The 72089-nt window shown below is 35.0% G+C and overlaps 2 protein-coding genes, 3 long non-coding RNA genes and 1 other non-coding gene across 15 annotated transcripts in view; 4 read left to right on the top strand and 2 right to left on the bottom strand.

The window, feature by feature from the left end:
* The window catches only part of LOC143637015 (beta carbonic anhydrase 5, chloroplastic-like), a 7033-nt gene extending 349 nt beyond the window's left edge, over positions 1 to 6684 (top strand). The window contains exons 1-11 of one of the 6 annotated variants that reach the window (XM_077104489.1): positions 1 to 57; positions 2705 to 2770; positions 2894 to 2961; positions 3655 to 3717; positions 3809 to 3961; positions 4038 to 4086; positions 4173 to 4286; positions 4413 to 4466; positions 5244 to 5326; positions 5436 to 5541; positions 6314 to 6683. The exon at positions 1 to 57 is cut by the window's left edge and continues 341 nt beyond it. In XM_077104489.1, coding sequence (XP_076960604.1) covers positions 1 to 57; positions 2705 to 2770; positions 2894 to 2961; positions 3655 to 3717; positions 3809 to 3961; positions 4038 to 4086; positions 4173 to 4286; positions 4413 to 4466; positions 5244 to 5326; positions 5436 to 5541; positions 6314 to 6517 — 1017 coding nt within the window. In that variant the 3' untranslated portion in view covers positions 6518 to 6683. Of the gene's footprint in view, positions 58 to 2398; positions 2771 to 2893; positions 2962 to 3654; positions 3718 to 3799; positions 3962 to 4037; positions 4087 to 4172; positions 4287 to 4412; positions 4467 to 5243; positions 5327 to 5435; positions 5542 to 6313 lie in introns of those variants that run through there. The other 5 variants (XM_077104483.1, XM_077104506.1, XM_077104512.1 and 2 more) reach the window with 5 other exon arrangements.
* A 14325-nt stretch (positions 6685 to 21009) lies between these two features.
* Positions 21010 to 32806, bottom strand: LOC143637008 (uncharacterized). The gene is made up of 2 exons (XR_013154355.1): positions 32073 to 32806; positions 21010 to 21145 (listed from the first exon to the last, which is right to left on the bottom strand). It is a non-coding gene; the product is annotated as an uncharacterized LOC143637008 (long non-coding RNA).
* Positions 21034 to 58086, top strand: LOC143636994 (uncharacterized). The gene is made up of 4 exons (XR_013154350.1): positions 21034 to 21206; positions 24512 to 24775; positions 24872 to 24982; positions 57958 to 58086. It is a non-coding gene; the product is annotated as an uncharacterized LOC143636994 (long non-coding RNA).
* On the top strand, positions 25932 to 36359 carry LOC143637001 (uncharacterized). The gene is made up of 3 exons (XR_013154352.1): positions 25932 to 26080; positions 28201 to 28371; positions 36208 to 36359. It is a non-coding gene; the product is annotated as an uncharacterized LOC143637001 (long non-coding RNA).
* Positions 57517 to 58715, bottom strand: LOC143636961 (uncharacterized). Of its 5 annotated transcripts, none has more exons than XM_077104459.1 (3): positions 58272 to 58715; positions 58131 to 58175; positions 57517 to 58036 (listed from the first exon to the last, which is right to left on the bottom strand). In XM_077104459.1, exons 1-3 carry the CDS (start codon positions 58455 to 58457, stop codon positions 57716 to 57718), a joined length of 552 nt encoding a protein of 183 aa, XP_076960574.1. In that variant the 5' UTR covers positions 58458 to 58715; the 3' UTR covers positions 57517 to 57715. The 5 variants fall into 5 exon arrangements, with proteins under 5 accessions (XP_076960574.1, XP_076960566.1, XP_076960561.1 ...); XM_077104451.1 differs by having other exon boundaries at positions 57520 to 58071; positions 58127 to 58175; positions 58272 to 58712; XM_077104446.1 differs by having other exon boundaries at positions 57521 to 58071; positions 58127 to 58151; positions 58200 to 58711.
* Positions 58716 to 66674: 7959 nt separating this feature from the next.
* TRNAQ-UUG (transfer RNA glutamine (anticodon UUG)) lies at positions 66675 to 66746 on the top strand. Its single transcript has one exon. It is a non-coding gene; the product is annotated as a tRNA-Gln (tRNA).
* Positions 66747 to 72089: the final 5343 nt, after the last annotated feature.

The following is a 72089-nucleotide window of genomic DNA, read 5'->3' as shown; positions in this document are numbered from 1 at the left end:
GTGTTACGATCTGTACTTCTTCTACCTAAACAACCATTTCTGCGATCTGTTACAGTTGTAAGCATATGCTTTATTCTACTTTGATACTGTATATTTTAATCAAATTATTCACAAGATTAAATGTTCTATTAATATAATACAATATATTATTTATGTATGATGTATCTGTAATATAATCTATATGTTGACGGAATTCATCCCTACTCACCGGAAAAGTGATCAAAGACTTAAGAAATTTGATACTCTTTGTCTCTTTGTAATGTCAACCACCCATCCATTGACGGATAGAACAGAGAGAAAGAGAGACGTGTGTCATTTTTTTTGTCCCACAACCATGTCTTGTGGGGCCCGCAAAAGCTAGAGAATCAACATAGTCTCCGTATATATAAATGAACTATACTTTTAATTAAGATTAGTATTCGTGAATCAAATGGTCCAAAGAAAATAGACGGAAACCAGAATAGAATACATAGATTTTTGGACGAGACTTTGATTTATCAAATCATAATATTTCATTCATAATCATTTAACAAAGCAATAATGCCTTTATATAGGCTTACAAACATGTAGAAGTAAACGTGAACATGTCTAACAAAGCAATAATGCCTTTATATAGGCTTACAAACATGTAGAAGTAAACGTGAACATGTCTAACTATTGAAATCATGGACCCATTTCTCTTCCTAGTTTAATGCTAAAAATAAGGAAATGTGGAGATGATGGATTCGTGGAAGTTTGGCACATAACAGTTTGATAAGTGTTTCTAAGTTACATTTAGCCTCTTATAATTAAGGATGTGACATGTGATTTATCTATTTATTTATGTTAACACATGATATATTTATTTATGTCGTTATTTATAGATAATCTAAACAACTCTAAAAAAGTTGGTTGGTGAAAACATATTATTGATTTATCAAACTAGCTTTTCTGCGTTACGTGGTTATTTTATATTATTCATTTTTAATATTTATATATTGTTTTGGATGTTAATTTTATTTATTAAGAAATTAATAATATACTTCGATGATAAAAGAGTTTCACAAATAATGGAGATGTTATAATTTGGTTTAAAAGTTACATGAGTTTGATGAGACTCATGACTCACTTATTTTTTTCCATTATAAAACTGTTTCTTAGTTATAAATAATATTTTTTAAAAAGAAAAACACTGCATATTAATTTTTAGTATATCCTTAGTATATGATTAATATATCAAATGTGCTGAAATTAATTTGTAATTTAATGAGATGTCATAGCCCGTTTAAGAGTTATCTGGGTTTGGTGATACTCATACCTGTGAATTCGGGTCAAATACATAAGAAACTCCTATTTATTAATAATGCAATCTGATGATTTAAAAGAATGTAAAAAGTAACCATTGAGCTTTTTGTTGATATATATTTAAGATTTAAGATATGATTATACATTATTTTGATTCCATCCTCCGAATAAAGAAAGTTTACAGATAATAATGGATAGAGTTATAGAGATGTGAAAAGATTCAAATAAATTAATAATGTTCTGTTGACTGGCCTAACGTGCGATAGATCTTTAAGTTTAGAAGCAATATAAACACTCCTTTATTAAACAAAAAATACAAGTAATATTCGAGTTTACTTGTATTTTTTGTTTAATAAAGGAGTGTTTATATTGCTTCTAAACTTAAAGTTGTTGCACGTCAACACATTTAAAGTGAAGAAAAATACTAAAAAGAAATTAAAAAAATAAGGTAAAAAGAAAAAAAAAATAGTGGTAGGAGGTTTGGGTTCTTCAATGGAGATCCAAGTTTGATCTCAATTCACTTGTGCCACTTTTGATGAATTATGGAATTGAAGGATTTAAACTAGGCCTCGCAAGGTTGTTAGTTCGAATTCCGAGTCCACCCAGGTTTTCGTCCCACCGTGTGTTACGTTAGAAAGTTTTGCTCTGGTGGTGGTGCATCGACTGTCATTCTGTCAAGTGGCAGTCGACAATATAGTTTTCCGAGGGAACGCCGAAGCAGTGCTCCAGCGGTACGGCTTCCTAACACACAAGAAAATCATCGTCAAAAAAACTGATAATAAATTGTTGTATCAGTTTAATATTCTTTTTAATTTGACAAAACAATATAGTTTTATTAAAATACAAAATTAAAATCCTATTATGACTTGATCTATAAAACACAATAAGTTAAATAAATCAAAACGGCGGTGCTCTAGCGGTATCTCAGTGATTTTTTATAGAAAATGTTTACATCTAGAGTCTTGTTTGTGATAAATGTCGTGCACAAGCCAGGAGTTTTTCCAAAGTGGGTCTCAAAGCGCTAGGTTTCTTATGAAATTGGTGACGGATCAGGTTACCAACGCTATTTTGATGACAACGTTGGTAACCGTAAAAAAAAAGGAAAAAGAAAAAAGAAGATCGAATAAATTAGGTTTAACTTTGGTACTTAGGATCTATCACACATGTTGAACACATAGTACTTCCAACTGTACATATTAGTTATAACCTGATCTGACAAACATCTTTTCCTAATTTTGGTAACCTTGATTTCTCCGTCTTTCTTGGAATCAAACAATTGTTCTTGATCCACCCACTTCACATAATAATATTACCATCATGGATCACCTCTATCCAGCCACTTTAACACCAATAAACACCACGCCTTATATTCAATAAATCAATCAACAATAACCCTTTAATTTCCCTGAAAATGGTGCAGTCAATCCTTGGATCTTCCCCTGTTCACACACCCCAGTTTCCAAGATCATCTGGTTCAACATCATCTGTAATTTCTCTATCCTTTTATGTTCATTTTCTTTGTGTTTGTGGAGTGCACATATGGTGTTCGATGAAATGTCTGTGTGAGTTTTATGACTGATTGTTGTTTTTGTTTTCGTTTCCGGTCAAGATATTGGGTTCTAAGTTGAAGTTTTCAGAAATTGAACAGACTCAGCTGGGATCTCTGAGTTCTTCCAAGTAAGTCTTGTGACTTAGGGGTGTAAACGAGCGAAGCTGCTCATGAGTTAATCATGATCGGTTCACAGAAAGCTCGAATCGAGCCGACCTTCACTTATCAAGCTCGAGCTGGCTCCGAGTTTAGAGCCTATTAATGATATAATTTTTTTAATATAATTAATATTTTGTTATTTAAATTATTATTATATGTAAAATTTAATATTAGAAATAGCTAGATAATATACATTATGTTATATATTAAATTATAATTAAAAATTTACATATATATAATAAAAATATATATTAACTATTTGATAAAAAAATAAACGAGCCGAGCTCGAGCTTGAAAAACTAATTACTAGCCAAGATCAAGCTTTAGAAATAGAGCTTGAGACAAGCCGAGCTCGAGGTCTCTGTAAGTTAAACAAGCCAAACTCGCGCTCGGGCTCGACTCATTACACCCCTACATATTACTTAATTCTTTATTTTCTTTAATTCTGATTGTGATATGTCATAATATCCTTCAGATTGCATTATTGATTGTTTCTGGAATGATGTATGTTTAAGATGAAATTAATTTGTTTATAATTAATTACCCTAGATATGAACATCTAATGAAGATTGTTTGTAAAATGTTTGTGTTTAAAACAGAAACTAGACGCTTGGCTCACATGCCACAAGTTTCTAATTTGATTATTTGATGATTTATAATAGGAATGACATATTTTTAAGATTACAGACATCAACACAACCTTCGGGATTGAGCCCTAGAGATAAGCATGTCTTTATTTTGGTTTATGTTACCTTCAATCACTCAGAATAATATTGTATTTTTCTAACAGAATCCATCCACCTCACACATTTACAGGACCAATTTGCCTTTAAGATTAAAAGCCTCACGTGAAGGGATCGGTCTGGTTCAAGAAACCAAAGAAACTACACCAAAGTTAATAAACAAACCCGATGATTCATTCAGTGAGATGAGAAACAGATTCCTAAGTTTTAAAAAGCAAAAATACATGTAAGTGGGATTAATCTTTGATCCAAAATTTATTGCTTTTTGGTTCAGTTTGATACGAGATGTTATTTTTGAACAGGGAAAACTTGGAGTGCTACAAAGAACTTGCTGAAGCACAAGCCCCAAAGGTATTTAACTATTTATAAATTTAGATTCTGGATTAATAATTGAGGTTTGTTTTAACTGTTTTGGTTGCTGACATCTGTAAGAACAGTTCCTGGTGATTTCGTGTGCAGATTCACGAGTTTGCCCATCCTACATTCTGGGATTTCAACCTGGTGAAGCGTTTGTTGTTCGCAATGTGGCTAACTTTGTTCCACCTTTTGAGGTATTTTATACATCTAAACTCATTTTTTTATTTTAATTTCATAATTGTCCTAATTAATTGTTTGGAGCTTAATTGCATATTAACTTTTGATTATCCTACTAAGGTTCTTTCTGAATTTACATGCAGAATGGACCTTGCGAAACAAATGCTGCACTGGAATTCTCTGTGAATGATCTTCAAGTAAGCATACTTTACCAATAATAATATTGGCATTCCTTTAATTCTATACAATAAACGAGCCTGGGTCCGATCCTGAGTTTAGAGTTTTGTTTAATAAAAGGGCCCGAGTCTGATCCCGAGTTTCACTTACAGGGCTCAAGCTGGCTCACAAGTCTGAACGGGCCTATTATTTCTGTAATTTTTATTTAGTATGTTAAATATAATAAATAAAATATTACATATAAAATAATGATAAAAATAAGTGAATAATACATGTTATGTTATATATACTATTTATAATTTAAAAGTATATAAAAATAATTGTAAAAGTATAATTTAGTAATAAAAAGTAAGTGAGCCGAACTCGAGCTTGAAAATCTACTCACGTGGGCAAGCTTGAGCTTAATAATTAAAGCTCGAAACGAGCCAAGTCGAGCTTGGGCTTGGCTGGTTTACACCCCTAGTTAAGAATGAAATGGATCAGATGGTTGAAGTTTGCCTAAGGTGTATTTCAGTGCATACACACATACAGTGTCATAAATTTCTTTATTAATAATTCAGTGTATTATCCTAATAACATAGATTTTGGTTATCACATTTAAAACATTAGTTATTCACAAAAAATAAAAGAATGGACAAAAAAGTGTTTGCTGGTCAACATGATCCATTTTGACCAGCACTTTTCCCGTTTAGGCCCATTACCTAATTTTTTTGTTTGTCTGTAGTTAAAATTTGAAAATGTTGTTATTATTATTATTATTATTAGTTTTTTAATTATCTTTAAAAATTTGATTTCAGGTTCAGAATATACTTGTAACCGGACATAGCTGTTGTGGAGGCATCCGAGCCCTCATGAGCATGGATGATGAAGAAAAGTCAAGGTTTGACTAAAATAATATTTTCTAATTTTAAGTCCTTAAGCCTTTTGTATAATTTTGTTGCTCTCAATGCTTATTAAACCTTAATCTCACATAAATCTTGTGTTTTCAGTAGCTTTATCAAGAATTGGGTCAAGGTTGGAAAAACAGCAAAGTCAATCACAAAGGCCATTGCTTCTAACCTCAGCTTTGACCAGCAGTGCAAACACTGTGAAAAGGTGCTAATGAATTATGATTATATTTCCCTATACAATATGCAATGCTATAATCAACTCTATTTGACTTTTATAGTCGAACAAACTAAAATTTCAACTGTCCATCAATATGCATTCCGTGCGTTTTTTAGAAGAGTTTGACAAGCACATCAAACTTAGCAGTAAACGCTACAGTTATAAGTATGATGGGATTAAGTTTTGTTTAGTGAACTCATCAAAATTTGAACTTGAATATATAAAGTTTGACTTCTGAAGTCAGACAAACCATATTCCAACTGTCAATTGATACGCAATCCATGCATTTTTCAGAACAATTTAATAACCCCATCAAACATTCAAATTTATACTAAGCGATACATCTAGAAGTATGATGTGCTCAAAATTTGAACTTAAATGTTGAAAACTTGACTTTTGAAGTCAAACAAACTAAACTCCAACTTCCAGTCGATAGCATTCATGCATTTTTTTCTTTTGAAAAATATAGAAAGCTAATCAAACTTGATATTACGTCTAGAGGTATGATGGGATCAAATTTTGCTATAAGAGCTCATCAAAGTTTGAACTTTTGTGTGGAAAGTTTGACTTTTGAAGTCAAACAAACTAAATTCCAAATGTCAATCGATACACATTCCACACCATTTTTAGAGTAATTTAACATCCACAGTAAACTAGATACTAAATGCTACAATTAGAGGTATGATTGGATTTAATATTTCTAAAAGAACTTATCAACATTCGAACTTGAATGTAGTTAATTTGGCTTGCAATTTTGCAGGAGTCAATAAATAATTCACTGTTAAACTTGCTTACATACCCGTGGGTCGAAGAACGGGTGGCAAAAGGTCTGCTTTCTCTCCATGGTGGCTACTATGACTTTGTAGAGTGTACATATGAAAAGTGGACTCTCGATTACCAAAAGAATAGTCAAAAGCAGGAAACAGGGGGGTATGCAATCAAGAACCGTGAATTTTGGTCTTGATGTTAGTGTTGTTCGTATTCTTGAATTTAATGTTAAAAAAAGTTTGAATATCATGAAATTGTTCTTTGTGCTGTATTGTTAGATCTAATTAGAGCTTAGTGATATTTATGTATCATGTATGTGTGATATAAAATGACTACACTTCTGGCAGAACCAACTTGTTATATTAGTTTATTGAGAAAATTTTGCTTTGTACCCCGATGCTTTATGGGTGGCGACACTTTGCACTAGAGGTGCAAAAAAAAAAGAAAATGGCCCGGACCCAACCCTATCCTACCCGCGGGTACGGACCGGGCTTTGGGTTTCCCCCACGACCCGGACTCAGTGGAACATGTTCCGCCAATACCCGATCAAAACCCGACCCTACCCGAAACCCGAAAAAAATCCCGGTGGAACCGGTCAAATACCCGTCTATACCTGGAATGGTTCCTACCCGGACCTAGTTTTGACTTTTGTTGACCATACCCGGAACCGGTTCCTACCCGGTTCCGGTTCCTGAAAATACCCTGTTTGTGCACCTCTAGTTTGCATGTTTAATTCTTAAATTGATTATCTACCCTCGGGCTTTTCCGGCTGGCCTTTTTGTTCCTTCCGCCAGTTGACCATTTAAGAAAGTGTGAAATGACCCTTTACCCCTCTATCTTCATATTCATCATCAACATTCAAGATTGGTGAAGAACTTTAAATTCTAAGTTTATAAATTCATCCATCTTCATCTTCACCAATTATCATAAAGCTGAATATAACTAAATCCAAACCAACCTATCTTCACCAATTATCTGAACCCAAAAATTCAAACACGGACATATACTCAAGTGTATAATCCAAATCTAATAATGCAAAATAATTATAACAAATCTAAACAATAAAAGCATAAACAAACTCCAATATACACCGGAGCACCTCACCACGATCACCATATCTCTGTCTTCGGTCACCACCGTCTCCGTCTTTGAGCACCACCACCACCGTCTTCGAATCTAACACTTTTTATTTCTCCAATTGCGCGAAAATGAACTAGTCGCCGCCCTTCATGTTCGTTTATGTTCTTATATTTAACAAACAAACATGAACACATGTTTTTCACACATTTAGATTCGTGAATGTTGTTCTTTTAAGTTCGTTTAAATATTCATTAAAATATATTTAGATATGCATGTTTACGTCTAAAATAAATAATATTTTTAATTGTTGGTTATCAAAGAAGCCACAATAATTGGTTATTATAGGAACATAAATATACAACAGGTAATTGAACAACAGTTACAGTGAGAGGAATTACTATTGAACGAATTATATTTACAACAATCACAAGGCCGTATATATAGATACTGAACCGTTGCCTTGTGATCAAACACGACTTTTGAGAAGCATTTTATGAAAGAGCGTTTATCAACAATCGTCACAAACCCTAACTGCCTAAGCATGCCTATTTACATTAATCACAATTATGCCCTTTCAACTTAATAATAAACTATATTAACTTATATCCTAAGTATTAATCTGATTACTACTTCATTGTCCCCCTTAATCACATAATACTTAGGTCTTTAATGGATCTTCACTTGGATGCCCCCCCTCTTCTTGAAACCGAGTGGAACAATAGACGTTCCCCTTTCTTCTTCTTTCATGCCTTTTGTCTTCAATATCTCATAACACCACTCAATACCTTCAAGGTAGTGGAGATACAAGACTTTCACTTCACAATTCATGGTCACTTCACATCCAATGTCAATTGCATTGTAGCTCCAAGCGTTATTGACAGTCGCTTCTACATATCCCCATTCATCAGAGTCATCATATATATATATATGTGTGTGTGTGTGTATGTATATATATATATACACATATACATATATCATATAGATCTAGGGCTGCATAAGATTCTCCCAAGGATGTTCCTTTTTGCTTCTTAATTGAACCAGACCCGTTGGATTTCTCTACCCACATGTTGTCATCATTATTCCATCCAATGTGACACATATTCCCCTCAACTTCCACCTTGAATCCTTGTTTAATCAAATGTTCCATGCTTAACACATTCTTATCTAAGCTTGGAATGTAATACTCCTTTAATCAATCTATTTCGTCCATTCAGATTTACCAACACGTCTCCCGTTCCCCTTATAAAATCAATGTTTTTCTTTTCTCGGTTGGTGTTAACCCCAAAATCCTCTTTCATCCATATAAACAAAGACTGATTACCACACATATGATTGTGATATTAGGTCTTCATAACAACATTCTCCCAAGTCCCATGTTTCATGATCAGTTCCATAAAACAAAAACTCTATGGTTTCATTTAATTCAAAACGAATTGTATTTTTGTACTCATCAGATGGACAACCAAACAATAAAGCCCTGATTTGTTACACTCATAAATATACCTTTTCAGTTTGGGCTGAGGACTCTGGTTCATCATGAATCTGTTTCAACAGCCTTTATTCCTTACAAACACTTTTCTTAATCTTTTTCGCCATTTGCTTTGTCAACCTCTTACCATTCTTGTAGAGGAGACAACCATTACCAACTGTTAAACCTTCAAAGCGTGCTTCAATTTCTTTATTGAATTGAACATTCCTATAATCATCTTTATCTTTATCTTTTGTGGTACGAGATGCGATAAACACCCCTTCTGGGTGAACACCATGCATGTCTTGCCGTCATTTGGCCATCATCAGCCCTCATTTGGCCAGAATTGGGGATACTCAATAGTCCATATTCCATCTCCTGGAAATCACAGATCGCTTTTTCATGTTTCTTTTCGCGGGCATAGGTTTTGATTGGAACATTGCCTTGTTCCACTTTCATATTTCTGAGCTCACGCATAATCTTGATTTCTTCATTTGAATTCATGTTCTTGATTGTGGATTCAGATTTCTTCTTTTGTTGGATCGATTCTTAACAGGGCTCTGATACCAATTATTGGTTACCAAAGAAGCCATAATAATTGGTGATTATAGGAATGTAATATACAATAGGTAATTGAACAATAATTTACAGTTAATGGAATTACTATTGAACGAATTCAGTTTTACAACACTCACAATGCCATATATATAGATACCGAACCGTTGCCTTGTGAACCGACACGACTTCTGACAAGCGTTTTATGAAAACGGTGATTATCACAGTTGTCACAAACCCTAACCGCCTAAACGGGCCTATTTACATGAATTACAATTCTGTTCCTCAACTAAATAATTATTATATAATAAATTACATGAATTTATATCCTAAGTATTAAAGTGATTAATACTTCATTAATCATGTGATCATAATGGTATTCATAATTAATTTGGATGTTGTCTTGATTGGTGTTCATTTGCGTTCCTTTGTTTACGTCCATTTATGTTCGTATATTGCCATATGGTCTATGTAAAGTTATAAGCTATCAACAAAAAGCGAAATGATATATATTAATTTGTAGAAAAGGGTTGTGTGGTTTATAAGAAGATCGATCAGGTGATCATATCTAAGTGTTTATGATTAAATAAATAAAGAGGGCGAGGTATTCTCAAAAGTTTATAATCATGAACTCTTCTCAAAGAGCCGAAGTGGGATGTTCATTACCCAGAGTGGCGTGCTAGTTAATCGTAAACTGAAGTACCAACAAAATTTCAAGAGAACTTGGTGGGGTGTCAAGAGAAGTTGACCGGGTGTCACTTCAAAACGAAGGAGTTTTCTTGAATGTAGAAATGGTTATTCGGGCTCTAGTATCTACAAAGAGAAGAGGTGGAGATTAACCAAGCACTTCTAAGAATCAAGAGCGATGAGATGCGAGAGTTATTAGGCGTTCCAAACCTTGGAGTTTAAATCCGTAAGTTATAGTGTTATTTGAATTTGTATTTAATGGCCCAAATCGAATTAAACACGAGAATATATTTGGCACAACTCATCAATTTTATTAATCAAGAAAATAACTCAAAACTTGATCAATTCTCTCTTAACCCTTACATGAATTATTTGGGGTTATATAGAGGCTCGATTACAATTATAGTAAAACACAAACTCCTATTTATCTATTAAATAAAATTCCATCTCTATCTAATAAATAAAATAGATCATTATCTCTAATTGCAATAATTAATGAGATCGATCCATTGGCTCGAACCGGCCCCACCTTCCCGACCCATAACTCGGTTCGGGAATTAACTCCAACAATCACCCCCTTAACTTCCGAACCGAAATAGGCGGACCTTTAACCTCAAACATGTCTCTTTTGTTCTGTTTAAGTTGACCCACGATCTTGACCTTCTCGGCTTTCACAACCATATTGGTTCTCATCATCTTGGTCTTCACTTCTTGGAACTTCTCTTGATCCATGACTTTGTTCTTTCGGCTCTACCGAAATCGACCTCCTTTATGACCTTGTCCCCGACCATTCCCTAGGCCGCATGAACTCGCATAACCGCTCCTTTGGTTGCGATTCTTGTCATCTAATCGAGCGAACAACAGTTTTCCTTGATCCTCTTTTGTTCCCGAATCGTTTAACTTAATTTGAATCGCCGTGGATTTCTTAACATAACCCGAAACTCCCACGGTTAATTTAATCGTGTATAACCGGCTTCTCGTTCGAAACGCCTTCATCATAAGTTTACCCCCGTCATCGTACAAGAGCAAATAATCTTCCTTCATATGAACATTACACCCGTTCTCCGTTGCTTGACCGAGACTTATTATATTATCTTTCAAACTTTGGTATAAAATAAACATCGGATAAAACCCGATCACCTCCGGTTTTCGATTTAACAAAATCTTTCCTTTACCGCATATATCAACACACGACCCGTCCCCGAATTTTACCTTACCCCTTATATTTTTGTTGAGTTCGGAAAAATACGACTGGTTACCTGTCATGTGGATCGACGCTCCGTTGTCGAGATACCAAGTGTCCTTTTCCACTTTCTCGGCTTTAAGCCTTTTCGGGTTAACTCTTTCTTTGTTTAAGTAAACCGTCTCATGAAGATTTAAATAACCTACCATATCACGATCAGCTGGTTCATTCGTTTGAGTGAGATTTTCTTCCTGATTTTCTCGTCTTCGTTCTGGACACGAGGACGCAAAGTTTCCTATCTCGTCACACCGAAAACATTTAATTTGTGAGCGGTCTTTCCTTTCTCTTACCCGTCCTTCGGTTTGGTATGATCCTTGTCCTCCGGTATCTTGGCCTCTTCCACGTTCCCATGAACTCGACCCACCTCTACCTCGGTTACCGGACTGATCATACGATTTTCCTTTGTAACTACCTTCTGATCGATTGAAAAGTAACTGGCTTTGAGACTCCGAAACAGCGCGCTCTCTTCCTCGTAAACGTTCCTCAAACGCCTTAAGTCTTCCTACAGCATCTTCAAACCTCATAGTATCGAGATCAACCGTTTGCTCGATTGAAGCTACCAGATTGAAGTATTTGTCTAGAACCGCGTCGAGTAACTTTTTCACCAAAACATCTTGCTCGAATACGTGACCAAGACCCGTTGCCTTTGAAACCATACCGGTTTTACCCGTAAACTGATCAACAGTCTCGTCTTCCGCCATCTTGAGTTTCTCAAATTCACTTTTCAACGTTAGGAGTCGAGCCTTTTGGACTCGCTCGGCCCCAACAAACTGTGCCTTCAAAGCCGCCCATATTTCTCGAGCATTTTTGTATTGAGCAACCTGAAGAAGAATATTACCTTCCATAACTTGGAACAAAAACGACCTTGCCGTTTTATTCTTCTTCGCATCAATAGCCGCGCCCTCTTCCGGTTGAACGACTTCCCATAATCCTTGATCTTCCAAAATCGCTTCCACCACAATCGCCCATGTGATGTAATTTGTTCCGTTCAGCTTTGTAACCTACACTGATACCCCCCCCCCCCGTTCGCTTTGGGTGGGATTATCGGTCTTTCTTCGGCATCCTCCATTGACGTCTTTTTTCTCTTCCGTTGGTAAACACTTAACGGTGTCGAACTCCCTTGCTCCAGTCCGTTGGAACAAACATAAACAAATCAATCCTGAACTACTTTTCAGAACCGAACTCGTTTTGCTCGAAAAACTTCAGACACGTTTACCTCTTGAAAAAAAAAACAAATCTTATGCAACAAAAATAATTGCACCAAAATATTATATTTTTTATTCCTTCCTTCGTAACCTCTGCAACCCAATTCAACAATAACCTTTGTTGACTTTACTTTGCATAAAACAAACAATTCACTTTTCTGTTTGAAATTAGAACCCAACACAAAAGTCAAACAAACCACCGAACAAACATAAAGCCTGTTGATCGGAAAATTGAACCGACAATCCAAAGCACCAACCACGTATCGATGCTCCTGCTGCCGAACACTCCTTAGCCTGTTGTACAACAACAAATTCCGCGCCCGCCGTGCTTGAACAAGAGCCTGCGAAACCTGCTATAACAACACAAACCCGAACAAATCCTTCTGTTCGATCTACAACCCTCGTCTCGCCGCTCGAACACAAACCCGGTTGTTCTTGGTTTGCTTCTCCTACGATTTTGGGGTTATTCAATCCTTGCTCTGATACCAATTAATGGCCCGAATCGAATTAAACACGAGAATATATTTGGCACAACTCACCAATTTTATTAATCAAGAAAATAACTCAAAACTTGATCAATTCTCTCTTAACCCTTACATGAATTCTTTGGGGTTATATAGAGGCTCGATTACAATTAGAGTGAAACACAAACTCCTATTTATCTATTAAATAAAATTCCATCTCTATCTAATAAATAAAATAGAACATTATCTCTAATTGCAATAATTAAATAATTAATGAGATCGATCCATTGGCTCGAACCGGCCCCACCTTCCCGACCCATAACTCAGTTTGGGAATTAACTCCAACAGTATTCAGCTTATTAATTAAAGAGTCGTGACTGGTGTGGTTGCAAATTTTGTGTGTTTTGCGTTTTTACCATTGAATGGCTTCATTGCATGATTAAGCTAGAGAGATAATAAATAAATACACGTACAAAGAATATGCCACTCATATTTATTAGAAACACGTAACTTACCTTTAAATCGCAACAACTCAACCACTAAAATAACTTCCACTAGAATTATCCAATTATTATTTGGCCTTCCTTCGCAAAATTTTATGCAGGCAATTGCCTTTACCTTTACATAAATCTAATTCCAATGTAAAACAGCTGGTTTATTAAGTTACATTACTGCATGCTATCTGATCATCTGGATGTTCTCAAAAGACTAAAAATGCCAAACAAATATGTTCTACTTTTTTGGTAAGTGTGAGTTTGACTGCTGCTACACTATGTTAATATACCAAATATGTTCCAAAGGTGATAGCACATGAGATGTCTCCCACTTTTACGTTCACCACTTGTTCCAAAGTCTGAAGCTTTCTAAAAATTTAAAAGCTTCAAGTTAATGGTTGAGAAAGAAAGTGTTCATACCGTTAAGGTCCTTAGGTCTGATAGGAGAGGTGAATACACCTCTAAATAATTTAATGATTTTTGTGATTCATGGTATTAAAAGAGAACTTACAGTTCCATTCACACCTGAACATAACTGTGTGGTGGAAAGGAAGAACATGACCATAATGGGATTGACAAGAAGCATGATGAAACAAATGGGTCTACCTAATCAGTTTTGGGCTGAAGCGGTGTCCACATCTGTTTACTTGATCAACATCGCCACTACGAAAGCTGTGAGGAACAAGACTCCTTTTGAAGCTTGGAGTAATATGAAACCAACAGTTAATCATCTGAGAGTATTTGGATGTGTGGCTTATGGGCTTGTTCCGGCATAGTTCAAAAAGAAGCTAGATTCCAGGTCTGAAAAATGTATTTTCATTGGGTACTCCACTCAAAGTAAAGGGTACCGGCTATATAATCCAGACACAAAGAAGTTTATCACAAGAAGAGATGTCACTTTTATGGAAAAAGAAAACTAGACATGGTGCAGTTCATCTAACTACACATATCAAACCTTCTATACTGACCCATTCCCAATTACTAGTGATCAACCTGCACAAACTGAACCAACACTTGACCAAAGCCCAAACAAACACCTAGCCTTCATACTCCTAATCTACAAACACCAACTCAAAACCAATCTTCTACTCAAATCTCCGGCCACCCAAACCATAACTACAACCAATACACCTCAACAAAGCAATCCTGCCGTACCCTATGCTCCATTTCCTAGACCTCAAAGACTAAAGTATCTTCATAATGTGTATGAGGAATCTCATGAGATGAATGTATGTAACATCCCGAAATGTCCAAAAAAATAATATTTAATATATTATTTATTTATGGCGTAATAGTTTACTCGGATTAATAGAGAAATAATAAAAGAATACAATAATAAAGATGGAAGGATAAGTAGGCTATTAGGTGGAATTAATTATGGACCAAAAAGGAAATATGGGTCTTAGGCCCATGGGATTAAAGGGGTATAAATACCCCCTTAAATCCCTAATCCTTTCCATTTTTATCAATCTTTACACCATAGCTTTCCTACACACTCAAAACACACACACAAACCTCCATACACGGCCGTGAGAAAAAAGGAAGGATCCGAGGCCAAACAAACAACGATTTTGATAGATCTTGGATAAACAAACAAGATACAAGATTCTAGTTCATAACCAAGCAAATCCGTAGCTTAAAAATGAGTAAAGGTATGTTCTTGATCTTTAAAGTTTATGTTTTATGAACGGTTAGCCACGAAATTAAACCCTAGAGTAGATCGGGTCTAGAAAAGTCATAAAGTTGCAAACTTGATGAATAAAATGGACTTAATGAGCTTGTGGTTATAAACGGTTCCTAAAAGAAACCCTATAACTAGTTTTGAGCATCCGTAGCCATAAGGATCCAAGCTTTATGGTCACTCGGGTCGAGATTTGGACGAACACGGTTAAGGAAAACATTTATGGATCAATACCGAGCCATAATAAGAGGTTAGGGTTAAAACGAGTAAAGATATTGATTTTAAAGAACCAAACCATGACCAAGTTAACCAGCTCATTCGAATACAAACCCTAGACTCGCTTACAAGCTTGTAATCGCTTACAATTGAACCACTCGCTTACAATGAAACCAGTCGCTTACAATGACTCGCTTACAATGTGCTCATTAGCTTACAATGTGATCACTAGCTTACAATGTTTATTAGCTTACAATGTGATCATTAGCTTACAATGTGATCATTAGGTTACAATGTGGTTAATAGCTTACAATGTGATGATTAGCTTACAATGTGGTCATTAGCTTACAATGTGATCATTAGCTTACATTGTGCTCATTAGCATACAATGTGCTCATTAGCTGACAATGTGATCATTAGCTTACAATGTGATCATTAGATTACAATGTGATCATTAGAATACAAATGTATTCTAATATCATTCAAAAACAAGGTATGCAAATATTCTAAGTAAATTGTATTCTGAAACAAGACCATTAGAATAGACCAGACTTAGCCATTTTTGGCTAAAATATAAATAATATGATAGGACAAGTTTTGATGCATGTAATTAATATACAGTTAGCAGAGCTCAGTTAAGGAAAGGATTAACGATTGACGGAGAACGTAACAGAATCCATGTGAGTTTCTAGCCCCATTTCCTTGTTATGTTTTCGGGGCTGTGTGCATACTCAATGTGAAGTGTGAATACACTTACCTTAAATGGTAAGTTATGCTATAAATGATATACGAGTTAGTTATTATATTGAGGTTATGAATGTATGCTTGTCGGTGCGTGAATGATCTTTGGATATTGCACGGATCGCCAAGGAGAATGATTGCCAGGTGATTTTAATGTGTATGAATGCTATGATGTGACTTGCTTATTATGTAAATGATGAACTCATAGGAAGTGTGTTATATACAAGTAGAAGTAGAGTGTGATAGAAGTGGAGAGGGATCTAGTGGCATGACGATAGTACTCAATAGGGTAAGCCTATGCGTGCCTTTGTTATTAAAGTGGCATAACGTGAGAACGTGGGTTGGCAAGCCTATACGTGCCTCCGTTATTAAGTGCATGACGATAGTACGTGGGAGGAAAAACCTCTACGTGTCTTCGTTAAATAAGTGGCATAACGTAAGTACGTGGGAGGGCAAGCCTCTATGTGCTTCCGTAAACAAGTGGCTACGATGTAGGGAACAATTAAGTGGTTAAGCGATAAGGTGAAAAGGTCAGAAAGCGGACTATGTTTCTTCGGACACATATATAATGCATCTAATGGTTGTATGGTAAGTTGTTTGATTAACTAGAACTCACTCAGCGTAGTTGACTTTTAGTATGCACGCAGGTAAACAGGTTTAAAGAACTAGCATGAAAATGACACATGGCATAGATTGAATGGCTGACATCTAAAGATAAAAGAAATAAAGTTCTAACACGATGATTTATGTTATGATTTAAAGACAAGTTTGAAATATTTTGTAATGAATGATTGAAGTTAACATTTCCGTGAATGTTTTAATTAATTCTGATTTGTAGAACTGTGTTTATCAGTAAATCCGACATCCAAAGTGAGGCACCGGTAACGCGGCCTTACAAGTTGATATCAGAGCAAAGTTCGAGAGATTTTAGCATCCTACATGCTTAGACTCGAACATAGAATGGGATTAAAGTAAGAAAAGAAAGAAGATGTCAGTTCAAGAAAAGCCGTGTGCCACTCAAGCAAGCTAAGTAAAGGTAAAGTATGTGATTAATCTCACATGTAATATAAGAATGTGTAAGGAAGTTAGCTTAAATGCTAGAGATAGGAGAATATGATTGTATGAATTGCTTGATTGTCTAACTGTTAGAAGTAGAACTAGCACAAGTGAAATCATAAAGGTAAGTATGTATAACCAAAGGAGTAATGTAAAGAGTTAACTACCTTTGTCCAATGTCATTAACTACTTACCTTACGAATCAGGTGCTAAATAATTTCTAGAGTGATAACATTTGTGTTTTCTTAGAGATAAGATATATGACTGCAACAAAAGGGGTGAGCACGAGGAGGACGTACCGGACATTGTGGTAATACACGTGCCAACCAGACACCATTTTGAAGAATCTATGAGCGATATACGAAAGCAGCAGGACTCCAACGGCAGAAAGTAATGAAGAAGGATCACGCTTGGAGCTTGTAGTCCGATACGCTAAGGGAGTTGCCAAATTGTCACCAAAGCATTAGAGGAAGCCAAAACTGGTCACAAGTCTATATAAGTAAGCGTATCATCGAGGTTTTCATGGACAAGCTACCCCGAATAGCAAAAACCCATGAACATCACTCGGTGACTGCAAAGTGGTGTAAGAAGGATAACCCAGAAAGCAAACGCGATTCAATAAAGTGTGTGAATATAGGAAGTGTTCCTTTTACAAGTAATAAGCTAGGTTTTGGGGACGAAACCTCTTTAAGGAGGGAAGACTTGTAACATCCCGGAATTTCTAAAAAATAATATTTAATATATTATTTATTTATGGCGTAATAGTTTACTCGGATTAATAGAGAAATAATAAAAGAATACAATAATAAAGATGGAAGGATAAGTAGGCTATTAGGTGGAATTAATTATGAACCAAAAAGAAAATATGGGCCTTAGGCCCATGGTTTAAAGGAGTATAAATACCCCCTAAAAACCTAATCCTTTCTATTTCTATCCATCTCTACACCATAGCCTCCCTACACACACAAACCTCCATACACGGCCGTGAGCAAGAAAGGAAGGATCTGAGACCAAACAAACAAAGATTTTGACAGATTGTGGATAAACAAACAAGATACAAGATTCTAGTTCATAACCAAGCAAAACCGTAGCTTTAAAACGAGTAAAGGTATGTTCTTGATCTTTAAAGTTTATGTTTTTATGAACGATTAGCCACGAAATTAAACCTTATAGTAGATCGGATCTAGATAAGTCATAAAGTTGCAAACTTGATGAATAAAATGGACTTAATGAGCTTACGGTTAGCTTACAATGTGGTCATTAGCTTACAATGTGATCATTAGCTTACAATGCGATCATTAGCTTACAATGCGATCATTAGCCTACAATGTGATCATTAGCCTACAATGTGCTCATTAGCTTACAATGTGATTATTAGCTTACAATGTGATCATTAGCTTATAATGTGATCATTAGAATACAAATGTATTCTAATACCATTCAAATACAAGGTATGCAAATATTCAAAGTAAATTGTATTCTAAAACAAGACCATTAGAATAGACCAGACTTAGCCATTTTTGGCTAAAATATAAATAATATGATAGGACAAGTTTTGATGCATGTAATTAATATACAGTTAGCAGAGCACAGTTAAGGAAAGGATTAACGATTGATGGAGAACGTAACAGAATCCATGTGAGTTTCTAGCCCCATTTCCTTGTTATGTTTTCGGGGCTGTGTGCATACTCAATGTGAAGTGTGAATACAGTTACCTTAAATGGTAAGTATATGCTGTAAATGATATACGAGTTAGTTATTATATTGAGGTTATGAATGTATGCTTGTCGGTGCGTGAATGATCTTTGGATATTGCACGGATCGCCAAGGAGAATGATTGCCAGGTGATTTTAATGTGTATGAATGCAATGATGTGACTTGCTTATTATGTAAATGATGAACTCATAGGAAGTGTGTTATATACAAGTAGAAGTAGAGTGTGATAGAAGTGGAGAGGGGTCTAGTGGCATGATGATAGTACGTGGTAGGGTAAGCCTATACGTGCCTTCGTTATTAAAGTGGCATAACGTGAGAACGTGGTAGGGCGAGCCTATACGTTCCTCCGTTATTTAGTGGCATAACGATAGTATGTGGGAGGAAAAGCCACTACGTGTCTTCGTTAAATAAGTGGCATAACGTAAGTACGTGGGAGGGCAAGCCTCTATGTGCTTCCGTAAACAAGTGGCTAAGACTTAGGGGACAGTTAAGTGGTTAAGCGGTAAGGTGAACAGGTGAGGCAGCGGACTATGAGTTTTCGGACACGTATATAATGAATGTAATGGTTGTATGGTAAGTTGCTTGATTAACTAGAACTCACTCAGTGTAGCTGACTTTTAGTATGCACGCATGTAAACATGTTTAAAGAGCTAGCATGAGTATGACACATGGCATAGATTGAATGGCTGGCATCTAAAGATAAAAGAAATAAAGTTCTAACACGATGATTTATGTTATGATTTATAGACAAGTTTGGAATATTTTGTAATGAATGATTGAAGTTAACGTTTCCGGGAATGTTTTAATTAAATTTGATTTGTAGAATCGTGTTTATGAGTAAATCCGATGTCCAAAGTGAGGCACCGGTAACGTCTAATTTACCTTACTCACACAAGGCCGGACCTGGCATATGCTGTTGGCATGATATCACGATTCATGCAAGCTCCATCAAAGTTACACTATGGTGCTGCAAGGAGAATTCTCAAATATGTTGTTGGAATTATAGGTTTTGGGCTTTGGTATGCTAATGGAAGTGATATTGATCTAATTGGGTTCACAGATAGCGACAGGGCTAGTTGTACCGATGGTAGAAAAAGCGTATTAGCAAGTGTGTTCACTTAGGAAGTGGTGCTGTGACTTGGAGCTCAAAAAAACATTCAACTGTTGCACTATCCAGTAATGAGGCAGAGTATATAGCTGCTACAGCCGTTACCTGTCAAGCATTGTGGTTAAGAAGAATCATGGTTGATCTTGGTGTTAAGCAAGAAAGTGCCACTGTCCTATATTGTGATAACAAGTCTACTATCAACTTGAGCAAGAATCATGTGATGCATAGCCGGTCAAAGCATATTGAGCTTAAACATCATTTTGTTAGAGAAATGGTTAATCAAGAACATATGAAACTGGAGTATTGTAAGACTAATGAACAATTGGCTGTTGTTTACCAAGGCGTTATGTCGTGAAAAGTTTGTCTATTTTAGACATTGGCTAGGAGTTACTGAGCTAGAATCAAGGGGAGGTGATAAAATATGATTCTATCTCCATCATGCACGTGCTGAAGACTGAGTTTGCTGCCTTTTGATATTTTGAATTTGAATAATAAATGCCTAGTATTAGTTGTTTGGGTTTGGCCTATTATTTTGGTCATAACCGCTTGTTTATTTTCCCTATTTAAGGGATTGAAGTTTATCTTTCATGTATGCACTTCAATTGATTAATAAGCTATCTTTGAACCTATTTCTTTTTAATCATCTTATATCATATTCAAAAACATCATCATACACATAATTTTTTTGATTTTTTCAGGAAAAATAAACTAGCGAGCGAAAAACGTGATGGAGCCGCGATCTGTTCGGCCCACTAGAAGATCCGCCCTTGCTAAGGTTTATAGGCTTTGAATTTTCCGAAGTGCATGCATCAGGAAGACACCACCTAGAAACAAATGCAGCATAGTGTATGTTTATTTCGGATAATCATATGGACCGGAAACAATTCAACAATACAGTGACCATCGTTGCTGGTTGGATTTCTCATAATTATGCATGGTAAAAAGTTAGGGCCATGAAATTAAACAGATTCAACAATAAAGTAATATCATATATTAAGTAAGTATAAAACACATAAGCAAATCATCATACAACAAAACAAAGGAACACACAAATAATCAATCAGTCCTCACTGAACACTCAGAAATGTGGAAGATCTTGGTTGCAATATACTAGTAGAAGTAACTGAACATATATCACATGATATTATAAAATCTGATTTCTAAGGATGAGGTAGAGTACAGGGCTTGTTGCCCGCTTATCTGCCTCTCTATTGTAATTCGATCATTTTATTATAATATTATAACAAAGGAAAAAAAAAGTTATTGAAAGCCATTTAAAAAAAAATCTAATATGTCTAAATACAACCTGATACTACATTTTAAGACCTAGTATGACTTATAAAGACGATAATGGGTCATTTAGAGTTATTAATGCTCATTAGGTCTATTAACAAGTATGATCTTTTATTGCCCGTTAAGACAACCATGACCAGCTATTGTCTGATAAGTTCTCACATAACTGGCTACAAACCCAAAACAACCCTGTGAGACCTAATATGACATAAAGGGCATATCGGGTTATTAAAGAGCTATCAAGGCCCCACATGGTCCATTAAAATAAGTACGGCCTATTAGTATATGATAAGATCTAATATGACTGTCTACAAGTTGAAAGATTTAATACCAAGACCAGAACAAGAGGATCTTTCTTAGAAGAATTACCACTTGGATCGGTAGTGAGAACCCGATCTCCATAAGCTAATGGGCAAGGTTCTACTTGATCGAACATAATTGAAACTCAAGCAAACCTAGAGGCTACTCAACCATGTGCCCAATACTTGATGTGACAATTCTAGCCCCATGTCCATTGACGAGTTATGATGTTGCGATAAAATCGACTTTCATTTCACTTATCAAAGCAATGAGAGGCTACTAGATAGACAATTAGTTCCGAGACTAATAGATTAGGCTACCAGTATAAATGAAGTCACCAAAGAAGGGAATCATTTCACGTATAATCCATTAAGCTAGCATGACCTCTTATTGCCCTTTAAGGTATAATATGACTCACTACAAACCGACATAAACTAAAAATTAAAACTACACAAATTAAAATTGATAATTACATAAACGTCTAGGAGTTCACTATCAAGCAAAGAAATAATCTTGTGGTGCCATGTTAGAAAAAAAATTTGGGTGTGTGATAGTTTTTTTTTTTTTTTGGAGGGGGGGGGGATCAGGGAGTGCTAGATCATTTTTTTCATATTATATATACACACACACACACACACCTATGTAGTTAATACAAAAAATATTGGATAACGGAAATTGGTATTTGGGATATGGTTATCGCAATGGGATATTGATAAGTTACCACCGAAGAGAGCAACTTTCAAAGAGCTGGAAAAGGCAGCCACAAACAAGGTTTCTTTTGTCCCAATTAGCTGATTAATTTGTTAATATTGGAGTTCGGTTAGTTTGTAGTTTCACTAATTCAAGTTCCATTCATGTGTTTTGACAAGTTTGATGCGTGACATTGAGCATCTCAACTCTTGGGTAAGAAGTATTACTTTCCTCAAGTCTATCTTTCATTTTTATGAGTTATGTGTTGTAGTTTGGATTTAACAAATTAGAAGGAAGATAGGAACAAATTATATAAATAACACTTGTAGTCAGTTTATAGTGGTTTATGAAAGCATCTTGTTAACTGGTCGAATTGATCTACGGAGCCATCTGTTTGAGTTGTTTTTGTGGGCTGATGGAGGTTCTTTCAAACATCACTTCTCTACTTTAAACCTTGTTATCTTAACATCTATGGCCGGTTGGGTCGTTAATTGTAGGAGGTTTCATTTAATGTATGTGTTGGAGACTTGGAGTTAGGTGTGATTTAATTAATATGTTTGTGATCAATAGTTTCAAGGACTGATTGCAGTTTTCAATAAATATATGTTTGTGACATAGGGCTCATTTGGTTTTTTGTTCTCATGTTTGTGACCTATTAGTCTATTGCTTCGGTGACGATAAATGCAACCAAGGATGGAGGTGGTTCTAGGGCATCAGCAGCGGGCAACGATATGCCTACTTATTCGTGGACACAACCAAGCATGTATGTGTAAGTCTCGAATCCGGATCTACACGATATGATATCAAGTAAACACGATGTTTGTGCGGAATCCAAACACCGTGGTGATTCAAGAACAATATAAATGAATAAAAATAAGAAGATGAACTTCAATGCACACGTTTATTATCACCAAACGCCGGGTACATAAGCTCCTCACAGATCTACTTTGCTCTCTATAGTTTATGGTGGCTATCAAAGTGCTCCACAACTTCTTACCCTAATTAATGACTAAACATTAACTATATATAGGGTTACCATACAAAAGGCCCAAAGACCTCCCAACTAAGCCTAAACTAGCCTAACCAAAATATATATGGATTTTGGTGTAACTAGACAAACCGAAATCCATAGAGATTAGGGATTTCGGTATTACACCATCACAGCCATAATGCAATTCTTCAACTCGTCTACGTTTATTTCACTTTGTCGTGGCCTTTTGATATGCGTCAGCCAAACCAATTTATGACCCAACAGTATGCTTCACTCCTACAACATGATGAGTATTTTATTTTATTAATTTAATTGTTCTTTGCTTCTATTTGATTAATCTAGTCTGAGTTATAGGGGCATACAAATTTTATAGAGTAAACTTTTTTTACCAAGATGTTCCTTATGTGTTTAATGAAATGCATGGTTTTTAAACTAGTTTGATTATTAGTTTTGTTTAAATTTGATCTAATCTATGAGTACATATTGTTGTTATTGACACAGGTTAGAATTACTTTTAATAAGTCATAATAGGTCAAAGTTGCTTGCATGGTCTCTTTGCCACTTGGACAATCATTTAGGAAAGGAGAGAAGGTCTAAAACTGAACTGCAGGTGCTTTAGCTAATTTGGAGCCAAGGTAACCCCAGAAATGTTAGAGTTTACAAAATGTTTGGTTATAAGCAAATTTGTGTGCTTCAATCATATGGAGTTATTTTAGGAGATGTATTTGTTGGATTTTGTATTTCATAGTGTGGTTAAATAGTTGATCTCAAAGTGCATAAATGGTTCTTCGAATCTTATGGACTTGGCCCGTTTTGTCATGATGTATGCATTTTTGCATTATAATTCAAGGGATACCAATTATAATTGCATTAGATAAACTTTATATGGTTTTCTTTTGATGTTATTTTTGGAAAGAAAATTGTTTGACACAACTCGTTTTGACTTGTATCTATTTTGTGCACTACCTGTTTTGAAATGTACATATTTTGAGCATATGTATGTGTGTGTGCCTGTGTATAAAGTAATATCATATATTAAGTAAGTTTAAACACACAAGCAAATCATCATACAACAAAACAAAGGAACAGACAAATAATCAATCAGTGAGGACTGAACACTCCGAAATGTGGAAGATCTTGGTTGCAATATACTAGTAGAAGTAACTGAACTGATATTATGAAATCTGATTTCTAAGGATGAGGTAGAGTAGGGATAGGAAAGTCCTTGGGCAATTCAGGAATTGTTGGCAACATGGGCTTAGGGAGGTCATGGAATTCTGGCACCTTTGGTACTTCTGGTTTTGGCATTGTCGGTAGCTCTGGCTTTGGAATTTCAGGAATGGTGGGCTTCGGAAGCTCGGGAATTTCAGGCTTTGGAAGCACAGGGACCTCAGGTTTTGGAGCCTCGGGAAGAGTGGGCTTCGGAAGCTCAGGAATTTCAGGCTTTGGAAGCACCGGGACCTCAGGTTTTGGACCCTCAGGAAGAATGGGCTTCAGAAGCTTGGGAATTTCAGGCATTGGAAGCTCTGGAAGAGTGGGCTTAGGAACCTCGGGAGTTTCAGACTTTGGAAGCACGGCAAATGTAGGCTTGGGAAGCTCTGGTACTTCGGGTTTTGGAATTTCTGGAATGGTGGGCTTTGGAATCTCAGGAAATGTCGGTTTGGGAAGCTCAGGCTTAGGAACCTCAGGAAGTTTGGGCTTCGGAATGTCAGGTTTGGGAATCTCTGGAACTTCTGGCTTTGGAACCTCGGGAATTTCAGGTTTCGGAATGTCTGGAAGTGTTGGTTTGGGAATCTCAGGAACTTCTGGCTTTGGAAACTCGGGTACCTCCAAAAGGTTACGTGCCTCACCAACCATTTTTCCACCATTGATTGATGCTAAAGTGACTGAAACAAGAATTATTAGGAACGAATTGAGGTGGGAATGCGCCATTGTTGTTCTTAAGGGTTTAAACTTTAACAATAATAAGATACTAGGAAAGTGATTTGTAGTTCGTTTGAGGATGTTTAGGTCTGTGTTAATCTGGATATATATAGAAGAAGTGGAAATGTGGAATCTGGACAAAGTAATAAAGTAGATAAAGTTTGGTTGGAATTATTGGTAAACTGAGCATGTTAGCTCAACTTCTCATCTCCAAAAGTACGTGTCCGAATTGTGGTATAAGTCTGAGCAAGGAGTTGGTGAGTTGACCTAGAGGTTTGAAATACGAGCCTACTTGTTTATTTATTTGATCATCTTCTGCAGGACCCTACATATTCACCTCATTGGTTATCCTTATAGGCAAAATTCATACTTAAATTATAGTAACACATTTTTATCGTTACTAAAAGTGAGAAAAAAATGCCTGGTAGCTTATTTTAGACGTTTGTTTATACTTCAATTGTTAGTGGATTTAATATACTATTTAACTTGTATGGGAATTTCTTAAGCTATAGTGTACATGCACTTAAAACATATGTTTCCCTGTAAAAGGAGACAAAGTCGGGATGGTCTTGATGCCACTCAGTCTTGTGGGAACCCCACCTCCTGCTCGGTGTCGCTTGGATCCGCAAAAACCTCACACAGGATTGTGACACCAATTATCCCAATCCTTTAACGGCTATTTCCGACGGTAATATTATTGTTTTAATTATAAAAAGTTAACTTACACCTATAAATAAATAAAGAACTTTACCCGTATTTCATACCAAAGTAATCTTTACCCATCTTCTCATAACTTATAAAAGCTTTAATGGATCTTTTTAAAATTTCGTTGTCTAGCTCGTCATCAGGTAGTGATGATGGTGGTCAAGAATCCGTAAAATTCCTTGGTCTAGGTTCATGTACCACATATATGTACGCTATTTAAGTTACATTACTAGGTTCATCCGTTTCTCATAAGGCTAAAACTACAAAACCAAAATGTTCTTTTTTTTTTAGATAACAGTGAGTTTGACTGCCCGTAGACTAAGTTTATGTACCACATAAATATACGCTCCAAAGATACAATTATTTTCCTCTAAGTTCAACAAAAGGTGGTAGCACTAGCACATGAGATGTCTCCCACTTTCACGTTCACCACTTGAGCGGCCCATGGGGGTTGAATGCCCATTTCTTTCTATATATAAGAATTTCCGATTTGAGGGTTTATATTATATATTTGACCTAAGGTTTAGTGACAGATCTTTAATATCTAGTATGGATAAGCTGAAAGTCACGAAACCTAAATTTCTTTTTAATGCTTTAAAGTTTTGGGTCGGCAATTCGGTTTAGGTCGGGTCAAACTATAAAAACTCTCTACTTATTAGTTCTACTTAAACGCAAATATTTCTCTTCATCAGTTCTTATGAAAAAAAAAGTTGGTTTTCAAGTTTCCCATGATAATTAACCTAACACACGTATGTTTTAATCCAAAATCAAAACACAAAAAAGTGTCAGTTAAATTTTAACTGAACTCACATGATCAAATCTTCCAATAGTTCCAAACCATAACCTGGTCTATGCTTGCCTCCGTCGTTTGTTTCGATTAATCGATTTCACACCCACACGAGTCGGTTCGGAGGTTCAGGCCTCAACGGACAACACCCAATCAGTCGTTGATCGATTTCACACCCAAATGATTTCAACAATTCACCAACTTGCATCTCAAATTTGTTCTAACTTTTGTGCCGAACCTCACAAGTCACACAACAGCCAATGCACAATGGGAGCTTCGTTTATTGTGTTCTAACATTGATAGAATGGTTAGATGGTCTGGTTGGATTATGGGCGTAGTGTTCGTTAATTTTTTTTTGTTTAAAACTTATACGTGCTTGGGCTTATTGTTATGGGGTTTTATTTCTTAGCCTTTCTTTATATATATATATATATGTATATATATGTAGATATGTATATGTTAGTTTATTATATTAGTAAGGTTTTAATATTTGAAAAGGGTTTTTGTATTAAATATTTAAAACAGGTTTTAATGTAGAATTCACCTCGTTAATTTAAGTTCGAATATTTTATAAAAGATTATAGTTTAATATAAATATTGTTAATAATATTTATCTATTATTTACAATTTAAATGAAATATTTATTAATAATAAAACATATGTAAATACATTAAACGCATTTTTAGTTTAAAATTATCTTTTAAAGCAAACCCCTGTATATAATGTCTCCCAAATTTATAAATATTTAGTTAAGTATTCTAGTTATAATTATAATTTAATATAATTAAAATACGTTATTTTTATAAACTTTTGATAAATAAAAGTGATAATAAAATATAGAATAAATCTATTAATATTTAACTTTTCGTAAGAGCATACCCGTTTAATCTTAATCTCTTTTAATGTGTTCTATAGATTCATTGTATTCTTCGGTTATCTTTACTACTTAGGATTCATTCCTTGATACACATCGAGCGTGACGTTACTTTACCATCGTACCGTATTTATTCCCGTTTGCTTGTCTGTTAAGGTGAGTACCACATTCTCATATTTTATTTCTTTTTCCACGTTTTGGGGACATATGCGTTAATTATATTTCTCATATATATAATAATAAGATACTAGGTAAGTGATTTGTAGTTCGTTTGAGGATGTATAGGTCTGTGTTGATCTGGATATATATAGAAGAAGTGGAAATGTGGAATCTGGACAAAGTAATAAAGTAGATTAGTTTGGTTGGAATTATTGGTAAACTGAGCATGTTAGCTCAACTTCTCATCTCCAAAAGTACGTGTCCTAATTGTGGTATAAGTCTGAGCAGGGAGTCGGTGAGTTGACTTAGAGGTTTGAAATACTTTACCCATCTCCTCATATCTTATTGGTATTTCATAACAAAAATAACTTTACCCGTCTCCTCATAACTTATAAAACTTTAAATAGATCTTTTTAAAGTTTCTTTATCTAGCTCGTCATCAGGTAGTGATTATGGTGGTCAAGAAGCCATAAGTCTAGTCACACAAGTGACAAGTTGTCATCCAAAGAATAAAGTAGAGTTGCGGTAAAGAATCTAGTTGCACACACGAATGACTAATGATATATCATTTTTGTTCAAGATCCCAAAATCAACGATCAATTTTTCAGGTGTAGGTTTAGGATGTCGTGGGAACTACTTTTACGAAGCAGTTGCCTAGCAAGATATAAATTGGTTTGACATGCGCTTGTTTTTATGCCATCGGGTCTAATAACGATCTAAACGCCCTATACCACTTGCCATCATTCAACGAGCAAATGCATGGAATGATACTAGGTATCCATTTGATATGAATGAGAAACGTTTTAAGTTAGGTTACCAACTAGTTGATGGTATATACCCTGCTTGGGTGGTGTTCGTAAAAAATACGCTTTCCGATCAAAAAACCCTTAAGTTTGCAAAGGCATAAGAAGTGGCAAGAAAAGGCGTTTAAATGTATTTCAGTTTTTGAAAGCAGAATGGGGAATAATTTGATTATTGGCACGCATCGTTGTCAAAATACTCATGAGACGTAGATTGATCGCTAATCCCAACCACATCGACTAGTACATGGCCAATTAATTGCTATTTGTTCAAATTTCGTCAAAATTGAGAAATTTACATATACATTTTGGTATATATATGTACATTTTAAAAGTTACATACAAATTTTTATCCAATTAATATCGATTAATTGCTCGTGGTATCATTTAACAAAATATAATCATAAAGGATGAGGGCATGACAATATCTCCGAATTAAATACGTCCACAGACAATGTGGTCGATAAACATTTTATAAGTGTTGGGCCTCATTTTTTTTGTCACTTTAATAGGCTTATGCATTAGATGGATTTTTTATGTATTTGTTTATTTGCTTGAATTTAGCTTGTTGTAGTGGGCATAAGTCAATAAATTATGTAATTACCCATTTGGGCGGCTCATGATGGCATGTAAATAATCTAGGTAGGTGCATGAGGTATAAATGACATATTATACACTCATGCACCATAACTTTTGTTCTTTCATTCTCTCTCTTTAACTCTACTACTTACTTCTCTACGATTTCTTTACCATTCGTGATCCGAGATTCGAGTATCATTGGTGATTTTTGCTCACTGGTGTTAAGGATTCATCCAAACTTTGTTTTTTAGAGCCATTCACGAGACCTATAACCGGTACCAATAGCTTGCGTATTTTCATAACTCTTCGAATGTGAAAACTAAAAAAAAACTTGTAAATATTTAAATTATGTCAAAAAGATTAAAAATGACAAAATGTTTTGTATGTTTATTTCTATTTTTGTTATTTACTTTATATTCAAAATTCAATTTCTACTATTTTATTTTATTTTATTTCAAAATGAAAAGATCGTTCTTGCAATGTTCATTAAGTGTTTTGAACCGAGATTGAAATTATATAGAGTGGCTCGAATGGATTTTGTTTCGGGTTTGTTTTGAATCGTTCGTTAAAATCGAGGGTTTGCTTTGAAATTTTCAAACATATGGAGATTTTTTTACCATTTCACGAGTTGGTCAATCCCTATATAAAAAAACATCTCTTCATCTTTCCACTTTTTCACAAATCCATCTTTCAAAATCGTCCATATCTTTCTCTCATGATTGCAAGAAATTTGAAACACATTCATCCAATCGACTGTTGAATCACTTGCTAATCATCCTACATTGCATCTTATACCATCTACATAATCATTCTATCAAGGTATTTTCTCTTGATCACACACTTAATCTATGTTCTTTGTCTCCACGAAACCGGACTTAACGTGTCATGTTCACTTGCTTAGGGTGTTTGTTTGCTAGATTACGTTAAGGTTTATGGATACCGATGCGTTGAAGAATCGGTGTGTGGATTTAATTTTATTTTGAACGGGCTAATGATTGTCTTGCAAAATCTATTGGGTTTGCAAATTTTGGATGTTTTTTAACATGTCTGGACTTATTTGCATGGATATGTGAATTTAGGAGCCTCGTTGAAATCGAATTTGGATCTTTGTTGTGTGATGACATATATGAGATTTAGATATGAGATTGATCAAATTTACCTTTGGTTTAACTTGCATTCTCTTTCTAACTAACAAAATTTTTCCTTCACGCAAATGGTTTTTGCTATATTGATCCAACTTGCAAATTGGATATTTTCCACTTCGCAATATAGATCTATCTTGCAATTACAATCAGTCTCGCATCCAAGTGCCCTCTTGCAATGAAATTTAATATCACAACTGATCAAGTTGCAATTTACGTATCTCGAAATCACAATTAGTGTAACATTTTTAATTTTTAAATCCGAATACCCGACCCGTTTTAAAATTTCAATTCGATCCACATTAATTATTGTAAGTATTGAATTTCATGTCATTTATAACTCATGTTTAAAATTTTGTTGTTATGATTTTTACTTTTGTTGTTTACGATGTTACGGACCCGATCGCAAACTCTTTTTTGTGTATTTTATTCTCAAATTTTATTTTATCAAAGTCCAAATCAAAATTTCTGTCCTATTGAGTCTTTTTAAACATATTTCATGAACCTAGACATGTCTTAATCATTAATTCATCGTTTGACTCATTCGATTAAGTGAATTCCATTATTTTCTCCATATGACTAGCTAGCCATTTGACTAGCCATCAATTTAATTCATTTTGACCTTCTTTTTAACGATTCTTGGCCTATATATACTAGGAAGATGAAGTTATAATATGTTGAAAATATGGGAAAAAATTAGGGTGATGCTTGAGGAAGATGAAGTTCAAATAGTGTGTGTTTGTTTGAGATGAATTATAAGAGCATGGAGAGATATGAGTTCTTTGATCCAACCCTGTATCAACGTTCAAACTAAGCCAACAAGAGGAGCACACGAATCGTGATCATTAGTGTCAACACTATTAGCTGCGACAATGAGTATTAGTGACGACATTATCCATGTCGTCGCTAATACTCGTTGTTGCCGCTAATATTGTCGCCTCTAATGGTGATTTTTTTTTTTGTAGTGACAATAATTTGTTAATGGTTTTATGAACCCAAGACCGAATATGCTTTTATAATTTGAACACATTCATGTAGCTTACACAAATGTTATCCAATGATGATTTGAACTTCCTTCAAAACTATTATGAAGAGAAGTCATTTTAAGTTTATACTATTTTAGAGAGTAAACAGTTATTTAAGTTACATTACTAGGTTCATCCGTTTCTCATAAGGCTAAAACTGCAAAACCAGAATGTTCATCTTTGTTTATTTCTTGTAACGGTGAGTTTGACTGCCCGTAGACTAAGTTTATGTACCACATATATATACGTTCCAAAGTTACAATTCTTTTCTCTGAGTGCAACAAAAGGTGATAGCATTGGCAAATGAGATGTCTCCCACTTTCACGTTCACCACTTAGACCGGCCCTTGGGGGTTGAAGGTTCATTTCTTTCTACATATAAGAATTTCCAATTTGAGGGTTTATATTATATATTTGAGCTACGTTACAGGCTTTGAATTTTCCATAGTGCATGCATCAGGAAGAAAACACATAGAAACAAATGCAGCATAGTGTTTATTTCGGATAATCATATGGACCAGAAACAATTCAACAATACAGTGACCATCGTTGCTGGTTGGATTTCTCATAATTATGCATGGAAAAAAGTTGGTGCCATGAAATTAAACAGATTCAGCAATAAAGTAATATCATATATTAAGTGAGTATAAAATACATAAGCAAATCTTCAAACAACAAAACAAAGAACACACAAATAATCAATCAGTCCTCACTGAACACTTCGAAATTAATGTGGAAGATCTTGGTTGCAATATACTAGTAGAAGTAACTAAACATATATGACACTATATTATGAAATCTGATTTCTAAGGATGAGGTAGAGTAGGGATAGGAAAGTCCTTGGGCAATTCAGGAATTGTTGGCAACACGGGCTTAGGGAGGTCATGGAATTCTGGCACCTTTGGTACTTCTGGTTTTGGCAGTGTTGGTAGCTCTGGCTTTGGAATTTCTGGAATGGTGGGCTTTGGGATCTCAGGAATTGTCGGTTTGGGAATCTCTGGGATTTCAGGCTTAGGAACCTCAGGAAATTTGGGCTTCGGAATGTCAGGAAGTGCTGGTTTGGGAATCTCTGGAACTTCTGGCTTTGGAACCTCGGGAATTTCAGGTTTCGGAATGTCTGGAATTGTTGGTTTGGGAATCTCAGGAACTTCTGTCTTTGGAAACTCGGGTACCTCCAAAAGGTTACGTGCCTCACCAACCATTTTTCCACCATTGATTGATGCTAAAGTGACTGAAACAAGAATTATTAGGAAGGAATTGAGGTGGGAATGCGCCATTGTTGTTCTTAAGGGTTTAAACTTTAACAACAATAAGATACTAGGAAAGTGATTTGTAGTTCGTTTGAGGATGTTTAGGTGTGTGTTAATCTGGATATATATAGAAGAAGTGGAAATGTGGAATCTGGACAAAGTAATAAAGTAGATAAAGTTTGGTTGGAATTATTGGTAAACTGAGCATGTTAGCTCAACTTCTCATCTCCAAAAGTACGTGTCCTAATTGTGGTATAAGTCGAGCAGGGAGTTGGTGAGTTGACTTAGAGGTTTGAAATACTTTACCCATCTCCTCATATCTTATTGGTATTTCATAACAAAAAAAACTTTACCCATCTCCTCATAACTTATAAAACTTTAAATAGATCTTTTTAAAATCTCGTTGTTTAGCTCGTCATCAGGTAGTGATTATGGTGGTCAAGAAGCCGTACGGCTAGTCACACAAGCAACAAGTTGTCGTCCAAAGAATCAAGTAGAGTTGCGGTAAAGAATCTAGTTGCACACACGAATGACTAATGATATATTAGTTTTGTTCAAGATCCCAAAATGTAACGATTCCGGCAAAATCAGGTATACCCTAGCCGGTATATACTATTTATGTGTTATTTAATAACGAATATATGATTTATAATGCGCTTATACGAGTATGTATGATTCACATTACGGATTATACTCGATTATACAGTTAATCGTATTGGAAATACGATTAACCGAATAACGGTTATTGAAGCCCGAACGAATCAAGGATACATTATAGACGAGATATATGATATTTAGTGATGTTTACGAAGTATTAAAGCTTCGGGATAAGTGAATTAAAGCACAGAAAAAGAATTTTCGATTTAATGATACGTTGGTACGTTAAACGAAACCTTTAATACCAAACCGAGCAAGAGACGATCGATCAAGCCAAAAAAGATGCGCAATTATTAATAACATGATGTTTTAAGTTAATAAATGTCATGGTTTAAGTTTTTAAAGTTTTTAAATCGGTTTTATATAAATTTCATTTTTAAGTTAAATTAAACATTTAACCGAAAAACGAACTGAACCAGATTATCCAAAACATTATCCGGATTTCCGAAATCCAAACATGTGGCTAAGAATGGAGAAGTGGGTCCCACCCCACTCCCCCTTAATGCCGATCGGACCAAGGGGATAAACCCCTTGGCTCTTATTTTTTTTCTATCAACCATTCAACAACCTTCATCTCCTCTCCATTTTATGATCCAAAAACCGAGATTTTAACAAGAAAACCGAGGTAAAAAGCCGAGTTATTTACGTTTCCATCTTCGTTTCTTGAGTTTATTTGCAAGAAAATGAGGTTTCAAAGATGAAAACCGATTCTTGCATGATCAAGTGATGTATAAGGGTTATACAAGGGATCTTGGTCCAAGAAAAGAGTTAAACGAACCAAAAACGAATTTTTACGGTTTAAATCTTTGTTTTTATAACATAACCGAAACCATGAAAGAAATGGCTCGATTGTGGGTGTAACTTGCTTGGTGTGGTGTTATTGTGCTTGTAGGTGTTGTATCTAGTTGTTAGCAAAGGCTAGAAAGCGAGATCCTTGCGATTTGAAGCTAGAAACACAAGGTAGTTCGGTTTTTGTATGATGTTTGTGATTTGGACAGATTGTGATATGTTTAGAGTTAGGTCATGAAGTTTTACAAAGGTGTTAGATGTATGAAAATATGAGTTCTGTGAAATTTTGGTAATTTTTGGACAAAGGATGAATATTTGGTGAATTTAATGCTCGGTTTTGGCTAAAAATGATGAAAAATAGTTAAATATCATGAAAAATTCTGGAAAATTCCAGATAAGCTTTTTGTATCATGTATAAGTCACACACAAAATTTTTGGTCCGTTGGAGAATTCTAAGTAAGCTTTTCGGTTAAACGAGTTGTAGGGTTTTATAGCTCGGTTTTAGTGAAAATTGCATGTAAAAAGAGATTTTGGTTCTGGAAAAATTACAGGGGACTATGTGGATGGCAGGGGACATCCAGAAAAAATTTGGGATTTTTCTAAGATCGTTTGGTATTTACGACATATTTAGTGTTTAATGGTGTTTAAAAATAGATAAATAAATTTTAAATATAAATATTAATTCTGGAAATATTTTTATAAAATTCCCCACTGTCAAAAAGTGAATTGTGCAAAATTTCAAGATCCGAGACTAAACGGATAATTATTTGTGCTAAAACGAAAATAAAAACAAACTTTTAAAGCTTAAAACGCGTAAACCGGTAAGGTTCGCCTAAACGAACTGACTGGTGTATAAAAACCCTAAAAATGAACTATTTTCATATAACTGAGTTAAATGTAAATCATCCGAAAATAATTCGGATGATTTGAGTAATTTTAACCGATTTAACAGTTTCCAGTACGCTAAAGACGGAAACGGGTCCCGCGGCCAATCGGGGCGTCTAAACCGAGCTCTAATTTCACAACTTTAATTAAATTATCAGCCAACAACCATTTTTTGGGTCGTGTGTGACCAAACTCATTTTTGAAACGTAAAAACGGATAACCGTGCTAGGCACGCAAAACGGAAAATGAACTAGTAGTAATTTTAACTATTGAACTCTAAACGATATCACAATCTGAGTCCGGAGAAGTGTATCTGGGTTAACATTGCCCCCAGAACGGGTACAGTACTGGGTTAACAGTGTCCCCAGAAGTACCGGTAAACACTGTTAAAGTTATATTAATAGTGATTGTATAGTAACGAACTTAGGGATCGTATTACAGATCCGGATTAAAAGCTTGCGTACTGTGTTGTGTTACCTGCTTGTTTACGATAAGGTGAGTTTCACGAGCCCCTTTTTCTGAATTGTTTTTAAATATTTTCTCGGGGCGGAAGCATGTTACAACTGAAATGTTTAAGTACATACTGAACGCATGGATTTGCGTGGATTTATATATATATTTTATTGTACGGGAATCGTACGGAAATGTACTAAGATGGTAATTGTCTGAGTTGCTAACATTCTAAGGCCCCGGAACACGGGTGATTAACTGAAAGCCGGTAGAGTGTGGATAGTACTATTGGTCTGACAAACCCAACTGGTCCGGCATGGATTTGCTGATGTTTCCCAGCCAGTTGCACATGTCTATTTAGTTGTTATTTATTTTGCTATGTAATGTTAGACATAGCGGTTTGGGGCAGGTCCGTGGGCGGGGGATATGCCACGGGGGTTGTGTGTGATAGTCAGAGGTTTCACTTGTGGGCTCAGCATAATTACATCGCTAATATATGATTATGATAATGATTTATCACTGTTTATTTAAATTAGTGAAACTCACCAACTATTCGTAGTTGACCCGTTTTCTTTACATGCTTTTTAGGTACCCCCAAACTGGAATAATTGCTACATGTTTGACGATGCGTGCTTTTAGTGGAAGCTTAATGATCTTTTTGTATTAAATATGTTAATGTAATGTTGGTAAAACTTATGTGCTATCGCCTAGACGGGAACTAAACTTGGAACAATGTAATATGATGTAAATTAATGCAGTGGTGTTTTCTTTATAAGCAATGATGTTGATATCAGACGTGTCTGTTGCATCCCGTTTACGTTTCCGCTACGGTTACGGGGTGTTACACAAAATCAACGAACAAATTCAGGTGTAGGTTTAGGATGTCGTGGGAACTACTTTTACGAAGTGTTGTCGATTTGGTAGCAAACTGTTGAGTATTTTCAACAATGTTATGATTGTAGATTCAAAAGGCGGTTTTCGCAAATTCAAATGTGCAATCCGCAATTGGCAAGCTAGCATATAGGGTTGTTGCGGACACTTACGATGAGATACAAGCTATGTCCGAAAGAACGTCACGAGACACTTTACAATACTTTTTATATGGTATTATTCATTTATACAGAAAAGAATATCTGCATAGACCAACCATTCACGACATAGAAATTTTATACGATGCTCATGAAGAATCCATGTATTTCCATGGATGATAGGAAGCGTCCATTGTACACGCAGGCCATGGCGGAATTGTTCAATGGAATGGCGAGTCAAATTCATGCGAGGAGATCACAAGTACGCAACGATAGCTCTCGAAGCTGTTGCCTAGCAAGATATAAATGGGTTTGACAAGCTCTTGTTTTTTTGTGCTCGGGTCTAATAACGATCTAAATGCCCTATACCACTTGCCATCATTCAACAAGCAAATGCATGGAATGATACTAGGTGTCCATTTGATGTGAATGAGAAACATTTTAAATTAGGTTACCAACTAGCTGATGGTATATACCCTGCTTGGGTGGTTTTCGTAAAAAATACGTTTTCCGATCAAAGAAAACCCTTAAGTTTGCAAAGGCATAAGAAGTGGCAAGAAAAGACGTTTAAATGTATTTCAGTTTTTGAAAGCAGAATGGGGAATAATTTGATTATTGGCACGCATGGTTGTCAAAATACTCATTAGACGTAGATTGATTGCTAGTCCCTACCACATCGACTAGTACATGGCCAATTAATTGCTTCGTCAAAATTGAGAAATTTACATATACATTTTGGTATATATATGTACATTTTAAAAGTTTCATACAATTTTTTATCCAATTAATATCTATTAATTGCTAGCAGTATCATTTTAACAAAATATAATCATAAAGGATGATGGCATGGCAATATCTCCGAATTAAATACCTCCACCGACAATGTGGCCGATAAATATTTTATTAGTGTTGGGCCTCAATTTTTTTTTTTGGTCACTTTTGTAGGCTAATGCATTTGATGGATTTTTCATGTATTTGTTTATTTTCTTTCGTTTATCTTGTTGTAGTGGGCATAATTAGTCAATAAATTATGTAATTGCCCATTTGGGCGGCTCATGATGGCATGTAAATAACCTAGGTGCATGAGGTATAAATGACACATTATACACCCATGCATCATAACTTTTGTTCTTTCATTCTCTCTCTTTAACTCTACTACTTTCTTCTCTACGATTTATTTACCATTCGTGATCCGTGATTCGAGTATCATTGGTGATTTTTGCTCACCGGTGTTACGGATTCATCCGAACTTTGTTTTCTAGAGCCATTCACGAGACCTACAACTGGTACCAATAGCTTGTCTATTTTCATAACTCTTCGAATGTGAAAACTCAAAAAAAAACTTGTAAATATTTAAATTATTTCAAAAAGATTAAAAATGACAAAATGTTTTGTATGTTTATTTATATTTTTTTTATTTTACTTTATATTCAAAAATCAATTTCTACTATTTTATTTTATTTTATTTCAAAATGAAAAGATTGTTCGTGCAATGTTCATTAAGTGTTTTGAACCAAGATTGAAATTATATAAAGTGGCTCGAATGGATTTTATTAAGGGTTTGCTTTGAATCGTTTGTTAAAATCGAGGGTCTGCTTTGAAATTTTCTAACATATCGGATTTTTTTTACCATTTCACGAGTTGGTCAATCCCTATATAAAAAAACATCTCTTCATCTTTCCACTTTTTCACAAATCCATCTTTCAAAATCGTCCATATCTTTCTCTCATGATTGCAAGAAATTTGAAACACAAACATCCAATCGACTGTTGAATCACTTGCTAGTCATCCTATATTGCATCTTATATCATCCACATTATCATTCTATCAAGGTATTTTATCTTGATCACACTCTTAATCTATGTTTTTCGTCTCCACGAAGCCGGACCTAATGGGTTCAAATTCACTTTCTTAGGGTGTTTGTTTGCTAGATTATGTTTAGGCTTATGGATATCGATGAGTTGACTAATCGACATGTGGAGATAGTTTGTTTTTGAACAGGTTTATAACTGTCTTGCGAAATCTATTAGGGTTGCGATTTGGATTGTTTTTAACCTGTCTGAACTTGTTTGCATGGATATGTGAATTTAGGAGCCTCGTTGAAATGGATATTAGATCATTGTTGTGAGATGACATATATGAGATTGATCCAATTTACCTTTGGTTCAACTTGCATTCTTGTTGTAAGTAACAAAAATTTTCCTTCACGCAAACGATTTTTGCTATTTTGATCCAACTTGAAAATTGGATATACTCCTATTCGCAATATAGATCGGGCAATTAAATTAGTCTCGCATCCAAGTACCTTATCGCAATGAAATTTTATCTCGCAACTGAGCAACTCGCAATCACAATTAATCTCGCAACACTATTTATCTCCCAAAACGTATCTTTCTTCAATTATATGTATCTCGCAATCATGATGTAACTCGCAACAATGGGCAAATTCGCAACATGATTATATTCTATTTCGCAATGGGAATTTTTGTCGCAAAATTATTTTCTTGCAAATGGGTTTATCTCGCATATTGTTTCCATTTCGCATAGGGGTTCATTAATTGATTATCTCACAACCGTCAATTCGCAAATTTACCTTTGCAAAGTCAATGATCTTCAAGAACACTTATTTGCGATTTGCGAATTAACCACTATTGTAAATTGAAATATAAATGTAAGAATTTTGCGAGATAAAGGTTTTCAAATTGCGAGTTTGGTCTCATTTGAAAATTATGTGTTTGGGAGTTTGCAACTTGGGAGAATCTATACTTGGTGAAATTTTTGAAATTTTAAGATTTTGAATTTTGCAATTCTTCTCTAACTTATTGTTAGCTTATTTGCTGATGACTCACAACATGTCAGCACCACTAGACTTGCCACTAAGCCCCGTCACAAGTTGTTTATTTTATTTCTATGATTAAGGGGCTATGAGATTGCGTAGGTTCTCTAAATGGATCTTACAACTTTACTCGTATCAATCCGTGTTGTTAGTTAGCGGAATTCACTAACAACAATCGGATCTCGTATCTTAGTTTCAAACAAAAGGATGAAAGATGGAGTGTTTAGTGAGAGAAAATCTCTGTTATTTCCTTCAGGTGTTATGGAGAAATGGGCAAAGTGACCCTTTTATAGGGTCATCATTTCTCTAACTTTTACATTTCGTCCGTACAAAATAAACGTACTGAGTAAGTAATACACCGAATATAATAATATAGAATGTTAGCCCTACAATCTCTGTGAAAGACTAAGTATCTCGAGGAACCTTCGTTGTAACAACTCGGTCTTTTCGAAACTTATAAACCGACCCGTTTCAAATGGATTATTTTATAAAATACCGTGTTTAACAAATGGATTATTTTATTAATATTTAATTGTTTCTTTTAATTTTATCTCAATTGTAAGTTTATAAAATACCGTGTTTAACAAATAGATTCGAATCTTGCTAACTTGGACCACAATATTCGTTTAAAACTTGCAATTGATCATGTGTATCTCATAAATGTACCATTTTCAGCCTAAATTAACGATCTAATTGAGTTAATAATATCAATTATTGATCCGTATTTCCTTTTTATCCAAACCGACAACCCTATTTGCCTATTGATCACGAAATCGCTGGATATATTCCAATTAATTTACAGGATACGATCCTTATAACCTCGCCGACAATACCCCTCTAACTAATTATATTATCATTGTTTTTGTTTGGTTGTTCAATTAAGCTTGCAGTTACGATCTCATAACCATCGCCGACATTTACCCTCTATTTAATTGCTTATTCATTATTGTTTACTAGTTCGTTCATCATCTCAATGCCGGCTGCTGTTCATGCTCAATTAACCCGTGTATAATCATCATTAAAGGTAATTGATTACATGTTTAGCATCACAATTAGTCGTTCTATAAAACCCCTATGGTTAATTAACTCAAAACATATCATATTGAACGAGATTTGATTGTTAGGGATTGTTCATGTTTATAATCTGGTCGCATCTAGTTTTAAATGTTGGTTTCTAAGTTTTAGTGCATCCGCTGGTTAGCCCAGATTGTTAATTCATGGGTTACGGAGTGGCAGGCCGTGGGTTCGAGTCCCTGCCATCCTGTTTATGTTATTATTTTTGGTATCTTTTATTTTTAACAATTATTATAACACAATAGTTATAATAATAACTAGTAGTTAAACAATCTTTTATAAAACCAATTATTGAACTTGTGATTTTCTAGTGTTTCGTCCGTGTATGTAGACATATATAAAATATCACGTAAACTCATATTTTTGGTTTAATATACATATATATGAAAGACAAAATTTATATATATTTATGTGCTTTAACGAACTTATAATTTTTAAAAGTTGTACTTTTACTTAAATAATGTTTTTATAAAATAAAATATTATAATATATTTTTAAACGGATTAATAAACCAGTAATAGTATTAAAGATGTGTTTTACTTATATAATATCTTTATATGTAATAAAATATTATGATTAAAAATGAATATAATATTGTTTAATAAAAATTATCGAGCTTCTTATCAATCTAGTTCATTAACTTAGCGTATCCACATTCTATTTTCCTTATTAGGGCTTTTCGTCAACGCTTGATTTTCGCAAATCATCATTCTTATTGTTATCTATTCCTTTTTGTTCGTCTATCGAGGTGAGTACCACATTCCCCTATTTTACTCGTTTTCTCACGTTTTGGGGACATATGCGTAAATTATATTTCTCATATATACTTATACTCAAAACTGCAACTATTGTCTTATGTGTTAACAATTTATACCTTACTTGTTTATGTGCTTACATGCTTTATATGATGCCGCATTCGGAGAGGTCCAACATAATCTCATAATAGTATGATCATATACCAGTCATTAACCTTTGTGCTTCTCGACATCTCAGTTATACTTTCTCATTTGGTTAATTTGTTATTCTCATATGACTTGTTGCAGCTACGCATTTTGTTATATATAATATATGTACAACCAAACTGGTGTTTCTGATGCAGCGTGGTAATACGATAGTGAAGATCGGTTCACGTTGATTCAGTGAATACCCATGACGATCAACCAATAACCCTAAATCCCACCCAAAGGTCATGGAAAGTGAAGAGAAAATGATTATTATTAAAATTGAAGTCTGGCTTTTGCAATTACATAAGAAACATATAAATAAAGGTTCAAATATGAAATGGGCCCTATAAAGGCCATAGGCCAAACACAAACCCAAAATACAAAATACAAAAACTGCTGAAAAAAAGTAAAAAGGCCCATAAATTTATTAAGGAGGCGTTTTGGGCTTCACAAAGGGCCAAACCGCCGTAGGCTGTTTGCCACAATGTGCTCCTTGTCTCAAGCTTCGATTTGACCGTTAATGGGCTTAAAACGGAGCTTCGGGGGCCAAGTTATGCCCGTTTTCGTGGGCCACTTTTGGAGGCACGATCATGGGCATCCAAATATAGCATGGTCTGTTCTTCAATACTTGGGCCTCCATCAGTTTCTCACTCAACATGTGTTGTTGACAAAATTCTATTTAATATGCATATGCAGGTTATCGTAGAATTTTAATGCAGGTTGTTTGTTTAATAAGTTGTGTTTTGTACTTGAATTTATTTGAACTATTAAATCAAATTAAATAGATATTATCATTTAAATAATGTTGCATGATAGTAACATTTGAAAAGCTGTGAGCAATCAGTTAGCCCCGGCATTTCCGCCGTAGATTGGGGTGTGACATTCGTCAAGTTCTTTTCATTGTCTTTATTTCTTTAAATCTAGTACTTGTCTTGATCCTAGGGCTTGAACGAGATTGAATATTTGGCAATTCTTTATTTTCCATTCTTGTAAACTTGAATTTCAATCTTATTTTCTAGGAAGGATCGGTAACAATCAATTTTTGAAACATCATATGCAGGAGGCTCGACATCTAATTTTCTTTGGTTGACTTTCTTGAGCTGACTGATTTCTTCAACCTATTTTCCGACATGATCAGATTATTTTTGTTCAACCACCAATCTTCACATTCTCGTTTTCTTTTAAGCGCTTCAGCATCTACAACTCAAGTCTTTTAGCCTAGCAGACTTGATCTTTATCTACATATCCATGTATATATAACTACACAAAGTTATAACGAATAAGATTCGTTCACAAACCCTCTCAAGGTTTTGTGAAGAATTGCCTTTTTCAAAACATGTCCCGTCAACTTGTAAATAATTTGTTTAAGTCCCAGGTTTCCAACAAGCTTTGCATGAACGACCTTGACAACAAAACACATGATTTGAAATAAAACAAAGATTTAACAAAATAGGTATGGACATAATAAAATATTTTTGGCATTTTCATATATTATAATATTATGAATATATATACACAATACTTTGAAGTTGAAACATAAATAAAAAACAAATATAGGTGTAAAGAAGAAATTAATATTATATAACAATAATATTTATAAAGTTTTCTAATGACTTTAATATTTTTGCGAGAAATATCACAACATGGAATCATAACGATCGTTAACGTCCTATATCACACTTATATTTGGATGTTACTATGTGAAGAATCCAAAGTCGATTGTAGTTATTTTTGTTCCACATTAAACAAGTATTTGGATGTCAATGCGATATGTTAAGGTATGTATTAAGCATAATACATATGTTGTCCCCATTTAAACTGACAAGTTACTGACTCCATTATACCTCGGGTATAGATTGTGTTTACCTGTTCACCCCTAATTGACTCCAACCCCCTAATGATTGATCAAAACATTTTAAGCTTATTTAAACTTTTTGTAAACATTTTTAAACAATAAAAGTTGAACCATGGACTTGCTTTCCAAGTTCTGTTTACATGCCTTCATATAAAGTGTTGAGGACTTACTTGTTTTCCCCACGTTACGTGGTTATAATTTACCCCTTTTTGTTTGTTAATTATCAACATTTTGTGTTGAGAATTTTCAACATTTTTGTGTTAAATTTAAATTCTTTTAAGCGCTTTGCAGTTTTAATAGTTTTATCATATTGATTTTCAGTATTTGTATTTAAAGAAAGAATAATGATTCTATTGATCAATCACCAACAGACTCGTGTATAACTGACTAATAATATTTTTGCCTTCATCGATATGACTTAACATGGAGTCATGTACTGCTTCATATAGGTAAAGTCACTAGCATAGGCGGATAATTTGTATTATATCACTATGACACTTTGTCAAGCCAATACACATCAAACAATGATCTTGTTGACTTTTGATCTACTATATTCGTGTGCTAGGATCATTAAAGATAATTTCATATCATTTTCCAAAGGTCGGATCAATTTTCAAACTTTTTATAAATTTTAAAATATTTAACTTCCTCTAAGCAGGAACTCCCTCTAAACGAAAGAATATCTTTATGAAACTTCTTCTGATTTTCATAAAGAGAGTATATTTTTTTTTGCAAGTCAAGTGACTCATTTTTGTTTTTCTTAAGGCAAACTAAAAGTCTTTTTGGTGAATTAAACTTAACTCATTTCCTCCATCTAAAATGTGACATATTTGAAAAATATTTATAAATTTACATATAAAAATATATATACAGTTGTTTTAATCAAAATTGATCATGCCGAACGATTCGACCTGAAATTCAAATAGGGCATGATCGATGGCTTTAGTGAAAAGGTCAACAAAGATGCTGTCAGATGGAGTATCTTAAGCTTGCATTATAACATTGTATAAAAAAGTTTAAAAGATTCAAAGTAAAACCTAGTAGCTGATGCTGGATCCATCACTTGAGAGAAGTAGTTGAGCGAATTGAGGTTGAGAAACACTTGACAAGTTGTGATTGAGCCATTTGAACATGGTTGACATTGTTGAAGCACAAAGTACCATATGAAATATTTCCCATTCCTTGAAGTTTGCCCCTGTCGCTTTCAAAAGACTCGAATCCGCCATAGAATGGTTTAGCATAAAATATATATAAAGGGTCCTTCTCCCATTATATGTCGGGTGCAAGCACTATATAAGTACCTAATTCTATTGATAGTCCTCCGTGATTGACCATACATGCACTAAGCGTTTAAAAGGACATGGGTCCCTGAGACATTTTTGTCTCAGGAAGGTCAACCATAAACTGATTAAACTTGATTTTATTTCCAAAAAACAATTTAATTCTTGTTGAAGCCTCACTTGATGAAGAATAGTCCTTAGGAATCCAAGCAAAAACTTGTTCCTTGGTTTTGCCAACTTTGGACTTTTCTTTTCTTGATGTTAAAACTGTTTTTTGTGAATCCTCAAACTTTACAGTCTTGGGATCCTTTTTGATTTTATCATTTTTAGTTTTCAAAAAATGTTTGTTTGTGCGTTATATTAACTTTGGATCTCACATCCACTTCACTGGGTTCACTATCAGCTTGATCAGTCCTTGAATCTGGGCTACTAAAAACTCCATTTGGGGACTAACTAAGACGTCTTTGAATATCAATTTGTTTCTTGAACCAGTGCTTGCAATGTCTTGAAAGGTGAGACAAATGACCACAAACAAAATAACACTTTCTCCTAGGAGAACCATAGAACTTATCAGTAATATAATATGGTTGATGCGGTGGGAATGGTGATCCATGGAAAAGGAGCACGATTGTAAAAACTGTTAGATCCATAACCACAAAATCATTCATATAGTAAGAATCAACATAATTTTGTTGATAATGACCATAGTAGTTGTTATCATAGAAGTTGTACGGCTGAGGATTTTTTAATTGATTTGTTGTTTGAGAAAATGATCGTTTACTTGGTGGAACATACTTTACATGAAGTACTAGCTTTCTCATTTTCCAAAACTCTGCTTTTACTTGAATTATCCTCTGATGAACAACTTGATATGTTCACCTCAACAGGGCTTTTGTCATTGACACAATTTACAATAGAAGTTTCAACATAAACAGTTTCACAATCATACCCATTTCCGTTTCCACCACCCGCTTTCTTCTACACAACCTGCTGAACAAGATAAATCAATACTAGAACTAACTGGCATCGGGATTTGATCGACAGTCTTGGAACTAGAGGAACAAATATCTTTGGTTTTAGTACATGATCAATTCCATAGACATTTAGTCCTCTAGTGGGGTATTGAAACTAAAATAGGGTAGGCTAGTGTAGTTGTTATTGAAGAGTGAAGGGACTGCAGTATAATCATAGCCTAATCTTGTCTTTTGTTTCACCCCATATATGCCCAAATGACCCCATTCAATTTATCAGACGCCATTTCAAACCTTTCCACAATTATTTTTCTTTCAGAAAGCTCTAGTTCTAGTTTCTTAATTTTAACATTTAACTCGCCTATTCTCTTTTTATGAAATTTAATAGTTTTATTAGACTGAAAGAATTTATCATACACTTTTACCATGCCGTCATGATGAGTTTTGATTCTAGTAGTGAATACATTTTCTGCATTTTTGTATTCGTCATTATGACTTTTAATGCCTAGATTTCATTGATCAATGCAGCGTTATATAACTCTCTACTTTATATATACATGCTTGAGAGCATGAATGTGTGTGTACCTCGGGAAGGATAAGACTTGCTTGAATGCTTCCACCTGCAGCACACTCAATAATGATAGGACTTTCTTGACTGCTTCTACCTGCAGCACTTGCTCCAACTTTATTTTCTTTGGAATAATTGTTTATTCAGAGCTTGTCGTCCATTTCAAAAGGCTTGATGATAGAAGTCAACTCTGAGAGTGTTATAGTATTCAGGTTTGTGGTTTCCTTGATGGAAGCCACACTGCTGTACCATTTGTAACGCAGTTAATATAACAATTTCATGTTGATCTTAGACAAATCATTGATGATACCGACACTTCTCATTTTTGTGATGAGTGGCTTAAATCTGTCGATGAGCGAGGCAACTGATTCTCCTATAAATGATTAAACATGTTGAATTCTACTTTTAACATCTTCGTTTGATTTTTCCTCATATCCAGATTTCCTTCAAACTCAAGATCGTAAGACATTTTTTTAAATTCGAGTCAAAATAGAATAAAAAAAATTGGACTCAAATAATTTTTTTTATTTGACTAAAAAAACAAACTATTTTTTTTATTCATTTCGATTTTTTTTGCGCTGATCGACTTTTTTCACACCCAATGTTCTTGTTAATTTTTTTTTTGCTAAAAAAATTCTGATCGACTTTTTTCCCGCCGAAAAATATAATCGAATTATTTATTTTTTTCGATTCGAACTTTTTTTCGCAAAAAAAATTCTAATCAACTTTTTTTTAATATAACTCCTAAATTAACAACAAAGTCAAAAAAAACCTTAGTCTAAAAGCCAATAAATCAGCCTAGCTCTGAGTTTTTCAACCGAATATGAACCAAATAAACAAAAACACATATATGATGATTTTCGTGAAGATCTAAGGTGTATAGTACTCCAAAAGAAGTTAATAAACCAAAAACAACCTCAAATCCAACAAAAACTAAGATCAAAACCCAAAAAGTATGATCCGAAATCCACAAAAAGTTGTGTCGAAAGCTCTTATACCAATTGTAGGTCCTCTAGATGGATCTCACAACTTGACTCGGATCAATCCGTGTTGTTAGTTAGCGGAAATCACTAACAACACTCGGATCTTAGTTTCAAACAAAAGAGAGAAAGATGAATTGTTTGGTGAGAGTACTTGCCTCCTTATTGGCAGTACCTTGCCATCATCATCATCATCATCATCATCATCATCATCATCATCCGGTGTTTGACTGATCTAAAGTGGGGGGGGGGGGGGGGATTCAATAGCATGTGTCTCAAATGGTTCGGTTTTATGGTATGCTTGATTGAAAACGTTGATATGAACTTCTCTCAATTCATATTCAACTTTGTGCTTACATATTCTGGTCACACTAACAAGTGGAGTATCTCTCCATGATTCTTTGAGTTAATCTTGGATGACGACGTTCCTGAAGTTACTCGACCAGTTGATGAGGTCTAAGTGGATGAAGATGGTGAAGAGATTGTTCCTAGCTAAGAAAATTTAAAAAGGTTTGTTTGACTCGTGTGGCGGAAGGTTAAAAGTAACGGAAGGTTAATCAGGCATCATGTGGTGGAAGTAGCTAAGTAAAATTGCACTAATTTTGACATTATTTTACTAATCTCATGAAAATAACGTTAAAAGTGGCGGAAGGTTAATCAGGCATCATGTGGTGGCGTTGATAGCCGAAAGACAAGGGCACATGCACCAATCAGCCGGTGTCCCGATGATTGAGTGCTATGTGCCTTATGTCTAAGGCTTGATGCAAAACTACTATCGAGCTGGGGGTCTCACCGGAAGCAGCCTCTCTATCCCTATGGGATAGAGGTAAGGCTGTCTACATCTTACCTTGCTCAGACCCTACCATAGCATTGCTATTGGTGGGATATACTGAGTACGATGATGATGATGATGATGATGTTTGTTTGACTCGTTCATGAAGCCAAAACACAAGAATGCTTACAAGTACTCGAGTAAGAATCCATAGCGAAATTTCTGGATGTTTGCGAAGTCTGAACCTCCTATTAAGGAATCTGAACATGGTGATGATGATGAGTCGGAAGCTACCGAGTCGAAAGGCAATGAGGCAAGACCAGAACAACCCTGGCTATGAAGACCACTAAAGCCCCTGAATGAAAGAGGAAAACCATGACGCTCTGTTAGTGTTGTTCCTCAAGCTAGAGCGCTTCACCCCATCAACCCCTAAAGAAAACAAAGACGGTCGGTGAACCTTCCAAGCAATTGAGAATAAAGCTCAAGACAACGATTGCTGAAAGTCATTCGCCATAGACAATTGCAACATTATCCCATCCTTAATCCACCCTTCGTTTCATCACCCACTACAAGAAAAGTGTGCATTTGCGCCGCCGCCATTAGCGGCGACCCTACCATTAGCGGCGACAAGCTCCTTTGATCCGTTTTCACATGGGTGGGGTAACCCTGGCCGTTGATAAGAGGGAGATCCAAGGGCCATGGTTTTATTCTCTCTAAAATGAATGGCGGGATATTTCCTTGAACCGAGTTTAGGCTCGTTTAAGGTTTTTTTTTCAAGTATATAAAAGTAATTAAAAACGTATACAAATTGATTAATAAATAGTAAAGAGCCGAGCCTAAGCTGGAAAAAAAAGACTCACGAGCCGAGCTCTAGCTTTAGAAAAAGAGATCGAAACGAACCGAGCTCGAAAGTCAAAATGAGCCGATCTTGAGTCTAGTTGGGCTCGGCTCGGCTCGTTTACACCCCTACCACTCTTACTTGTATGCTCATTGTTTTATAAACTGACATTTGTGTTAACGATTCTGTTCATGTCAAACTCGTTCATGTTCATGTCAAACTCGTTCTCTCATTTTCTAAACTTTTCTAAACTGACATTTGTGTTAAGTGTATTGATAATATGTAGTTTTGTTTTAACTTATAGTGTATACCTTATTTTGTAGGATCAAATTCATGTTTCAAGACCCGAGATTTATAGCGCATCCACAAATCTCACAATTTACGGATTCGAAAGAGGCATCAAATAAAGAAACAACGTTGATACGGACGAGAAGGACGAGATATGGACTAGTTAGTTTTGTGTTTTAAATATTTGACTTGAAACAAAGTGTATGTGGCATGCTTTATTGTTTCTTCTATGTTTGAATTAAACAAAATGTGTATATATATATATATCCATTGGGTGCGGTTTGTATTTGGAAAAAATTTGAATATATTTGTAGTAGCTTCAAAAACCTGGGAATGCCGAAAGCAAAAAAAACGCGCGAAAGCAAGTATTAGCGACGACAGTTAGTGCAATAGCGGTGACAAATTCGTCGCTAAAAGCCCACCGGAGCTGGAAAATCGGATTCTGGCCACACTTTTTGCGGTGACATTGTCGCCGCTAATGCTCTCAGGGACCATTTGCGACGGAAAATTAGCGGCTAAAAGTCACTTTTTTTGTAGTGACCATCACCACCCAGCCGGATCCAGACGTTGCTTTTCCCAAGACAATGAAGCGAACTAAAGCCGAGTTGAAGAAAAAGTAAATTAAACCAGCCAAATAAACCAAGCCAGCCGAAAAAAACAAGACCAAACCCACATCTGCTCCACACTCACCTTCACCTAGCCCTCCCCCGTCCTTAGACCTTAGTCCACCTACATCTCCACCACCTCAAACTTCTGAACCTTCCCAAACCCCGACCTTACCTACTCCTACCTCAATCTAGATGCCGACCTACCTTTTAGCACACCTCCTACCTCACATATAGGACCCACAACTACCTCTAACACCACACAAACCATCCAAACTACCACTTTACCTTCTCACTCCATCACTATTCCTATTCCCACCTTTACACTTATCCAAACCATTGCACCGATTACAACAACCACCCAGCCAACCCAAACAAGGCTTACCAATCCAACCAATCCTAACCTACACATCACTCGTAGTCTCTCCCACTTGACCAACCTTGACCACTACTCAATCTGAAACCCCTCCAACCACGTCTACTCTAGTGGCCCTTTCCCAAAACTAGTGCATGGTGCCAAGTGTATGAGATCTCTGAATATTATAGACCCAGTGTTGGAGGTTGACTGATCTTGAAGAATCCAACCGAAAGAGGTTGGAGCATAATTTAAATATGATCGATCGATAAGGCAAGAAGAGAAAATACTGAAAGTCTTGAAACTAAAAGACGAGCTGAAAAAACCACGATGAAACAACTCAAAACCAAATTTGAAGTCCTTCAAAAAAATATGACTGATCGACAATCTGTTAATCACCTAAAGAAACAAGGTGAGCCTGATGTAGAGGTCGAAAATCTAAAATTCTTGGTGGGTTCTCTAGAAACAATTGTGGACAGTGAATCACTGAATCGTCTACTAATGAAACTCAAAAGAAAATCATTGAATATCTACAGGCAGAGACTTATTAGCGGAAGCCGTTATCATCGTTAACATCATAATTGAATTCGTGTTGTTCATGTTTCTGTGTATGAATGTGTGTGTGAACAAACAGAAAATGTACAAAATGATATACGAAGAAAGTGAATATTATTGAATATCTTGGTAACCATAAAAGTTTACAACATGTGCTTATATATACAACAATGAATGACGGTTTGGCGGGAGCATGTAACCGTCAAAATAACGGTTGTAATTATCAACCTAAATTAATCCTATGTCCCGACATCCTTATCCTAAGTCAAGATATAATATAATATAAATTTTCATATAATAATATATGTTTAATTTAATATCTAATACTATCCCCTAAATTAAACTATCATCGTTGAAGTCTTTGACAGATTTCCTTTTTCTTTTTCTTCGTGTAGGGCTTCTTCTTTGCTGCATATAAACCATGAACATTGCATATTCCTTTCATAATTGTTTTCTTGTAGTTGTATGACTTCCATCCAAACTTTTGTTTGAAATTATGGATGCATGATCCTTTTCCATAAGTTTGTAGATCTTGATTAAGTACCCTCGTATTCGATATTGTTCTTCCCGTGTGCTCATTTTAATGATGACCACCTTATAACCTTCGCTTTTATATATGTTCTCACGTTGAATGCAAACATTCATTGTATCCCTTATAGAGGCAATTAATTCATCCTTAAATTTGATAAGACTATTATGAATTGTATGCCTCGGTTTTCGATAACAAAAATGTCTTCGTGGTTCCACTGTTTCTTGGTCGATTCTTGATCTTCTTGATTTCCGGAAATTTTCGTAACCAGGATCACTAAATTTTCTTTTTGTCACAAATTATCTTACTTTTGTCACTATAGCCGTTAATATTTTGTCGCTAAAGTTTGTCACAAAATCTGATTTTCTTTTTCTTTTCTGTCGATGCAATGTTTCTTTTTCAATTGGTTGTAGTCTATCCCTTGTATGAATTTCCATATCTTCTTTGAAGAACAAAGCATCGCAATTCTTGTCGTTCAATTCCTTTATCATCGCCGGTGACCGGTTGCGTTGGTCACTTGATTTCTTTAGGCATGCAATATTCCGTGCCTGATAATCCTTTTGTTCTTCGTCATCGCTGCATGTTCCTTTCTGGTGTCGTTGATAACCCACCAATTTCTCTATTGATTCCGTATCCGTATCGTCCTTTTTATCATCATAATCTGTATCACATTCATCAATCCGTCCGGGTTCAGATGTATCACCGTCAGAATGTTCCATTATCATTAATTCCTTTTCCAATTCTAAGATTGCAATTTCTTGTCTCGATTTTGCAATCGCGCGTAATCGCGGGGTTATACGATCGGGATCATTGTTGATTTCTCGCCCGTATTCGTATCCGCATTTTACCGTCTTCATTCTTTTCTTCCCAAGATCATGTAAATTTGATCTTCTCTTTGATTTTCGACCATGGCTCTGATACCACTTTATTAGCAGAAGCCGTAATCATCGTTAACATCATTAGTGAATTCGTGTTGTTCATGTCGAATGTGTGTGTAAACAAACAAAGCATGCAATCGAATTCTTGTATGAACGAATGGATATTTTATTGAATATCTTGGTAACCATAAAAGTTTACAACATGTGCTTATATATACAACAATGAATGACGGTTTGGCGGGAGCATGTAACCGTCAAAATAACGGTTGTAATTATCAACCTAAATTAATCCTATGTCCCGACATCCTTATCCTAAGTCTAGATATAATATAATATAAATTGACATATAATAATATGTGTTTAATTTAATATCTAATAAGACTGTACAATTAAAGCAGTCAAATGCCAAGCAGTAGATAATCAACATGCAGATTGAAGGCAAATACAAAGTTGCTTATGATTTGATTGATCTCGGAAGTGAAGATGTGGAGGGGTTGAAGAAGAGGCTATGAAGTTTCTTTAACCATTGGGATAGTCGAGAGGAGATTTTAGATGATAATGCTCATAAAATTGTTGAAGGTGGTGATCCAGGTGCTCGCACGTATGGTAATGCAACACAGAATGCTGGGGGTGGTGGAAGAAGAGGAGTTAGACAGTGATGAGTCTGATAGTGATGTTGATGAACATGATGATGATGGTGATGATGATGTGCACGATTCTTATGATGATATTGATGGCGATGATGATGGTGGTTGTGATGGTGATACCGGTGTTGGGAACCAAGGGGGTGAAACTGCCACTAATGATGTTGAGGTGCAGGTTGCTGAAGACAACCTGTTTTCGGGACCTCTATGTCCTATTGAGGGAAGTGTTGGTCTGTTATATAAGGTCGATTTAGCCCATTGTTGTCACGGCCGGTCCTTCTCAGGCACCCTCCAAGCCTGATGTCTCGAGAGTTACATCCACTTTTAATAGACATCCTGTCAGGAAGAAGAAGTTCATTCGCATTGATGATCGGTGTAGTTACTAAGACTAAAAGATCCCTACCATTATTTCAGCTTTATTCAATTCACCAAATGAGATCTTGCCAATGAATGGTGGGTGATTCGGAGAGAAATCAGTGATATCACTTATCTTCGCCACCATGAGATGCATATGTTGTTAGAATTGGATCTGAACTACTTTACAAGACAAAAGAACAAAGCCTTGCGGTTTGCATGTTGGAAAATAACAAAATCGAAGTGCAAGCCAAGAAGGGGTTTGAGGATTATAAAGTCAATGAAGGCAAGAACGTGGCTCATCCCACAGAGATAAACGTGCTCACCGGACAGCCGATTGACATGACATCTGGAAATACAAGATGCCAACCATGGTAATATCATTTTTCATGGCGATGTTTTTGATGATGACATGCTGACCGGCGACGCTGCTGTGTACTACAACATTCGAGGCTAGCTACGGTTCTTCGATAAGCACGAACTTCTTCGGCTGGGCGAGCATGACACCTATCCAAGACCTTGGTTTTCGCTACACCGACATCATCAACAAGTTTAACTGGTTTGTCTATCGCATCATTTAGAACCAACTAAATGATATGTATACCAGGAGTGCAAAAAGTGTGCCTTACCAAGTGATTTGGGAATGCCTGGAGGGTAGAGGGATCCCGAGGAAATATATAGAGATAATTATGGATATGTATACCAAGAGTGCAACAAGTGTCCGTGTGCCCGTGATGGATACTAATTTCTTCCCAGTAAATGTAGGCCTTCACCAGGGTCAGCTTTGAGTCAGTTTATTTTTGAAGTAGTCTTGGATGAGTTGTCAAAGTCAATTTAGGAGACACTCCAATGGTGCATGATGTTCGTAGACGATATTGTGTTACTTGCTGAGAGAAAACAAGATCTAAACATGAGGCTAGAGGAGTGGCGAACAACCTTAGAGACAAAAGGTTTAAGGATTAGTCGCCCCAAAAAGGAGTACCTCCACTGTGATTTTGGTGGGGTAATTGACAATGAGGACGTCCTGATCACCATTGAGAGGCAAGTGGTCCATAGGTAACGAAGCTCAAGTATCTAGGATCATTTGTTCGCATCGATGGGGAATTAGACAGTGATGTGGCCCATCGAGTAGGATGGTGTAGATGGAGAGCAACTACAGATATGTTGTGCGACAAGAGATTCCCAACTAAACTAAAGGGAAATTTTTATTGGGTCGCAGTTAGACCAACAATGTTATATGGAACAAATTGTTGGGCTATTAAGAAGGCACACGTGCGGAAGATGGAGGTAGCAGAGATGAGAATGCTACGCTGGATGTGTGGACACACAAGGTTAGACCGAATAAGAAACTGTGTGTTTCGGGATAGATTAGGGGTAGCTAACATATCCGACAATATAAGAGAGTAGAGATTGAGATGGTTTGGACATGTTAAGTGAAGACAGACGTCGAATCCTGTTAGGTCTGTAGAAATGTTTAATATAGAGGGGAGGAGGGGTAGAGGCCGACCTAAATTGACTTGGGATGAGAGGATTACACATGATTTGATAGACCTAAACCTCTCCGAGGACATGGTTGAGGATATGAATTCTTGGAGAGGTAGAATTAAAGTTAATGATTTTTAGGGAGAAAAGAATACCATAAGGGCTTCTCTAAACCTTATTTTGATCACACACCATTATGTTATTTTTTCTTTCATATATTATGTATTTTTATGTAGTAGTATTAGTACTTTTACTACGTGCTATAATTATTTATATTACTGTCGAACTTTGATAACCTCTTATATTCCCTCACACATATGTTTATTAGAGCTGAGGGTCTCTTTGGAAGCCACCTCTCTATCTCATTAGATAGAGGTACCGTGTGCCTACATCCCACCCTCCCTAGACCCTATGTAAAACATTGCTATTGGGGGGATTCCACTGGGTATGATTGATTAAATGATTGATTGATCATTTAGAATCAACTGTTTGATGGACACATCTCATACGATTATGAGACGGACTTAAGCATGGAACTATAGACGGAAGCAACCATGTATACAAAAGCCTATACAAAGACCGTTATGTATCATTTTTTTATACACTGTAATATGCTAATGTATTAGATGGATTTATCAAGTATTTGTTTATCTGCTTTCGTTAAGTGTGTTGTACTAGGCCTAAGGCCTTAAACTACGTAATTGCCCATTTGTACCGGAACATGAGGCCCAATTAAATAACCTAGGTGCATAGGGTATAAATAGCACATTATACACCCATACATCATAAATTTTGCTTTTTCATTCTCTTTCTCTACCTATACTACTTTCTCTCTCTACGGTTTCTTTACCATAGAGTAGCGTTGGTGATTTTCGCTCACTGATGTTACGAATTGATTCGGTTAGATCCATTCATGAGGCCCACAAGTGCACTATATAACATAGAAATACATTTGAAATTGTGATTTATTCTTACCAATCATATTTGGAATACCGACTTACGTACACAACTTTGAGAGTTAAATTATTTTTAATTTTTAATGTTACTTCTTATTTGTTTTTTTTTTAAATTAATCTTTACTTTGTGTTTTTTATATTTATTTTTTCCATTGTAATTAATAGAATGTTATTTTAAATTTATATTATGTTAATAGAATTTAATTAATTTAGTTTTTACATAATGATTGAAAGTTGGATTGTGGTATGATACGCATTTTCAAGGTTGAAAGATGGTTATGAGTAAAATGATGTTACATTAATATTAATGAGAGAGGTTGAAAGATGATTAGGGAAGGGATGGATACTCCCCCACCCTAACGTGTTTTGGGTATTTATATTTATCTGATAGTGACCAAGGGCAGAACATTTAAAGGCAGGGAGGGGCTATGGCCCCATGATTTTAGGTTTAGAAGCAGGTTATACATCTCTGAAAAACAAAGGATTTGAAGTTGGATGATGTTTTCCAGCTGATGCAGTGACAGAGGCTAACAGAGGCGAGCTAGGTGGTTCTGGAAATGAAGAAAAAGTGGACAATAAGAATTCACCATAATTTTTTTTAATCTGTGGAGAAGAAGAAAATGGATGACATGGAAATAGAAAAAAAGTTTATGGAGAAGATGATAGGGAAATAGGGGTATTACTGTAATTTACCTCACCATAAAGCTGTCATCACTCACCAACCATTGTCAAATGAATTAATTAAAATTTGACATTGGTTTTATGAATGAATTAAAAATTTTGGTTCGGTCACTAATCGTGTCTAAACATGTTTCAAAAAAGAGTGTAAATACAAAAGTAATAATAAGAGATGACACAATTTTCACTTTATTCGCACAAAAGTATCTCATCTCGAGTTCTCCTAACATCGACCACATACCTTCTTACACTAAAGAAGCGAATACTAATTATCAGATTTATTAAAATATATTTCGAAACCCCCTTTTAAAGGTTCAAGTTCCGCCACTAATAGTGACGTGTCTTTATCACAATATGTTAAATCTGTCTTGAATTGCGATTATACTACATCATGAATCACCTCATGTAAGTTTTAGGTAATTTTTAATTTAGTAACCAACTTTAAAAGCACGCTACAAAAAAATTGAGCGGTACCGGCGACGTTTTTTGCCGCTAAAGGGTACAAAAATCGCTGCTGTTGGGTCGCTGCTAGTGGCTCGTCGCTAAAGACTAAAGAGTCGCCGCTAATGTGTGAAATTCGTCGCTAATGGATGTCGCTTACATTGCCGGATGGTTTGCCGGTGATGGATTCCTCATTTTTAACGCATCGAAGCTCGATTAACTTACACGAGAGTTTGTTGTTAGTTAAATTGAACTCGAAAACGCAACAGCGCACGATTAATTTGTCATTAAAATCAATTTTTCATTACATGATTTTTATACACATGAGTGGCCGCGCTATAAATAACACTTCATAATTACATGGTTTCTAGATTATTGCAAACATGAGTAGCGAGCTGGAGCTTGAAAGCATGGTTTCCGGAATCTATGGTGGAGCTTGAAAGCACGGTGGCCGGAACCTATGGTGGACCTTGAAAGCATAGTGGCCGGAATCTATGGTGAAGCTTGAACGCATAGGTCTTAATAGTGAAAAACTGGTACTCTTAACAGCGGCGGATGGTCTTGTGGATGGATGTTCGATGGTCTTGATAGTGGAAGTCTGATGGTTTGACAGATGAAGAAGATGGTGGTTCAAAATATGGAAAAACAAATTAGGGTGATGTTTGAGGAAGATGAAGTTAAAATAGTGTGTGTTTGTTTCAGATGAAGAATAAGAGCAGGGAGAGATATGTGTTCTTGGATCCAGCCCTTATCAACGCTCAAACTAAGCCAGCAAGAGGAGCACACGGATCGTGATCATTAGTGGTAACACAATTAGCGACGACAACGAGCGACAGTATCCATGTCGTCGTTAATACTCATTGTTGTCGCTAATATTGTCGCCTCTTACGGTGAAATTTCTTGTAGTAGCAATAATTTGTTAATGGTTTTATGAACCTAAAACCGATTATGCTTTTATAATTTTAACACATTCACGTAGCTTACACAAATGTTATCCAATGATGATTTGAACTTCCTTCAAAACTATTCTGAAGAGAAGTCATTTTATGTTTATATTATTTTAAAGAGTAGACAATTATTTAAGTTACATTACTAGGTTCATGCGTTTCTCATAAGGCTAAAAATGCAAAACCAAAATGTTCATCTTTTTTTGCTAACGATGAGTTTGACTGCCCGTATACTAATTGATGACCAATTCAACAATACAGTGACCATCGTTGCTGGTTGGATTTCTCATAATAATGCATGGAAAAAAGTTGGTACCACGAAATTAAACAGATTCAGCAATAAAGTAATATCATATATTAAGTGAGTATAAAATACATAAGCAAATCCTCAAACAACAAAACAAAGGAACACACAAATAATCAATCAGTCCTCACTGACCACTCCGAAATGTGGAAGATCTTGGGTGCAATATACTAGTAGGAGTAACTGAACATATATCACATGATATTATGAAATCTGATTTCTAAGGATGAGGTAGAGTAGGGATAGGAAAATCCTTGGGCAGTTCAGGAATGGTTGGCAACACAGGCTTAGGGAGGTCATGGAATTCTGGCACCTTTGGTACTTCTGGTTTTGGCAGTGTTGGTAGCTCTGGCTTTGGGATTTCAGGAATGGTGGGCTTCGGAAGCTCGGGAATTTCAGGCTTTGGGAGCACAGGGACCTCAGGTTTTGGAGCCTCGGGAAGAATGGGCTTCGGAAGCTCAGGAATTTCAGGCTTTGGAAGCACCGGGACCTCAGGTTTTGGAACCTCAGGAAGAGTGGGCTTCAGAAGCTCAGGAATTTCAGGCTTTGGAAGCTCAGGAAGAGTGGGCTTTGGAACCTCGGGAATTTCAGACTTCTGGTTTTGGCAGCGTTGGTAGCTCTGGCTTTGGAATTTCTGGAATGGTGGGCTTTGGAATCTCAGGAATTGTCGGTTTGGGAATCTCTGGGATTTCAGGCTTAGGAACCTCAGGAAGTTTGGGCTTCGGAATGTCAGGAAGTGCTGGTTTGGGAATCTCTGGAACTTCTGGCTTTGGAACCTCGGGAATTTCAGGTTTCGGAATGTCTGGAATTGTTGGTTTGGGAATCTCAGGAACTTCTGTCTTTGGAAACTCGGGTACCTCCAAAATGTTACGTGCCTCACCAACCATTTGTCCACCATTGATTGATGCTAAAGTGACTGAAACAAGAATTATTAGGAAGGAATTGAGGTGGGAATGCGCCATTGTTGTTCTTAAGGGTTTAAACTTGTTAATAAGATACTAGGAAAGTGATTTGTAGGTCGTTTGAGGATGTTTAGGTCTGTGTTAATCTGGATATATATAGAAGAAGTGGAAATGTGGAATCTGGACAAAGTAATAAAGTAGATAAAGTTTTGTTGGAATTATTGGTAAACTGAGCATGTTAGCTCAACTTCTCATCTCCAAAAGTACGTGTCCTAATTGTGGTATAAGTCGAGCAGGGAGTTGGTGAGTTGACTTAGAGGTTTGAAATACTTTACCCATCTCCTCATATCTTATTGGTATTTCATAACAAAAAAAACTTTACCCGTCTCCTCATAACTTATAAAACTTTAAATAGATCTTTTTAAAGTTTCTTTATCTAGCTCGTCATCAGGTAGTGATTATGGTGGTCAAGAAGCCATAAGTCTAGTCACACAAGCGACAAGTTGTCTTCCAAAGAATCAAGTACAGTTGCGGTAAAGAATCTAGTTGCACACACGAATGACTAATGATATATTATTTTTGTTCAAGATCCCAAAATCAATTATTTTTCAGGTGTAGGTTTAGGATGTCGTGGGAACTACTTTTACGAAGCGGTTGCCTAGCAAGATATAAATTGGTTTGACATGCGCTTGTTTTTTTGCCATCAGGTCTAATAACGATCTAAACGCCCTATACCACTTGCCATCATTCAACGAGCAAATGCATGGAATGATACTAGGTATCCATTTGATATGAATGAGAAACGTTTTAAGTTAGGTTACCAACTAGCTGATGGTATATACCCTGCTTGGGTGGTGTTCGTAAAAAATACGCTTTCCGATCAAAAAACCCTTAAGTTTGCAAAGGCATAAGAAGTGGCAAGAAAAGGCGTTTAAATGTATTTCAGTTTTTGAAAGCAGAATGGGAAATAATTTGATTATTGGCACGCATCGTTGTCAAAATACTCATGAGACGTAGATTGATCGCTAATCCCAACCACATCGACTAGTAAATGGCCAATTAATTTCTTTTTGTTCAAATTTCGTCAAAATTGAGAAATTTACTTATACATTTTGGTATATATATATATATACATTTTAAAAGTTACATACAAATTTTTATCCAATTAATATCGATTAATTGCTCGTAGTATCATTTAACAAAATATAATCATAAAGGATGAGGGCATGACAATATCTCCGAATTAAATACGTCCACCGACAATGTGGCCGATAAACATTTTATAAGTGTTGGGCCTCATTTTTTTGTCACTTTAATATAGTAATGCATTAGATGGATTTTTCATGTATTTGTTTATTTGCTTTCGTTTAGCATCTTGTAGTGGGCATAAGTCAATAAATTATGTAATTGCCCATTTGGGCGGCTCATGATGGCTTGTAAATAACCTAGGTGCATGAGGTATAAATGACAAATTATACACCCATTCACCATAACTTTTGTTCTTTCATTCTCTCTCTTTAACTCTACTACTTACTTCTCTACGATTTCTTTTCCATTCGTGATCCGAGATTCGAGTATCATTGGTGATTTTTGCTCACCGGTGTTAAGGATTCATCCAAACTTTGTTTTTTAAGCCATTCACGAGACCTATAACTGGTACCAATAGCTTGCGTATTTTCATAACTCTTTAAATGTGAAAACTCAAAAAAAAACTTGTAAATATTTAAATTATGTCAAAAAGATTAAAATGACAAAATGTTTTGTATGTTTATTTCTATTTTTGTTATTTACTTTATATTCAAAATTCAATTTCTACTATTTTATTTTATTTTATTTCAAAATGAAAAGATTGTTCATGCAATGTTCATTAAGTGTTTTGAACCGAGATTGAAATTATATAGAGTGGCTCGAATGGATTTTGTTTCGGGTTTGTTTTGAATCGTTCGTTAAAATCGAGGGTCTGCTTTGAAATTTCCTAACATATGGGGATTTTTTTACCATTTCACGAGTTGGTCAATCCCTATATAAAAAAACATATCTTCATCTTTCCACTTTTTCACAAATCCATCTTTCAAAATCGTCCATATCTTTCTCTCATGATTGCAAGAAATTTGAAACACAATCATCCAATCGACTGCTGAATCACTTGCTAATCATCCTATATTGCATCTTATATCATCCACATAATCATTCTATCAAGGTATTTTCTCTTGATCACACACTTAATCTATGTTCTTTGTCTCCACGAAACCGGACTTAACGTGTCATGTTCACTTGCTTAGGGTGTTTGTTTGCTAGATTACGTTAAGGTTTATTGATACCGATGCGTTGAAGAATCGGTGTGTGGATTTAATTTTATTTTCAACGGGCTTATGATTGTCTTGCAAAATCTATTGGGTTTACGAATTTTGGATGTTTTTTAACATGTCTGGACTTGTTTGCATGGATATGTGAATTTAAGAGCCTCGATGAAATCGAAATTGGATATTTGTTGTGAGATGACATATATGAGATTTAGAGATGAGATTGATCAAATTTACCTTTGGTTTAACTTGCATTCTCTTTCTAACTAACAAAATTTTTCCTTCACGCAAACAGTTTTTGCTGTATTGATCCAACTTGCAAATTGGATATTTTTCAGTTCGCAATATAGATCTATCTTGCAATTACAATCAGTCCCGCATCCAAGTGCCTTCTTGCAATGAAATTTAATATCACAACTGATCAAGTTGCAATTTACTTATCTCGAAATCACAATTAGTGTAACATTTGTTAGTTTTTAAATCCGAATACTTGACCCGTTTTAAAATTTTGATATAATTCGATCCACATTAATTATTGAAAGTATTGAATTTCATGTCATTTATAACTCATGTTTAAAATTTTGTTGTTATGATTTTTATTTTTGTTGTTTACTATGTTACGGAACCGATCACAAACTCTTTTTCGTGTATTTTATTCTCAAATTTTATTTTATCAAAGTCCATTGATTTAAACTTGTCAAAATCAAACTTTCTTTCCTATTGAGTCTTTTTAAACATATTTTTCATGAACCTTGACATGTCTCAATCATTAATTCATCATTTGACTCATTCAATTAAGTGAATTCCATGATTTTCTTCATGTGACTGGCTAGCCATTTGACTAGCCATCAATTTAATTCATTTTGACCTTCTTTTTAACGATTCTTGGCCTATATATACTAGGAAGATGAAGTTATAATATGTTGAAAATATGGGAAAAAAAATTAGGGTGATGCTTGAGGAAGATGAACTTCAAATAGTGTGTGTTTGTTTGAGATGAAGAATAAGAGCAGGGAGAGATATGAGTTCTTTGATCCAACCCTTATCAACGCTCAAACTAAGCCAACAAGAGGAGCACACGAATCGTGATCATTAGTGGAAACACTATTAGCGGCGACAACGAGTATTAGCGGCGACATTATCCATGCCGTCGCTAATACTCGTTGTTGCCGCTAATATTGTCGCCTCTAGTGGTGAATTTTTTTGTAGTGACAATAATTTGTTAATGATTTTATGAACCCAATACCGAATATGCTTTTATAATTTGAACACATTCATGTAGCTTACACAAATGTTATCCAATGAGGATTTGAACTTCCTTCAAAACTATTACGAAGAGAAGTCATTTTAGAGAGTAAACAGTTATTTAAGTTACATTACTAGGTTCATCCGTTTCTCATAAGGCTAAAACTGCAAAACCAAAATGTTCATCTTTGTTTTTTTCTTGTAAAGGGGAGTTTGACTGCCTGTAGACTAAGTTTATATACCACATATATATATATATATATATATATATATATATATATATATATACGTTCCAAAGTTACAATTCTTTTCTCTTGAGTGCAACAAAAGGTGATAGATGTCTCCCACTTTCACGTTCACCACTTGACCGGCCCTTGGGGGTTGAAGGTTCATTTCTTTCTATATATAAGAATTCCAATTTGAGGGTTTATATTATATATTTGAGCTAAGTTATAGGCTTTGAATTTTCCATAGTGCATGCATAAGGAAGAAAACACTTAGAAACAAATGCAGCATAGTGTTTATTTTTCGGATAATCATATGGACCAGAAGCAATTCAACAATACAGTGACCATCGTTGCTGGTTGGATTTCTCATAATTATGCATGGAAAAAAGTTGGTGCCATGAAATTAAACAGATTCAGCAATAAAGTAATATCATATATTAAGTGAGTATAAAATACATAAGCAAATCTTCAAACAACAAAACAAAGGAACACACAAATAATCAATCAGTCCTCACTGAACACTCCAAAATGTGGAAGATCTTGGTTGCAATATACTAGTAGAAGTAACTGAGCATATATGACACTATATTATGAAATCTGATTTCTAAGGATGAGGTAGAGTAGGAATAGGAAAGTCCTTGGGCAATTCAGGAATTGTTGGCAACACGGGCTTAGGGAGGTCATGGAATTCTGGCACCTTTGGTACTTCGGGTTGGCAGTGTTGGTAGCTCTGGCTTTGGGATTTCAGGAATGGTAGTCGTTTGTTTATACTGCAATTGTTAGTGGATTTAAAATATTTTTAACTTGTATAGGAATTTTTTAAGCTATAGTGTACAATTAAAACATATGGCTTCCTGTAAAAGGAGACAAAGTTGCATATAGAGGTGCACAAACCGGTTTAAAACACAAAACCGGTTTGCTTTGGTCAAAAATAGTCAAAATCGGTTTATAATTGGTTTCAGTTTTAACTGAAACTAGTTTCTTGACTATGTTACAATCGGTTTCGGTTCGGGTTTTGACATTTTTTTTCCCTGTTTAGTGGTTTCGGTTTGATGGCACCGGTTTTGTGGAGAAAATTACAAATCGATTCTAAACCAATGGTTTCAATCGATTCCAAATTGGTTTCTCTATGATTAGTTTAAATCAGTTCGGTTTGATTTTCCGATATGTTCAATTAACCTTTAGCTGCATAGCACACAATAAATATATAAATGACAACTTTTGTTAAAATGATTAGATTGTTCGAATTATTTTAATTGGTAATTTTTTTTTAACAATATTCAAATGTTTAGTATGTTAATTAATGTATTAATAAATAATTTAGTTTTCATCTATCATCCAAATTGAACTCTCCAAAATTTTAGTTTCCCTGCTTATTTTTCCTAAAATCTTAAATCCGTCGCTAACTTTCCCCTAAAACTTTTGCCAGTTCTTTGTCCTTTTCGAATATGCTCACGCACGTTTCAGGTTCCAGAAATTTATGGTTTCGAAACAGATGGAAAACAAAGAAGGAAGGACGAGAGAATCATACATGGATGGGGACGAGAAAAAATGGTGCTGAATTGAGAAGCTGTGATTTTTAGATAAGGTAGAATTTCAAGAAAGATCAATCGGAGACGGTAAGTTACGATTAAGTCTTTGTGCTGCATATTCAATCTAATGTAAACTACATGCCGTAATCGTATATATTCTTGTTATCTAACCATGATATTTGTAAATCTTGAGAGTGATTGAATTACTTTTGTGTTTTTAGGGTCTATTGCTCTAAACCATTTGCTTTAAACAGACATAATTTCTTCCTCTCACTACTAGAAAATATGGCTTTAATGACATACAACTTATGACGCACGCTGATTAGTGACTTGCTAAAGCTTGTGTCATAAAAATAATGTCATCTTTTTTAAATTATGAATAATTTATGACGACCATTTTTGTGTGTCATTGTTTAAGTGTTATAACAAAAAATTTGAAAATAAAGAGTACACAAAAACAACATGAGTGTCATCTTATACTTGTAAATAATTATATCCATCTCATACCCACTCATGTAACCCTAATATCCATCCCCATCTCTCTCTGCAACACATATCGCCGCCTCTCTTCACAACCCAATGAAACTGTAATATTTCTGCATCCAAACTCACTCTCTCTTCACAATCAAATGGCCAGCAACAATCCAAACCACCGCCGTCGAAGAGGAACACGCCGGAGCACAAATCCATCCGAACATCAAGGTTGAAGAAGCTTTTCTAATGAATGTGAAAGTGCTAAATCGTTTTAATTTCTCTTTTTGCCTTTATTCACAACGGATTCATTCTAATTTCACCGTTCACGATGAGCCTCTTCTCACGCCACTAATTTTAGGTATACTTGTTCTGTTGATTCTGTTTAGTTATATAGTCATTCAGTTTGGTAATTAATGACCTAAATTCAACCACCCTAATTTATGAAATGATTGTCAGAGATTATAGGAGAAAAATAATGCTTGAAAGTGATTGAAATTGGTTATTGGTGTTATTGATTAGGGTTTATGAGAATGAATGCTTACACATTATCTGGTTTGACTATGTGTTATCTCGATCTAGGGTTTTTTTTATGGTGAATATTTTTAGGATTTACTTACTATTTATGCAACTTAATCTTGTGTTGTGAACTTCTTTTTGTATAGTTTTTGGGGCTTGTAGTACTCGCAGCCTGGCCTGTTGACATATATGATCCAATATGCATATTTGAAACTCTTGTTTTGGTTCGATATGTGTTTTTAATTGCTATATGTCTATGTGAGCCGACCAATTGTTGATCTCATTGTTTAGCCAGCAAGTTTATTTAGTTATCACTTTAGTATTTGCTGAATATTTTTCAAATAAAGTATTTTCTTTAACTAATTGGAATTAAAAATGACAATTAGGTCCTTGTGACTTCCTTGAACTGTTGATGATCTTTGGTTCTAGGTATAAGTTTATTTCAGATATGCTTATGTTAGAAATCAGTTACATATCTTTTGGCTTTCTTACTTATTTGGTAGTCTATTTTTCTGTTTGTTTAAATTTGTTTATATTGAGCACTAAGGCGTCACACAAGATCAGGAAAAAAAAACAAAACTCATACCTCACCTAAAGCCACTTACTGGTAAACACAAAATCATAATTATCATAAATATAACTATCATGTACTCTCTTTTGTATATGAATACAAGTTCGGCTGTTTAAAAAGTTTGTGGCTTGCAGCTCGATTGAAAATAGCTCAAAAAAAGCTAGAATCTAAACGAGCTGGCTCGGCTCCGCTCAATTTCTAAACGAGCTGAGCTCAAGGCACGATTGGCTCGGCTCACGGCTCGGTCTTCGCTCGGCTAGATGCATGACTTGTTTAGATTTAACTCTATGTTTTTATATATAATTATAATAATAATAATAGCCCATCAAAATAAGATTCAACAATAAATACAATGCATATATTATGCCATTCGAGCTTTAAAACATCATTAAAAGATCAAATTTAAAACATATAATGTTATTAGTTCTACAGTTACAAATTTTATATAAACATCATATAATGCCATTCGAGCTTACAATATGTTGACTTGCAACAGGAAAAGGACAGTTGAGATAGCTATATGGCCTGAAATGGCACATTTGATGGGAGACGATACAGTTCCAAAAGACATTATCACAATTATAGCCACGATGGCAACAGCGTACCACGGTTAGTATATCTCATCACAGGAAAAAAGGTCATCATATCATTGAAATAGGCTACAAAAAATGTAAAGTCACATGCAGGGCCTGTTTATATTGCTGAAACTGCATTGCAGTGACTAGCATTTGGCTAGGTGAAAACACTTCCTAAACACTTTAGCAGAGACAATAAACTAGAACAGTTTATTAGAGTATAAATAATCTGTTATATCACTAACTTTTACAAAGGAAGCACTATATGATAATGTAATAATTCAACATCTAATCAAGTTAATCACTTATTTAACCACATGAAAAACAATCTATTATATCACTAACTCGTTTATAATAAATTAAAATTATAATTATTAGTTTCTTGTAACTTGTGTTAAATATAGGTTCTTATTGATTGAGTTTCAAGTTATAGAAGTAGGTGATGTACTACTTGTGTGATCCTTACATCAACAGAGTTACTTAAGGTATTATTATTATTATTGTTATTGTTATTGTTATTATTATTATTATTATTATTATTATTCTAATAATAATGGTGTACAACATGTTTGACTGATATTTCTCATGGATATATATTCATTTTTGAAAAGACCAAAAAGGATAACAAAAATCTATTCTTGATGCAGGTATAATGTTTTGAAGAAAAAACTGACTGATTATAAGGTTTCTGAAGAGTAGCAAAACAATCTACTTCAATACTTACATAAAAAAGAAAATGAATATATATGCATTCAGAAAATGGGCGATTATCAGGTATGCATAAACTATTATGATCGATTTGCATATTCAAGTGTAGCACAAAGGTGTTATACTGGTTCTATGGTGTAGTGGTTAGCACTCTGGACTTTGAATCCAGTGACCCGGGTTCGACTCCCGGTAGGACCTATGAAATACCAACTTGAGTTATATAATATATATATATATTATAAATATACATATAAATATATGTGTATATATATGTATATATTTTTAAACACATAAAATCATGACACGCATAACTGCTGTCATCACTCAAGTACTCACTAGAAGAAGGTTTAAGATTCTAACTTGGGGAATACGTGACATACTAACCAATGAATAAAGGACACATGGCCATGTTGTTATAACCGTGCACATGGCCAGGGTGCGATCCGTCCTATCACTGGGCGACATGTCACACCCCGACTTACGGCCTAGGCGTGTGACCAACAGTTGGTACCGGTTTTGTAAATGTATCAGAGTTCAGCGGAAGTCTTTAAAAATATTTGAAATTATAAACTTTTATTTATAATAAAATATAATATATATATTTTGAAACATTAGTTTATTTGTATATTTTAATGAAACATTTTGATTTATTAGAAAACTTCTTAGATAATAAATATCCGAGTGGTTGATTTATAAATCTTGTTTCGTTCTTATAAAACTTGTTTAAATATATATTTTTTAAAATATTTTATTCATTTAAAATTATGAGCCATCTCTACCTTGCGAACATCCACTTCATGAATGGCTCCAATTCTTGATACTATAATTTCCTGAAATGTTAGAAAATACGTCAGCGATATGCTGGTGAATATGCTGACGCTAAAATATTTTTTTTACTTAACTACCCCTCGAGACCACGTAAGTCTCGGCCCATCTTGGCTTAGAAATAATCAAGTTAAAACAATCATCATAAACTTGAGTCTCTGCACTAGGTCACCTCAGCGAAACACCACAGTGTTTATGACATAACTTAGGTACCATAAATATACACATGGTCATTCCCCACTCGGACGTAACTTAGGTCCGGCCCATCGTGGCTGGAGGTCGTGACCAAGCGTGGTGCGATGTGCCCACCGCGTTCCACATATGTAAGGATCCAGAAAAACGTATACCATAGCCTGAGGGCTAGCTTATACTCTTATTTATAATGTTTTTAGAGACACGAAGCCTCATGTAAAGTTTTACAAATAACACGTTTGTTTGTTTGAAAACAAGTTTGTAAAAGTGGGGCGTATTCACCTTTTGTTTGGGATCGGCTTCAAACACCGTCCGTGGGTCTTTCCCTTGCTATCTCGCACCTATAGTACGAGTATAACTTTTTGTTAATACAATCCGGCTTAAGACCTTTAGTCTTAGTTTTATAATCGCCACCTCGATTTACTTTAAAACCTTTAGTTTACAAAGTAATATCTTTCTTTATAAGATAACCTATATATATCTTATTTATAAAACCCTACGTATCTTCTTCTTTAAGAAACGTATATCTTTCTTCTTTATTATTTAAGAATACATATTATACTTAAATAATATTTATAACAAAGATTTATATACATATCTACACATCTATTTGAATATACATTTATATTTCTTTCTTTTCTTTTCTTTGTTATTTATTCTTTTATTTATCGAGGCATCGAGTATTTACTCGACTTTAGGTTTTAAGCCTTTTTAATATTTTATTATTATTTTATTCGGGCATTATGCCAACTTGTTCGCCTTTTATTTTCTAAACTCACGGGCAGCACTTTGACGTTGACACGTATATCGAGAATCTTGATTAATACCTCCTTGACACGCAGGTCTTCAAGTCTCGTCGGCACGCACTTTGAGGCAGATCGTCGGGTTCTCGGGTCAGCACGTACTTCGAGGCTTGATGGCTCATAGGTCTTCATAGGGTTTGAGAATGGCTTACGAGGTACGAGCACGAAAAACGATGAATGAAAGTGTTTGGAATGACTTTGAACATCCATCGAGTCCTCTTTGAACATCTCCGGAGCAATCTTTTACAGGCAGCTCGCATGGTTCGTGGTGGACCGTTACGGATGGTACTGGTCCGTCGGGCCGCAATATGACGCATCACCGACACGTGCCAAAAAGTTGTCAAAATGGTAACTCATTAACCGCGGTTCACCCTTCAATCTGTTGGGAAGAGTGACTCGATGCAACGCGTCATGCTTCGATTAATCCTTATGTGTCGCGTGTCGCTACATGTTTGATTACTTCGGGGTTAAGCGAGACCTCAGCTTAACAGACAGAGGTCCGCTACCTTTGCTATTTCCTAGCGAAGCATCGGGTCTTTTGATAGCGGTATGTTGAGACACAATCATGAACTCTCACTACATAATAGAATAAAGGTGCCACCATTGATTGTCGCCGACACCAACATCGGATGTCGACACCACCTCCTAGTCGTACTGATATAACTAGTTTGTTTTATACTGAAAGTTCCCATAACAAAATGAAGTGTTCTTTATATATGTCAAAGTTTGTTTCAATTCATGTATATATATATGTGCAAATTCTTTTACAAGGATAATAATGATCCATATATATTTAAATTTAAACAGATGGCATGAACTTTGAGGCATGTGGTGTTATCAAAATTCTTTAGTTGGTTAGTGGCAATTGTTGAAGCAACGTGGCCTTCTGTGAAATTATTTGATTTCATATACTTATTATCCCTATGAGGTAAAATGATAATACCTAAATCACACTCATAATTCTAAAAGATTGATATTAGTATGTATGTGTGCCGTGGCATATTATTGGGGTTTAATAGTGTGTTCAAGAATCTGACATTCGTTCTTAATATTCCACGTTAATATCTATATACATAGATACTAGTACTACTATTGATCCTTATCTAATGCATATATATTATAATTATAATAACTAAAATGTTTTGTAATTTATTTTTATCTAGAGAATGACATATGTTTAGACCTAGTTTTTTTTTATATCGGGTATTACCTTTTAGATTTTCAACTTTAAAAGTTGAAATGTCTTAAACGAATATTTTATTATTATTATTGACGGGTATTACACGACACGTGTCCAGGTTGTTATACCCATGCACATGGGACGTATAGCTCAACCTATCACAAGAGGACACGCGTCCAGGCAGTTATCAAAAATCTTCTAGAAGATGACAGCCGGCCCTATTACCTTCCTACATCCTTCGGCTATAAATACCTTGTCAAATGGTATGAAGTATTCATTTCATTCATTCACTCACCTATATTCTGACTACACTTACACTACTACATAAATAGGTATTTGCCACCGATTTTTTGCTATTAAAAAAATCGGTAGCAATTTTTGCTACGAATTAGCTACGGATTAGCTAGGGACACATTTTGCTATGATTTTGCTACGAATATTCCGTTGTAAGAAAAAACCCGTAGCAAAATCTGTAGCAAACTTGAGATAGTAAGTATTATAAAAATTAGTTCATAAAATCGGTAGAAAATACGTAGTAAACTTGAGAAAATAAATATTATAAAAACTGGAATCCTAAATTGGTAGCAAAATCCATAGTAAACTTGAGAAAATAAATATCATAAAAATGATTCCAAAAAAATCGGTAGCAAAAATCCGTAGCAAAATAAAGAAAATTAATATTTAAAACTTTATAACATAATGTTTAGCAAATTACGTAGCAAACTTCGTAGAAAATTTGAGAAAATAAAAATATTTACATAAAATTCATTACAAAATGGTAGGAAAAGAAAACAAACTTAAAACTAATTTTCCGAAATCTGTAACGTAACAAAATAACAGAGATCTTTGCCAACAACTATTATTGTAAACCTGCATTCGAATACCTTAACACAAGTTGACATGCATAGTAATAAGGTGATAAAATAAGTAGTTCAGGCTGCTTTAAAAAGAAATATATCATTTTTACCGTAACTCTATAACGAACAAAAACAAGTAATTCAATAATAGAAAAAACTGATTTACATAAAAGGTATTTGCTGTGGATTTTTGCTATGGAATATATTGGTCGCAGTTTGGTACGATTAGCTACGGATTAGCTAGGGACACATTTTGTTACAATTTTGCTACGAATATTCAGTTACAAAAAGAAAAAAATCTTAGCAAAATCGGAAAAAAACTTAAGAAAATAAGTATCTTAAAAATAACTCCATAATGATAGTAGCAAAACTCATAGCAAATATGAGAAAATAAGTATTATATAAACGATTTCAAAAAATTGGTAGCAACATCCATTACAAACTTGAAAAAATATGTATTATGAAAATAACTTCATAAGGTCCGTAGTAAAATCCATAGAAAACTTGAGAAAACACACATCATATAAATTATTACAAAAAATTGGTAGCAATATCCATAGAAAAATCAGAAAATAAATATTTAAAACCTCATAAAATAAACTTTAGTGCAGATACTATCGATACCGACGGAAATCGCGTAGGTTTGCCGCCTCAATGTTTGGTGTTTTGTCCCTTTGTTTTAAATTTTATTATGTTATGTTTTGTGGCTTACTCATTTATGTTTACGATTTAGTGTCGTTAATGCAAACTTCGTTATCTCAAACATTCATATATGCATTTCACTTAATTAGGATTAATTTAGTGTGCCGGTTATTGCACAAACATTCACATGGCGGTAATTCGGGAATTACCGAATCACGCGAATATGACTCCGATCGTTGGTGAACTATGAAAATAACATCTCGAGCATATATTTATAAATTTATCTATGTGAATTACATGTCAAGTGATTATGTGTTAAGTTTATAGGTTGTTTCATGAAATTGCAATCCATTGCATGTAAGTTGTATGGTTCGGCTTTTATTAAATTATTTTTAACAAAAAATATCAACGAGGCTTTATTTTTATTAGCTTGGGTTAGTATTTTATTCATAATGTTTCGTTACGACCAGGCTTTGTGTTAAATTGCTCATTTGAGTCAAAACTCGTTTAATAAAGGATTATTCTTGTAAATGTTGATTAAAATAAAATTAAAACAAAACCTCAACCCTAATCCCCCTCCCACCATCGAGACTACAGCCTCCATTCTCTTTCACGATCCCAAACCATTTACAAACTATAAGCATCTTCAATTCAAACTCAATTCTTGCAATTGGTGGTGTCTTCTAGTGATTCTCATTATTCCTAACACTAGATGGTAAGTTTTATGCATCGATTTCATGTTTTTGATTAGTTATTGTAAAACCCTAGATGTTAAATCTCTATATTATTGATGATTATAATGTTAATTGATGTACTAGAACCCTAGAGATGACAAAAACATGTTAGGGTTTGAGTTTTGATAACAACAGTTAGCTAACAGATTTGTTCTCTTTTATTGTTTGGTCTGTAACTCGATGATAATTTATTTTTTTCGATCGATTCTTGTTTCCATGATATTCTAATTTGAGTCTAGTTTCCAGAAAGTTATAATTTATAATTTTTGGTCACGTTTTGAGTGGTTTTTATGATTTTACAAAAACAT

The sequence above is a fragment of the Bidens hawaiensis genome, unplaced genomic scaffold (genome assembly GCF_021521415.1).
Source record: "Bidens hawaiensis isolate Kalapana, Puna unplaced genomic scaffold, B.hawaiensis_p1.1 tig00000599_1, whole genome shotgun sequence".
In the NCBI taxonomy this organism is placed as follows: domain Eukaryota; kingdom Viridiplantae; phylum Streptophyta; class Magnoliopsida; order Asterales; family Asteraceae; genus Bidens; species Bidens hawaiensis.
The sequence above is the reverse complement of the archived record's forward strand: the minus strand, read 5'-3'. Positions and strand labels throughout refer to the sequence as shown.

Bases quoted from the DNA above. Each gene is read 5' to 3' on its own strand.
- LOC143636961 (XM_077104433.1), bottom strand. From the start codon at position 58,457: ATGGCGCATTCCCACCTCAATTCCTTCCTAATAATTCTTGTTTCAGTC. The intron at 58,072-58,126 runs TTCCAAAGCCAG...AAATTCCCGAGG, and splicing joins AAAGCCCACCATTCCAGAAA to TTCCAAAGCCCACTCTTCCT.